Source organism: Centropristis striata, chromosome 18 (genome assembly GCF_030273125.1).
Source record: "Centropristis striata isolate RG_2023a ecotype Rhode Island chromosome 18, C.striata_1.0, whole genome shotgun sequence".
Lineage (NCBI taxonomy): Eukaryota > Metazoa > Chordata > Actinopteri > Perciformes > Serranidae > Centropristis > Centropristis striata.
The window spans coordinates 2,237,925-2,310,013 of record NC_081534.1 but is presented as its reverse complement, the minus strand read 5'-3'; the positions used below and the strand labels follow the sequence as shown (position 1 = coordinate 2,310,013).

Here is a 72,089-nt window from a genome sequence, read left to right as displayed (position 1 = left end):
GAAATTGAGCATGTTTAGCAGGCAAAAAAGGATCCCCCCCAAAAGAGATAAACTCCACAAAGCTACAAATCTCTCTGTAAAAGTCAGATTTTTTTTAGACTAAATCAGAAGACAGTCTTGTTTTTATACATTCCTTTAATGACAGATGTTAGATTTTTCTGCATTTACTGCAGTCAGAGGCTAGCCTGGCTAACGTCAGACTATATCACAAATGAGATATAGTCTGGATGCCAGCAATTCATTTCTCCGTAGAGGAGGTGTGGTTTACGATCCTCCAGAGCCGTTTATTGGCCGCTAAGAATGTCTGTCAAAAGCGTCTGTAGGTAGCTCTTAGCTAATCGTATCAGTTATAACAGATGATGTATGTAGAGCGACAGAAATTGATGTTTACATAGCCAGACTAGCCCATCTCTACTTTGAGACTAAAATGCTCAATTCTGCTTCTGCAACGTTTTTCTGCAGTATGTTCTGACTCTGGCTGCTCTGTAGTTTCAGCTCTGGCTGCTCTGTAGTTTCAGCTCACAGTCTACCGGCAGTGTTGATTATTATCTATTATTATAGATTAGGCTTTTGCCAAATCCTGTCGGAAGCAAGGCTAAAACATCCTTTTTGGTGGTGAAACAGGAGTGTAAAGTCAAACGTTGTTCTTCTTTTAAAATAAACTTTGGCTCTAAACTATCTAGAACACTGTCTACAGCTAGATCAAAAGAGAGTTTCGCGTCTGCTGCAGCCATGTTGGATCCGTAAGAAAACTACAAAACTACAAGCTTCCATCTGTCGAGTAGTACGCGTCATCGTTTTGCCGTCCCTCCCCGTTCTGTGATTGGATCCCTAAAACAGGGCTAAGAAACGGCCATTTGAAAAGCTGACTCTTCAGAATGAAACCGAAAAAAAATAAAAGAGGATAATAAAAATGATATTTATAAATGATGAAAAATTCTAATACCTTTAAACAGTAAAGCTACTGTGAACTGTTACTTTGATTATCTTCTAAACTAAACCAGGACTTTGCCCTTCCTTACCCTTTTTAATATAAATATATGTTACTATTTAAAAAAAAAAAAAAAAAAAAAAAGAATGAAACAGATTCCCTCCCCTTTATCTGTCGTCTTTTCTTGTCTCCCCTGCAGTGTTTGCCACCTGCACGTACTCCAGCTACCTGTTTGTGTGTTTCCTCCACGACGTGAAGAATGTGTTGAAAATGTACCGTCTGAGCTCGGGGGAGGAGCTGAGGACCTTCCCTCTGGATGTGGGCTCCGTGGTGGGTTTCACAGGACGGAAGAGGGACTCTGAGATCTTCTACTATTTCACCTCCTTCCTGTCCCCAGGTACTACCGACTATGAGTTATAGAACTGCTGGGTTTGTGATGTAGTTGTAAATGCTATGGCACTTAATGAGATTCATTACTGTGGAAAATAATTTACGTTTAAAAAGATGTGACTTTATTTATCCCGCAGTGGGGAAATTTAGTTGTCGCAGCAGCTCAAGATACAGACACGCATATAGAAATATATAGGAAACAGAATTAGGGCTGGGCATGGATCAAAAGTCATATCCCGATATATTTAGGCTGAATATCGATATTCGATATATATCCAGATATTTTAATCCCCAAAGTAAGAGCAAATGTTGAGTCAAAGTCAAATATGACATGTCACAAGTAGTTTTATTGAAACAGTTTAAGTGAACATAAATACTGTATAACAACAGGAGTACCTTTTTTTAAAGAATCAAAGCTCCATAATGTGCACATTTAAATAAAAAAATATCTCAAATAAAAATAGCCTATGAAATGAAATAGGCCAATCTTTTTCTGAAAAAAAAATGTAACTATATCGATATATGTGATATGGTCTAATTCCATATCACATTAAAAAAATATATATATATATCGCCCAGCCCTCGACAGAATAAGAATATAAAAAAATAAGACATATACATACATTCTATACATACATTTCTGCTATTTGGCATTTATTATTAATATATATTTTCGTGTCAAAGTTAAAAAGCCAGGGAATAAAAATGGGTCTTACACCACTGGTGTTTAGTTTTGTAGAACAAATGAAATGACTGTTTTTCTTCTCCTGCGTGCAGCCATCATCTACCACTGCGACCTGACGAAGGAGCCTCTGCAGCCGCACATCTTCAGAGAGGTCACGGTCAAAGGCTTCAGCCCTTCAGACTACCAGACCACCCAGGTCTCTAGAACATCTCCTTTTCTTTCTCTACACCCATTCTATTGTTTCTAGCATGAAAGATTACTTCTTTTCTTGTCTGATAACCGAGCAGCTCTGTGTAGCTGTGTGAAGGTCTTCTTCTAGATGTGTTTTGGTACCATTGTTTACATCCATTTGTGCCTGAATGTGTCTACCAGCTATTAATCAGGCTGTCAGGAGAAAAGCGAGCTGTACGTTGTGTGCTGGACCAGAAACAAATCTTCAGTCTGAAGAGAAGCTGAATGTTGGAGCAGATTTTTCAATATGACTATTTTATTACTGTATTTTTTAAGGACAGTTGAGCTGCCGAAGGCGCTGCATGGCACAGTCAGATTTATTGTTATCCTCCTACTGAGGACACTGACCCCAGAAATAACATTCTAAAAAAGAAAATAAGCGAGGCGCCAAGGACAGACTTTTATATGAAAATCTCTTTGTCCTCTCCATTCATCTGACTCAGACCCAAGGACAGACGAAGATTCAGCATGAGCTTTGTTACGAAACCCTCATTAGCACCAGGACGAACACTGACAAAGGCTTAATGCTGCATTCAGAGTGTCTAAGAAACCCATTGCCTGTTACTTCCTGGCTCTGCTTCAAGTCCTATTTGTGTCCCTGACGGTGTGTCTGTCTCTGTGTCTCTGCCAGATCTTCTATCCCTCCAAGGATGGCACTCAAATCCCCATGTTTATCGTTCACAAGAAGGGCATCAAATTGGATGGCTCCCATCCAGGTTTTCTATACGGCTACGGCGGTTTCAACATCTCCATCACGCCGAGCTACAGCGTCTCCAGACTCATCTTCGTCAGACACCTGGGGGGCGTGCTCGCTGTCGCCAACATCCGAGGAGGAGGAGAGTACGGGGAGACCTGGCACAAAGGTGAGGGGACACGCTTCTTGTTTGTTGTTTAAAATAATACCGGCACTATTTACACACCTTGTTGTTCTTCTCTTCAGCTGGCATGCTGGCCAACAAGCAGAACTGCTTCACAGACTTCCAGTGTGCAGCTGAATATCTCATCAAAGAGGGATACACTTCTCCTTCCAAGCTGACTATAAACGGAGGCTCCAACGGAGGCCTTCTCGTAGGTATGTATGCTGCTGGCTGACGTACAAAGCAGACCTTAACCCATTTAGGACTAAAACGACTGGAGGAAATGACTGTAAAACCTCTGGGTGATTTTAAATTAATAAATCAGTTGGCAGAGCACCTGCCCCATGTGTTGAGGTGTTCTCACTGCCATTTCCTGTCTCTTTCAACTCTCCTGTTCAATAAAAGGCAAAACGGAGTTTGTTGATTTTTTTAAAAACTTAATTGAAGGTTTGGACAAATAAACTCGACTTCTCATGAAAGGTATAAGCTCTCAGATACTTTTGAATTTCACTTCTACCTGCTACAGAGGCTGAAAAATCTATTATTTAGTAGAAGCGTTGACACTTCTGTTGAATTTCCAGAAAAACTTCAGGTTTTAGGGGGTTATTTTAAAATCGAGGTTAAAAGGTGGTAAAAAGAGGTTTTACAGTCATTTTTGTCCAGGCGTTTTAGGCCTAAATGGGTAAAGATAGTAGAGGTGGGGGAAAAAAATCAATAAAGCATAGTATTCTCGTTATTTTGCGTGGCGATATTATATTGATTCATGAACGTTCTTTCAAAATCGCCTAGAGGTTTTCCAGGCATGTTTTCAAGGCATTTTAGGCCTTAATGGGTTAAAGAAGAAGAATCAGCTCATCAGTGTGTCTGTTTGTGTGATTCCTCTCTCAGCCGCCTGCGTCAACCAGCGGCCCGAGCTGTTCGGCTGCGCTGTGGCTCAGGTCGGCGTCATGGACATGCTGAAGTTCCACAAGTTCACCATCGGACACGCCTGGACCACCGACTTCGGCTGCTGCGAAGACAAAGACCAGTTTGAGTGGCTCATCAAGTAAGTGCTCAGTAACCAGATTATACATCGAGATGATGTGTAGTAAAATATAAAGTGATACTGAAGCAAGCATTTCCTGTTGTCTGCAGCTGTGGTGATTGGAGATTATTTTGCTTTCCCATTTTTCTCATCTCTGCATTGACACCAATTTTGGTTATATTTAGAATTAGTGTTATAGGTGGTGCCCCGGCAGCTCATAAAAGCCCCACACTAGGATATTATCACAATACTTAAGTCATGATAAGATATTATTGCAGTTCTAAACATTTTTAATTATTGTTGTGAGTATTGAGGCAACAAAATACAGCGATATATTGTGATTTATTACCTTTTTTCCTTTCAACTCTATCTGTTTTAATCAGTTTTAAATTTTCAGTCTAATCATCTCGCTTCTGTCACGTTTATTGCAGCAAAATGGGTTTTTCAAGCAGACAGACTGACCAACACTATTTTAAAAACGTGTTTCATAGCCCTGACAAGACTGTGGTGATTGCAGATAATTCGGGTTTTTTCATTTTTCTCAACTCTGGATTGACACCAATTGTGGTTATATTTAAAATAAGTGTTACAGGTGGTGCCCCGGCAGCTCATAAAAGCCCCACACTAGGATATTATCACAATACTTAAGTCATGATAAGATATTATTGCAGTTCTAAACATTTTTAATTATTGTTGTGAGTATTGAGGCAACAAAATACAGCGATATATTGTGATTTATTACCTTTTTTCCTTTCAACTCTATCTGTTTTAATCAGTTTTAAATTTTCAGTCTAATCATCTCGCTTCTGTCACGTTTATTGCAGCAAAATGGGTTTTTCAAGCAGACAGACTGTTTTAAAAACCTGTCCTAAGTGTTTCATACCCCTGACAAAACTGCAGTGATTTGAGATAATTTGTTTTTTTTCATTTTTCTCAACTCTGGATTGACACCAATTTTGGTTATATTTAAAATAAGTGTTACAGGTGGTGCCCCGGCAGCTCATAAAAGCCCCACACTAGGATATTATCACAATACTTAAGTCATGATAAGATATTATTGCAGTTCTAAACATTTTTAATTATTGTAGTGAGTGTTTAGGCAACAAAATAAAGCGATATATTGTGATTTATTACCTTTTTTCCTTTCAGCTGCATCTGTTTTAATCCGTTTTAAATTTTCAGTCTAATTATCTAACTTCAGTAATGTTTATTGCAGCAAAATGGGTTTTTCAAGCAGACAGACTGTTTTAAAAACCTGTCCTAAGTGTTTCATAGCCCTGACAAAACTGTGGTAATTGCAGATAATTTGGGTTTTGTCATTTTTCTCAACTCTGGATTGACACCAATTGTCTTCATATTTAAAATTTAGTTTTATAGGTGGTGCCCCGGGAGCTCATAAAAGCCCCACACTAGGATATTATCAATAATACTTAAGCCACAATATGATGTGGTTGCAATTTTAAACATTTTTTTATTATTGTAGTGAGGCAACATATGCAGCGATTTAGTTTTACGTTTGGAAAATTGCTGGCCATTGTCTTCAGAATGTGAATATGCGATGGCCCAATATCCAGTCTTTTTCCAAATATATTAAGCTATATATGTACCAAATTTGGAGCTTTTATCACTAAATGAACAATAGGTTAGATATGCCGCCCCACTATAATAAAATGTCAATATTTGGGGTATCGAAAAAATATTGCAGTACTATGCTGTATTTCACTCTCCCCACACATAGTAGCTCACTTTATAAGTCTGGACGACATGCACACAAGCTTAATTGAATACTGATTGCAAATATTCTCAAGATCCATATTTATGCTGTGCTAAAGTCACAACACTCTCCGCACAAAACAATATTAATGAAAAGGTTTCCTCCGCTGCATTGTTTACCAGCAGTGATAAACCTCTCTTATGATCAATATGTTTGTTAGATGATGGTCTAAACACTGATTAAATATATATATGTATATAGTATTTGCTATTTGAAATTGCACCGCTGCTTTTTCCCTCTGAAGGTTAATGTTTCATTTCATAAAAGTGTATTGATTTTCTTTATGATGTGAGTGGAGTTGGTCTTTGCTCCACCTCTGCTATAAAACAGTGACTTACATCTCTAATGGCAACAGGCGTGATTTAATGAGCTCATTAAGAGCAATGACTGAGACACACACACACACACACACACACACACACACACACACGGACAGAAGTTACTTTCTTCAAAATGCACTACTTTTTTTCAGGTTTATAATACTGTCGTGTAGGGCTGGGTATCATCAATAAATGTAGAAATAAGTGTCATATCACTAACCTACATGTAACCAATTTGGCTGGCCAGTTCAAAAACATAAAAAAAACTTTTAAAGCAGTTTTTCTCAGTTTGACCCTTTGTGTAGTTACTGCAGTTAGTAGTCTAGATGGAATTGTCCAAAAAGTAGGGATATAGTGGAGGCTCAGTGTCTTTTTTTATGTATATTTATATATACAAAATACCAACTTTTAAGGTGAAATTAAGCATTATTTGTGTGGGTTTTTTTAAGGCCGACATAAATATTTAATCAATATCACTTTTAAATGTTCCAGTTGGTATTTTGCATGCATACATATATATATATATATATATATATATATATATATATATACATATATATATATATATATATATATATATATATATACATAAAAAAGACACTGAGCCTCCACTATATCCTTGCTCTGACCCTAGACTATAGATCCAGAAACTTAATTTCCTCATCTTGATTGCCTACTTACAAAAAAACTAAGGGGAAATGGTCCAATGACTGAGCAAGATGGGCACTTTGGTGGCCATTTGATATACAAATTAGAAGGTCAAAAACTCAAAATTTCACTTGGGAACCATTTTTTTGGACTCGGCACCCTTGAGATATGTAAGGTAGGCCGGTTCCTGACTTGTACCCATAAATGCTCCTATTTATTACAGTAACATACAGAGGCAATCTCCCCATTTTGTTGCATTTTCTTCCATTTGTTAGTGTTTTACATTGTCAAAAGACATATTTTCACTTCAACTTTTATGTAATTAATATTTGTGGTGTTGTAAACATGTCAACAGCAGCTTGGAGGCCCAGGTTCTATCTACTTGTAACTGCTGGCCACCATTTTGGAAAATTGCTGGCCATTGTCTTCAGAATGTGAATATGCGATGGCCCAATATCCAGTCTTTTTCCAAATATATTAAGCTACATATGTACCAAATTTGGAGCTTTTATCACTAAATGAACAATAGGTTAGATATGCCGCCCCACTATAATCAGTGGGGGCCAGTGTTTAATCAGAGGGGCACATTAGCACATTAACAAATGGCAAAGATGATATTTAAGAATGCAAAATCTTTATTTTATCTTATTTAAACATCTCATTTAAGTAAATTTTTGGAAAATAGAAATACATTGATCTAAATGTCCAAATCAAAATGACCAAAAAAAAGACACAAAATGACCAAAAAAAAAGACACAAAATGACCAAAAAAGACACAAAATGACCAAAAAAAAGACACAAAATGACCAAAAAAGACACAAAATGACCAAAAAAAAGGACAGTACCTCACTTCTTATAGGAGGCCTTTATTCTGAAATCCATCTAGACTATAGACTTTGTAGAGCAGAATATTCCCTCCACTCGTCCTGATATCTGACCTCTGACCTCTGCTCCTCCCCTTCCCCAGATACTCCCCGCTCCACAACATCCGCATCCCAGAAGGCAACGGGGTCCAGTACCCGGCGGTGCTCCTCCTGACCGGTGACCATGACGACCGGGTGGTGCCGCTCCACTCGCTCAAATACATCGCCACGCTGCAGCACATCGTGGGCCGCAGCCCCAAGCAGACAAACCCTCTGTTCATCCTCGTGGACACAAAGTCGGGCCACGGCGCCGGAAAGCCCACCAGCAAGGTCATCCAGGAGGTGGCCGACACCTACGCCTTCATCGCTCGCTGTCTCAACATCTCCTGGGTCAAATAACCTGCGCCTCCTTCCCTCCCTCCCTCCCTCCCGTTAGAGTGCGTTTTGTTTTCTTCCTTTACTCACCTTTGGGATACGGTTCCAACCAGCTGCTCACTCTTTCTTTAGGACTTTGCACCGACACAGACCGGGATCATCTGACTCATGTTCACCCAAATCACTACATCTTTTATTTGATCCTTTCTTTACCTCTTTTTTTTTTTTATTTCTATCCCTCCTTCTCTGTGTGAGCCGCTCCATCAGGATCAGCTCCAGCTGCACCTGCACACAACTTTAAGCCAACAAGCAGCACTCACACAACTAACGTACCCTCTCCTGTCGGCCATGTTTGTAGTCCCAGCGACTGCATTATCAGTGGAAAGGAAGAGGGTGCCTTCACGGTTACAGTTAATCAGCCAATCAGCCAACCCGGTCTCACAGAAATCTGTGAAATAGCCACGGATTTCACTTAACTCAAAATCCGTGGAATAGTCACGGAATCGCTCAAATTTCCGTGAAACTGACACGGATTTCGCTACAATGCAAGTTAATGACAGTCATATCCTGTGGCTATTCCATGGATATTTGTTCCTATTGGTTTGTTCCAAGTCACGTGACTTTCAAGGTCCAAGCGGTCAGAACAAAAATCACAAACAAAATCTCATTTTTAGTGAAAAATCTATATTTTGACTTAGGTTCTGCATAAAAATGGATTTTGATCACATTTCTAGCGAGAAATATATGTTTTATTTTCTAAATATCCACTCAGTGAATGTTCATAATCACTTTGTATGTTGGAATAGCCACGGGATATGACTGTCATTATAGCGAAATCCGTGTCAGTTTCACGGAAATTTGAGCGATTCCGTGGCTATTCCACGGATTTTGAGTTAAGTGAAATCTGTGGCTATTTCACGGATTTCTGTGAGACCAGGTTGCAATCAGCAGTTAGTCATGAGGTCAAAGTGGCAAAACGTTTATTTGATGCTTTGTTTCCTGCATCTGGGTGCTCCAACATGATGCATTGTTGTTATTTATTTTACGTTTGTGCGCAGAACGGAGGCTCTGGGACGTCGAGGGGCTCCAGCACGTGCAGGTATAGAGCAAACAAACGGTGGCGCCGCAGGTCAACAGTATTGCAGTGTGTGGATGTGAGTGTGTGAAATTTGCAAAAAAAAATAAAAGAAAAAAACTGCTTTGTGTGTGCATGTGGAAGAGTGTGTGTGTGTTTAAATGTCAGTCCCCACATTTCTTTCAGACTGATGATGATTTCTACCTCTTGACATGTGCTGATTGTTTGCCTTTTAAAGGGAACAAAACACAATGCCACAACTACAATAAACAACTTTTTAAACAGTGATTTATCATGCCCCTTCATTCTGTCATAAAATTAACATTTAACAAGAATTTAACCCTTTTGTGCCTCACTTTAAAATAATAATAATAATACCTTTATTGATATAGCACCCTTTAAAAACGGTGTTCACAAAGTGCTAAAACTCCTGCAAAAATAAGAAACCAATAATGAAGAAATAAAAAATAAAATAATATATATATATATATATATATATATATATATATATATATATATATATACACATACACACACATATACACTACTGGTCAAAAGTTTTAGAACACACCAACTTTTCCAGAGTTTAATTGAAAATGATGCAGTTTAATGTCTCAGTGTACTCTGAAATTAATGCACATTTGCAACATTTATAATTCTTTATTGAGCATGATAGTGTTCACATTTTATGTTGGACTAAAGGACTAAAAAAATGACACAAAATAACTAAAAAAAAGACGAAAAGACACAAAATTACCAAAAAAAGACACAAAATGACAAAAAAAGACACAAAATGACTAAAAAAAAGACACAAAATGACCAAAAAAAGACACAAAATGACTTCAAAAATGGACAAAATAGCCCAAGACTCCATAGAGTTAAGTTGTTAACCCATTTCTTGTTCCCTGAAAAAGGCCTACTTGTATAATTCTGAAATGTACATTATTTTCCAGTTTTGGTTAAGCTTACCTTTTTTTATTTACCTCTGGCAGTTCACCACTTACCTTTGTACCCTTTCAAGCTGTTCATTTGACTTGAACTGCTTGAATTTCAATAAAAAACTGGAAAATTGGGGTGTTCTAAAACTTTTGACCGGTAGTGTATATATACACATACACACACACACATATATATTTATACATATTTATACATATACATATACACACATACCACACAAGTTAGAAGGACCAACATCACATGAATGCAAGTCTGTAAAAATGTGTTTTGAGAAGTGACTTAAAAGAATATAAAAGCGCTCCAATGATGTCTTTGAGGGTAAAAATGTCTAAAAAAAACAAAATGAATTGTATATTATAATAATATCCACTTAATGCCATCAGTCCTGATCATAATTAATAAATATTCACATTCATAATTTTAACCATTTAAACACACTGTTTACATAATTCCACCATTGTCACTATCCGAAGATAAACACAGCGTGATTATTATTTTCTGTTCACCAACTGCCAGGGGGATTTTTCTCTTACTCTGGAACATTTCAATAAAGTTAATTATTTTAACCAACATCAGTCTTAGTCTTATCCACCAATATTAATTTGATTTTCAGTATTTTAGCCCTTTAAATGCTGATGGTTTGTTTACATTGTGCTGTTGTTTTCTATGATTGGTGACTGTTTTTTGGAATTAAATCAACTTGAAATACGTCAGACTAAGAAATAAATCCGGTTTGTTTTGATAATATGAAACAGGCCCCTCATGGAAAACAGTAAAAACTACAATTTTTAAAGCCAGGGCTCTAGATTGAAAGCCTGATATAATGAACTTATTGATTTATGCTGTAATGGCCATGGGATTAAAAAAAAATCTGGTTTTAATGGGTTTCAGTAGGGGATTTTGTCCTTAAAAAGTCTGAGTCTCTGTATTTTAGCTACATGAGTTATTATAGACTGATTAAAGGAGCTTTAATGGTCTAAAATGTGAGAAAACAAACTGACACCTTTGCCAAAATGTATGATATATGCATTAACAGCCAAAATTATCCAAAAAGTTTCAAATTAAAAAGCCAAAACGTGGCTAATGACACTATTAATTAATTACAAAATGAGAGATAACTGGAGAAAAAAACGCTGATAATAGAGAAGAAAGCTGGCCATATTTTTTTAACTGTTACATATACAGTTGACGGATAAAGGTAGCAGGTTATTATGGCAAAAGGAGGTTCGACCAGTTATTAAATCAAGGGTTCACTTAATTTTTCTACCAACATTAGGAATGTTTAATGTATATACACTACTGGTCAAAAGTTTTAGAACACACCAACTTTTCCAGAATTTAATTGAAAATTATGCAGTTTAATGTCTCAGTGTACTCTGAAATGAATGCACATTTGCAACATTTAAAATTCTTTATTGAGCATGATAGTGTTTTGAAAGTAAAAAAAAGATGTTGTTGATGACGTATGTTGGACTAAAGGACTAAAAAAAAGACACAAAATGACTAAAAAAAAGACACAAAATGACTAAAAAAGACACCAAAAGACACAAAATGACCAAAAAAGACACAAAATGACCAAAAAAGACACAAAATGACTAAAAAAAGAAACAAAATGACAAAAAAAGACACCAAAAGACACAAAATGACCAAAAAAAGACACAAAATGACAAAAAAAAGAAACAAAATGACAAAAAAAAGACACCAAAAGACACAAAATGACCAAAAAAAGACACAAAATGACCAAAAAAAGACACCAAAAGACACAAAATGACCAAAAAAAGACACCAAAAGACACAAAATGACTTACAAAGACATGAAAAGAATTCAAAAATGGACAAAATAGCCCAAGACTCCATAGAGTTAAGTTGTTAACCCATTTCTTGTTCCCTGAAAAAGGCCTACTTGTATAATTCTGAAATGTACATTATTTTCCAGTTTTGGTTAAGCTTACCTTTTTTTATTTACCTCTGGCAGTTCACCACTTACCTTTGGACCCTTTCAAGCTGTTCATTTGACTTGAACTGCTTGAATTTCAATAATAATAAAAAACTGGAAGAATTGGGGTGTTCTAAAACTTTTGACCAGTAGTGTATATTTAATAAAGACATGAAATATTATAATTGTTTGCATGGTATTAGATTAAGCATTTCATTTCATTTTTTATTTATTGGATCTCCATTAGCACCAGTACATTAGCATAGCTATTCTTCCTGGAGTCCAAACATTAAGGCAAATTGTCCAACAAGATCAATAACAAAACAAAAACAACAACAACAGTCAATACAGTCACAACACATACAATCATAGACGCTGACAAACGTGTATAATAAGACATGATGCAACACTTGTACAGTACAATTAAGAGTCTTTACACAACAAACACCACAGCATAACATACAAGCAGATACCAAAAAAATAAATAAAAGATAGATAAAGGAAAATAAAAAGCGGTCTCACAGGATAGGAAGATTGTTTATATGAAAACCCTTGTGCACCGGTACAGTTAAGCTACTGCAGCTGCAAAATGACAAAAGAAAGGAAACAAAATGACCAAAAAAGACACAAAATCACACAAAAAAGACACAAAATGACAAAAAAGACACAAAATGACAAAAGAAAGGAAACAAAATGACCAAAAAAGACACAAATTGACCACAAAATGATAATTAAAAAAAACACACACAAATGACCAAAAAAGACACAAATTGACCACAAAATTATAAAAAAAACACACACACGCACAAAAAGACACAAATTACCAAAAAACACACAAAAAGGCCAAAAAACACACAAAATGACAAAAAACACACAAAATTACCAAAAAAAGAAACAAAATGACTAAAAAAAGACACAAAATTACCAAAAAAAAAGGAAACAAAATTACCCAAAAAGACACAAATTGACCACAAAATGATTTAAAAAAACATACAAAAAAGACACAAATGACCAAAAAACACACAAAATGACCAAAAAAAGACACAAAATGATAAAAAACACACAAAATGACCCAAAAAGAAACAAAATTACCAAAAAAAGAAACAAAATGACTAAAAAAAGACACAAAATGACCAAAAAAAGGAAACAAAATGACCCAAAAAGACACAAATTGACCACAAAATGATCAAAAAAAGACACAAAATTACCAAAAAACACACAAAATGACCAAAAAAAGACATTAAAAGACAAAAAAAAGACACAAATTACCAAAAAAGAAACAAAATGACAAAAAAAAGACATTAAATGACCAAAAAGACTAAAACACATGAACTCTTTAACACAGTGGAGACAGAGCTGACTTCCAAAATGATTTGGTGACCCCCAGAAATCATCTCAAGACCCCAATTGGGGTCCCGACCCCAAGGTTGAGAATAGCTGGCTTAATTGACGCATCAATCTGAAGCATTTAAATGTGAGAGTGGTCCCTGTCTGCAGCAGCAGCTGGAGCTGTGAGGTCCTGGTCCTCCACCAGGGGGCGCCTCTCTGGAAAGGACCACCACGTGCAGCAGCAGCAGCAGAACATGAGGGTGGTCTGACAGACTGAGGGCCCCATGTGGATTACTCAACATACATGTTTCATGTTCAAGAACTTCTCTGATGTCCCACTTTCTTTTTTGAGGAGGAAATTATAACGTACGGTTTCTTTACAAAAAACTTTACAAATGACTCATCCTCAGCCTGACTTTTCCTCCTTCATCTCACTGCAGAATGGAAATTAAATTCACCAAAAGCAAAAAGACTTTGCACAAACTCTTTTATAATTGTTATGTATATGTTTATTTCTCATATTTAAAAAATGCATAACTTCCTATTGGATTTAAAGTACACGTTGAGTATTAAAAATGAAGTTTAAGGCTGAAGCTATATTCTTGGTTTACAAAACAAAAGTTAATTAAAAAAACATAGTTTTGGCTTAACATTTTTAATGTACTCAATGGTTATTCTTATTGTTTTGTTTTTTATTAATACATGTTATCAAAACACAACATCTCAATCACATCAGAGTGAGAAAAGGCTGTTTGGCCTTCACAGATACAACATGAAGCTTGAAAAGAAAATTTAGAAGGACAAAACTGTCCGAGAAAAAGATCCTTAGATTCTTAATATGAACACATTAATACTGAATCTTTGTCATTTGAATATATACATTACATTAAATAAATGCACATTTTCACACACATGTTCAAGTTAAGTTTTTTTTAATTAATTAAGACATTGTTAGTCTAGTTATAAAAGTTAAATGCATGCTAATCTTTTTTTCCCCTTTGGTATTTTTAGGGAACTGGAAAATTAGGGGTTGAAATGTTTATTTTTTTTTTCTCAAACATCTGATAAAAGTGGAAAAATCCAAACTGAAATGTTCATTTTAATGAAAGTTTTGATGCTCGGATTTTTAAGACCTCAGATTCTTCAATTACACATAATTAATATTTGTTAAATGTTTCAGTAAAACAAACTTTGTAACTAAATGCAATGCAAAGGTTGAAGCTGTTTTAAGTGCAGATAAATCTAAATGTTTCCTCAGCTTCTGTATAAGAAACTTTAAAAACTAAAGCAGAAAATCCTACAAACTGAAGCATGAGACATTTCTAACAGTTGTTGTTTTTTTGTGTTGCTTTCTTTAATACTTTAATTATTTTCTTTAACTTTTCAGCTCTACATGGATTAACTCTTTGGGATTCACTCAACAACTTTCACAGTAAATGAATGGATTAAAAGGTAAGTGGAATATATATTTTTTACAGTCAAAATGTACAAATGAAATAAAGAAAAAATAATAGATCAAATTTATTTTCACGTAAATGGGAGAAAACAAAGTATTTGTAGGTTTTGGAAATATCAAAGCATGCCAATAGATTTGACTTTTACTATTACCATTTAAAAAAATATATTTTTTTGTCATAAAGACTCGAAATTGAACAATGCAATGTTTACATGATTTGATAATAAGTAACTAAGTACATTTACTCAAGTACTTTACTTAAGTACAATTGTGAGGTACTTGTACTTCACTTGAGTATTTCCATTTTATGTAACTTTATACTTCTACTTCACTACATTTAGAGGCAAATATTGTACTTTTTACTCCACTACATTTATCTGACAGCTTTAGTTACTTTTCAGGTCGAGATTTAACATAAAAATCATGAAACAAACTAATTTATATGTATTTTAAATTAAATAACAGACAGTTAAAATGACCTTGACAACATTAATTAAAATGCTGCTTATATAAATGAATCAATACAAATCATCTAATAATACATTTAGAATATATAAAACAAATGTAAGATTTAACATGAACATTCAATTTAAAGTGACATTTGCTGAAGTTAAACCTGTTAAAAATGTAGTAGTCTTTCTTTCTTTTCTTTCTTTCTTTCTTTCTTTCTTTCTTTCTTTCTTTCTTTCTTTTTTCTATCTATCTATCTATCTATCTATCTATCTATCTAGGCTTTCTTTCTTTCTTTCTTCTTAAGAAGATAAAAATGTATCCTATCTAAATTACTACTCAAATATATGCATCAATAATAATAATAATAATAATCCAATAATATATAATTATAATATATAAAACAATCTGAGTTGGTCCATTCTGCATAAAGAGTACTTTTGATACTTTAAGTACATTTTGATGCTGATACTTTTGTACTTTTACTTCAGTAAGTTTTGAATGCAGCACTTTTACTGTAGTGGAGTCATTTCACAGTGTGGTATTAGTACTTTTACTGAAGTAAAGGATCTGAATACTTCTACCACCTCTGGTGTGGAGCTAATATACGTATATATGTATGCGCGTGCACGAGAGTCATGAACCAGCAGGGGGCGCGCAGCAGAGCCTGTGCAGCAGGCCTGAATCGTGCCCCACACACACTTTATTTAATCCTTTATGAAGCAAAGCTGCTGCTGTAATAATGAACCAACACGCTGATCTGACTCCGTTTGTTACGTACTTTCTATTTTATATCGTATTATAGTTTCAAAAGTACACGTTTTAGGGCATTTAATACAAATTTAACGTCATTTTATGTCATAGAAAGACTTGCGGAAACTTCTGGAACGGCTCCTAAATTCTGATTGGCTGAAAACATTTGAAGAAGTTCTGAAATATCCAATGAGCACACACATGTGACCACACTGACGTATTAATGCGCCCACCGGAAACCGCCGCTCAACCGTCAACCGCCGCTGAGGAACTATATTACTTCGCGGAAGGGCAACGATTAGATGACTTTTCTACCAAATATTATTATTAGTTGATGAAGAAGTAGTACTCAGATCTTTTTTACTTCAATTAAAGTATTAATACGAATGTTTACAAGTAAAACTGCTGCATTTTTACTCAAGTAAAGCTACAAAAGTATTATAAAATAAACCTAAAGTGACAAAAGTCAAAGTAGTCATTATACAGAATGATCCATTTCAAAACCACATCACAGCATTATAATCAAAAATATTAAAAATCAGTGTTTCAATAATATGACAGCTGCTAAAGGTGGATAAGATCTGGAGAATTACTTGATAATTTAATCTCTAAATTCATAATACTTTATCAGTTTATTTTAAGTTTTATATTAATAGTTTAAATCTGCAAAGTCTTTCTATCTTTCTTTCTTTTTCTTTTAAATATTTAACAGCACAAAACTTTTTCTTTCTTTCTTTCTTTCTTTCTTTCTTTCTTTCTTTCTATCTTTCTTTCTTTCTTTCTTTCTTTCTTTTATTTTAAATGTTTAAGTAGCAAGATCCAGATATATTTAATCTCACAATTGATGGAGAAAGATTAGTAAAGTGTATTATCTGGCCTGAATTGTATAAAAGTTATTAAATCCATCTGCTCTCCTCCTCAAAGTTTACTGTCTTGCTTATTTGTTTGAGTCTGTGATTTCTACCACATCTGTTTTTTTTAATACTTTGTATAATAAATAAAGGAAATTAAGCCAATGGACTATGACAAATGATATAATAGTGATCTATCTATCTATCTATCTATCTATCTATCTATCTATCTATCTATCTATCTATCTATCTATCTATCTATCTATCTCTCAGGGTGCAGATGTCAGATCAGTGGGGGAAGGAAATATATAATATTAAATATTAAGATATGAGAGCATGTGTGGCTGTTATATTTAATCAGATAAAGTCACTTTTTGGCCTGCTTTTGATGGGATCGTATCTTTCTTCTATTCTTTTGACATAGCTCAATGCTTGTAAACAAGCCGGGTGGGGGATGTGAAGTATGGATCTTTATCAACAAGAGAGAAAGAAGAGGTGGGGGAGGAGGCCAGGAATGCCACATGGTTTGAAGAGGCATGATAAAGACAAGCTCGGATTTAAATTCTTGGGAAAAACTTGAGAAAAATCGACTTTTTGAGGCTAAAATGTCCCTCTGATTCATCTCCAGGAAGTCTTTCTGATCAGTCCAAAATGTTGACATGGACCTCTGAGCTCATAAAGCAACATTTAGTGAAGAATTCTGCATCTGACAGTAAGAAATGCTCCTCATCTTTGGATCATTTTGGAGCTGATTCTCCAGATGTGTGTCACACACACACACACACACACACTCCCTCTGCAGCAGAGATGGGCAACTTAAATGCTGGAGGGGGCCATAATTTTTATCATATAGGACCGTGCACTTAACCAGATATGATGAAATTGCAATTTTAAATTTGTTTATAGTGCAGTAACTTAACATATTTCATGCTCAAATGCATGTTTAACAGTATAAATAAGGATGCAAAAAGTTTGAAGCAAATCAAAAATAACCACTTACTGTGATTTCTTTTTTTCTGTGCAAGAACAACAGACCAACATTAACCCTATAAAGCCTGAACCATGAAAAAGTGTTTAATGAACCTGCTGACAAATAAATAAAAATCCAATATGAATAGGCATATATGAAGTCTAATTTGTATCATATTTGATACACCAGGTCTTTTTTGTTGCTCACAGTTTGTTTTTCTTGAACTAACAAAAACATATAAAATCAAACATTTTCCACCTATTAAGACTTTGACTTCCTTTTATCATTTTCCTCAAACATGCAAAATAACAACACCATACATCTGCTGATATGAAGTTTTCTCGCAGCAATGACTGATCCACCAGTGGAACATGCATGTCTTTTTTGCTACATCTGGTATTTTTGTGCAATTTGTTGCTCTTTTTCTTCTTCAACACATGAAGAAACGAAGGTTTTTCAGGAAAAAAAGGATCACACTGATGATGTAGAGTTCTCAAAAACGTGTGTATCAAATATGATACACTTGGCTTTATCGGGTTAATGCAAGAAGTAATTTTGTGCATTTTTACACATTGCACTTTTAACCCTATAAAGCCTGAACCACTAAATAATTGCCAGAAAATTCTCCTTTTTTTTTAAACTGGAGTGTTTATTCAACCTGCTGACAGGTAATTAACAAAAAAATCTAAAAACAATAGGCATATATGATTTTAATTTGTATCATATTTGATACATCAGTTCTTTTTGTGCAATTTGTTGCTCACCGTTTGTTCTTGAACTAACAAAAACATATAAAACCCAACATTTTTTACCTTTTAAGACTTTACTTCCTTTTAACATTTTCCTCAAACATGCAAAATATTTTTTTCCATATAACACAACATCATACATCTGCTGATATGAAGTTTTCACGCAGCAATGACTGATCCACCAGTGGAACCTGCATATACATTTTGCTATATCTTGTATTTTTGTGCAATTTGTTGCTCAGTTTTTTTTTCTTCAACACATGTATACATCAGGTTTTTCAGGAAAAAAATATCACACTTATGATGTATAGGTCTCAAAAACTTGTGTATCAAATATGATACAATTGGCTTTATAGGGTTAATGCAAGAAGTAATTTTGTGCATTTTTACACATTGCACTTTTAAGATTTCATGCTAAAATGCATGTAGTTGTACTGAGGGCCACTTCAAGTGAATGTGCGGGCCGTATGCGGCCCCCGGGCCTCCAGTTGCCCAACCTTAGCAATCAGTTGGTGACACATTTAAGAAAAATCTGCCTCTCCCCTCTCCGTCTCTGTCTTTCTTTCTTTCTCTCTTTCTCTCACGCAGACTGCTGCTGCAGCTTCTGTTACAGTGTCACTATAAAATATTCATCCATGGAAAATCTCTTTGATTCCAGCAGCCACTGAGTCACTGGGCTGCAGGTTCAAGTCAGACTAAACATGTAACTCGGAGCAGAGCGTCGGGAGGCTGAACCTGGAGCTGCTGACTGTGTGAGAGGGAGACAGTGAGCTCTCATTCATTCATTCATTCATTCATTCAGGAGGACACACGGGAGGATGTCCGCTCCTTCTCCTACAGGTGAGTCTCTTTTGGCAAAAACTTTCTCGAAAAACTCTTATTTTGAAGCCTGTTTTGTTCAATGTAAAGAAAAAAGGAGTGGCTGTGGTGTTTGGTTGCAGCTGTGGAGGCTTTCCTGCTTCCCTCTGACCTGAAATGACCGGACTGTGAGCATGAGAAAGTGATGGATCGGCTCTTTTATCAAACTAACTTATCGAGTAAAAGATGCGCGCACATGCGCATAATGAAGCTCATGATTTAGGAGAAAAACAAACAAAAAGCCATAGAAATAAAATTCAAAAGTTCTTACCCCTTTGATACACAACATGAGTCAAAAATGACCCACATTCATTTTCCCCATGTTGTTTCATGCTGCTGTGTGTTTCTTCTATCTTTTGAAACCAATTTAGCTCATGATTGAATATTCAAAGTATCCATTGAATATCTTGTTTTAATTTCAACATATCAACATATATATTTCCATCTTCCCTTCCTACTTTATAAAGAAAAACGTTTTTACTCAAGTTAATTGAGGAAAACCTGGAATACCCAATAATGAAATTAATTTATTGCAAAAAATATAGAACATAAAAACTCAGTAGGGTCACTTTAGACCCATGTTGTGCATCAAAGGGTTAAAAAGGACGTAATAACAACTGAAAGACTGACAACAAACAGTTAAACAAACCGCATTAATCACTGCCACCATCAAGTTATTCTAAGAATATTATAAGGTTATTATAAGCACGGTTTTAAATCAAGAAATGGATGGATTATTATGTTATTCACGTGTTTGTGATCAGCTAATGCAGAACTTTAAATCAACACAAAAAATAGGCAATTAAAGTGATACTGACCCGCCGGATCCGGATCCGAGCAGAAAAATAAAAAAACAAAGAATAAAATATTCATTCGGAGAAGTTTAAGCGGATATTTTTGTCCCATTGTGCGCAGTTTTTGGCGCACCGGCTGCACAGGCGCTTCTTCTCCAAAACCTCCCCCCTTTCTCTCCCACTCTCTCTCTCTCTTTCTGTGCGTGACGTCACCGATATTTCATTCACATATTTTCAGCCTGTTTACTCCTGTTGGAGGAGACTTTTATCCGGGTTGAAAAACACTTAGAATCACGTGATTTACGCCCCCAAAAAAGTGTTTTTGTTTCCAAAATGTTCTCGCTTTTGCCGACCTAAAATCTGAATGTAAAACCATCCTGGGGAGGTAAAACATACTCTGCAGGCTCTTGAAACTATGTCGGATAAAAACTCTCTCATAAAAACGTTTTAATTCTCCAACCCAAATATTAAATCCGATTTAAAACTAACGATTTAATGCTCCTTTTTTGTTATATGAAGCGAGAAAATGAAGACAAAGCCCTGCAAGTTTTTGGTTTCCTCTTGTGGTGAAGTATGGAGCATATGGCCCACGTGCACTTTTGTGAGGCATGTGTAATTTTTTTCGTTGATTGAAAATACTCTTTAACGAAATCTATAGATATGATAAAAAAAAATGTTTATTTAGTGTAAAAACTATATATTTTAATTATTTTGGAGAAAAAGAGGCAGAAATCTGCCAGAATGTGATTTCAGGCAGAATAAAGTCAAATTAGTCTCGAGTTATGGTTCAAAATGAATAAAATAATTAAGAGAATAATCACTTTTTGCATGTAAAAGCTTCCACTTGTTCAGAAATGTGCAGTTGTAGGAGAATAACAGTGAGAGGAGGGGAGCTGCTGTTTACACTCCTGCAAAAGGATATAAAAAGTGAAGGATTGGTGGCTGGAATGCATGAAGTAAACGACAAAAAAATAACCCCCTTGACTAAAAAAGAAAAAGGAGAAAAGGGGAGAGACGAACTCAATGAACCCCTTTGAACTGCATTGACAGCATGCAGGGTAAAAGGCAAATTTCCTCTGGGAGCCTTCAGGGTGAGGAGTGGGGGTTGGGTGGGGTTAGCTGGGGTGATGGAGTCCAAAGTCTGCTCGGAGAAGCTGCTCTTCAAACAGCTCAGGAATCTGCTCGTGCTCACCGGGTTAAATGCTCATAATTATCTGTTTTGGTCAAAATAACTAAGTGCTTAAATCTCAGTTTTCAAGTCATTTTTCTCCCTGATCCTGAGAATCAGCTCTCAGTAAAACCAAAGAATCCATAAGTTTTTCTTTTTGCAAAAGTTGTTTTTAGTCTATGTGCTCTTTTCTACAATAAAAAAGAGGACAAAACAATCTCTCCAAGCAGCATAAGGCCCAATAAAAAGAGAGCTGAACTAGTGTTGACTTGCAGACTTTAATTGTAAGAGAAAAAGTTGATCTCAAATGTTTTTTTGCAGAACTTCATGAGAAAAGTTGCTGTTTTAAGTCTATGCATTCTTCTGTGGCTAAACTTTTACTGAGTGTTCATCATTATAAGAAAAACAACAATGTAAAACCAAATAAGTTGATTCTTCATAATTCTCAAATCATTTTTTCTCCCTGATCCTGAGAATCAGCTCTCTGAAGAATTTGTGGTGGCTAAAGTTTGAATAGTTGGTTTAAAACTCAATCTTATGTCGACAAAAGTTTAAGAAAAAAAGCTGATAAATATGTAAAATGTACGATTTTCAGTTTGTGTTCACTAAAAAACATCACTTTCATTATTAAAAAGAGGAAACATGATATTTTTTCTTTCTTTTTTAAGTGCTTTAAGCCAAAAGACCACAAACTCTCACCTCTCTCACCTCTTATGTCGACAAAAGTTGAAGAGAAACAGCTGATGAATATGTAAAATGTATGACTTTCACTTTGTTTTTTATTTTTATTTAACCTTTATTTAACCAGGAAGTCCCATTGAGATTCAGAATCTCTTTTTCAACAGAGACCTTTTGCCAAAATAGCAGCCAAAACTCAACACAAGTTTAAAAAAAACAACATTTACAATAAAACAAATGCAATACAACACAATATTAAAACATAATGAGCCTCATTAAGAAAAACAAACACACGTCTCTATCACCACAGTCTTGATGGTGGCTTTAAATTCATTGATTGATATCAGACTTTCTAATTTAAGCTTTTAAGATTAAAAAAAGTTGAACAAAAGAAGCAATCTTTTCCTGCAGCATGAAGCAAATAAAATATAAATATGTCTAATGTAAGACATTTATTTTGTGTTCATCATAAGAAAAACAACAATGTAAACGTGATCCATAAGTTTTTCTGTTTGCAAAAGTTGTTTTTAGTCTATTTGCTCTTTTCTACAATAAAAAAGAGGAACAGATGTGAAGTTATAACATGAAAACAATCTCTCCACGCAGCATAAGGCCCAATAAAAAGAGCTGAACTAGTGTTGACTTGCAGACTTTAAATGTAAGAGAAAAAGTTGATCCCAAAGGTTTTTTTGATGAGAAAAGTTGCTGTTTTAAGTCTATGCATTCTTCTGTGGCTAAACTTTTACTGAGTGTTCATCATTATAAGAAAAACAACAATGTAAAACCAAATAAGTTGATTCTTCATATTCTTCATTTTTTTCTCCCTGATCCTGAGAATCAGCTCTCTGAAGAATTTGTGGTGGCTAAAGTTTGAATAGTTGGTTTAAAACTCAATCTTATGTCGACAAAAGTTTAAGAAAAAAGGTGATAAATATGTAAAATGTACCATTTTCAGTTTGTGTTCACTAAAAAACATCACTTTCATTATTAAAAAGAGGAAACATGATCTTTTTTCTTTCTTTTTAAAGTGCTTTAAGCCAAAAGACCACAAACCTGCACCTGGCAAACACACTTCTTATATGTTTTATTTTATCAAAAAAATATTCAGACCGTCATAACTGTTACATATATGAATTATCTAACTTTCTTCAATCTGAGAGGTTCTCATTTTATCCAACATATTCTTTCACACAGCCACAAGAAACAGAGGAAAAAAGTTGAATGTAAAGTTAAAATAAAAGGAAAACAATCTTCTCCTGTAGAATAAGAGCCAATAAAAAGTGGATAAAGTAATTTATTTAGTGCTCATTATGAAGAAAAACAATAAAAAGTTGGTCCGAAACAACTGCAAAATGACATTAGACAAGTCCCTGTTTTAATGTTCTCTTCTCCATAGATAAAAAAAAGTAATAAAAAAAAAAGATTGATGTTGAGTTAAAACAAACAATCTTTTCTTGCAGCATGAAGGCAAATAAATATGTCTAATGTAGGACATTTGTTTCGTGTTCATCATAAGAAAAACAACAATGTAAACCAAAGAATCCATAGGTTTTTCTTTTTGCAAAAGTTGTTTTTAGTCTATTTGCTCTTTTCTACAATAAAAAAGAGGACAAAACAATCTCTCCACGCAGCTTAAGGCCCAATAAAAAGAGAGCTGAACTAAGTTGACTTGCAGACTTTAATTGTAAGAGAAAAAGTTGATCTCAAACGTTTTCTTGCAAAACTTCATGAGAAAAGTTGCTGTTTTAAGTCTATGCATTCTTCTGAGTGTTCATCATTATAAGAAAAACAAAAATGTAAAACCAAATAAGTTGATTCTTCATAACTCCAGAAGAAAAGGTGATGTTTTTGTACACTTCTCTACAACAGATCAGTGAGAAAAAAGACTGATGAGAAGTTAAAACTAATGAATACAGCAATCAAAAAGGTGGTTAAAGTAAAACTTAAAAGTTGCTGTTTTTAGTCTTTGTGCTCTTCTCTACAATAAAAAAGTGAGGAAAAAAAGACTAAAACAAATTAATAACGAAAAAGAGGTTCCTAAAAGAGGAAGTCAGACTTTTATTTAGTGTTCATCATGTACAAGAAGTTGATCCTAAAGTTTATTGTGCAAAACTCCTTTAGAAAAGTTGCAGTTTTAGTCTTTATGCTCTTCTCTTCAAATATTAACTATGGGACAAAAATATTGATCTGGAGTGAAATCCAGATCGAAAACAACCTTTAAAGCTTAATAAAAAGATGGCTAAGTTCAGACATTTGATTCATGTACATTATTAGAAAAACAACAAAGTGAACCAAAGAAGTTGAGCACAAACTTCACTTGCAAAACTCCCTTAGAAAAGTTGCTGTTTTTAGTCTTTGTGCTCTTCTCTACAATAAAAATGACTAAAACTAATGAATAAAGCAAATTAAAAAGTGGCTAAAGTAAAACTTTAGTGTACATTTTTATTAGAAAAACAACAATGCAAGCCGAAGAAGTTGATCACAAACTTATTCTGCAAAACTCCTTTAGAAAAGTTGCTGTTTTTAGTCTTTGTGCTCTTCTCTACAATAAAAAAGTGAGAGAAAAAGAGACTAAAAAAGTGAATAAAGCAAATGAAAAAGAGGTTAAAATAGACTTTTATTTAGTGTTCATCATGTACAAGAAGTTGATCTTTAAGTTTGTTGTGCAGAACTTCATAAGGGAAGTTGCTGTTTTTAGTCTATATGCTCTACATATAAAACAGTGGAACAAATATTGATCTAGAGTGAAATCCAGTTCGAAAACAACCTTTAGAGCTTAAATAAAAAGGTGGCTAAGTTAAGACATTTAATTAATGTACACTATAGGAAAAACAACAATGTAAACCAGAAAGGTTGATCACAAACTTCTTTTGCAAAACTCCATTAGAAAAGTTACTGTTTTAGTCTTTGTGCTCTTCTCTACAATAAAAAAGTGAGAAAAAAGACTAAAACAAATGAATAAAGCAAATGAAAAAGAGGTTAAAATATACTTTTATTTAGTGTTCATCATGTACAAGAAATTGATCTTTAAGTTTATTGTGCAGAACTCCATAAGGAAAGTTGCTGTTTTTAGTCTATATGCTCTACATAATAAAACTGCAGAACAAAATATTGATCTGGAGTGAAATCCAGTTTGAAAACAATCTTCAGAGCTAAATAGAAGGAAGCTAAGGTGAGACATTTAATTAACGTACATTATTAGAAAAACAACAATGTAAACCATAGAAGTTGAGCACAAACTTCAGTTGCAAAACTTACGAAGAAAAAGTCTTTGTACTCTTCTCTACAATAAAAAAAGACTAAAACTAATGATTAAAACAAATGAAAAGGTGGCTAAATTAGGACTTTAGTGTACATTTTTATAAGAAAAACAACAATGTAAACCACAGAAGTTGATCAAAAACTTCTGTTGCAAAACTTCATTACAAAAGTTGCTGTTTTAGTCTTTGTGCTCTTCTCTCCAAATGTAAACTATGGGACAAAAAAATTGATCTAGAGTGAAATCCAGATCGAAAACAACCTTTAAAGCTTAATAAAAAGATGGCTAAGTTCAGACATTTGATTAATGTACATTATTAGAAAAACAACAATGTAAACCAAAGAAGTTGATCACAAACTTCTGTTGCAAAACTCCTTTAGAAAAGTTGCTGTTTTTAGTCTTTGTGCTCTTCTCTGCAATAAAAAAGTGAGAGAAAAAGACTAAAACTAACGAATAAAGCAAATTAAAATGTGGCTAAAGTAAAACTTTAGTGTACATTTTTACAAGAAAACATCAATGTAAACCACAGAAGTCGATCACAAACTTCTGTTGCAAAACTTCATTACAAAAGTTGCTGTTTTTAGTCTATGTGCTCTACAAGTTAAAACTGCAGAACAAAATATTGTTCTGGAGTGAAATCCAGTTTGAAAACAATCCTTAAAGCTTAATAAAAAGGTGGCTAAGTTAAGACATTTAATTAACGTACATGATTAGAAAAACAACAAAGTAAACCAACGAAGTTGATTACAAACTTCTGTTGAAGTACTTCGTAAGAAAAAATAGCTGTTTTTAGTCTTTGTGCTCTAATCTACAATAAAAAAGTGAGAGAAAAAGTCTAAAACTAACGAATAAAGCAAATGAAAATGAGGCTAAATTAAGACTTTAGTGTACATTTTTATAAGAAAAACAACAATGTAAAACAAAGAGGTTGATCACAAACTTATTCTGCAAAACTCCTTTAGAAAAGTTGCTGTTTTTAGTCTTTGTGCTCTTCTTCACAAAAAAGTGTGGGAAAAGATCTGAAGTTAAAAACAAGTACAATCATATCCTGCAGCATTAAGATGACTTGAAGGTTATAGTTTTATTTTTATAAAACAACTATTGTAAAGCATGTTATGTTTTGCTAATACTTTAATGATGGAAGTCGTCCTCAGACATCTAACGTGAGTTTGGGATGTTTAAAAAGATTTCTCCCAGCCACATGAAGGTGTTCACACTGAGTCAAGGTGTTGCTTAAATCTCCACTAATCTCATCTCATTTATTTAATGTACATTGTTAAAAAAACAACAAAGTAAACCAAGAAGTTGAGCACAAACTTCACGTGCAAAACTCCTTTAGAAAAGTTGCTGTTTTTAGTCTTTGCGCTCTTCTCTACAATAAAAAAGTGATTAAAACTAATGATTAAAACAAATGAAAATGTGGCTAAATTAAGACTTTAGTGTACATTTTTATAAGAAAAACAACAATGTAAACCAAAGAAGTTGAGCACAAACATCTGTTGCAAAACTCCTTTAAAAAAGTTGCTGTTTTTAGTCTTTGTGCTCTTCTCTACAATAAATCAGTGAGAAAAAAGTCTAAAACTAACGAATAAAGCAAATGAAAATGAGGCTAAATTAAGACTTTAGTGTACATTTTATAAGAAAAACAACAAAGTAAACCAAAGAGGTTGATCACAAACTTATTCTGCAAAACTCCTTTAGAAAAGTTGCTGTTTTTAGTCTTTGTGCTCTTAAAAAAGTGAGGAAAAAAAGACAAAATGAAAAAGAGATTAAATTAAGACTTTTAATAAGTGTTCATCATGTACAAGAAGTTGATCTTTAAGTTTATTGTGCAGAACTCCATAAGGAAAGTTGCTGTTTTTAGTCTATGTGCTCTACAAATTAAAACTGCAGAACAAAATATTGTTCTGGAGTCAAATCCAGTTTGAAAACAATCCCCAAACTTAATAAAAAAGGTGGCTAAGTTAAGACATTTAATTAATGTACATTAAGAAGCTGATGCTGTTGCAGAACTTCACAAGAAAAATAGCTGTTTTTAGTCTTTGTGCTCTTCTCTACAACAAACAAGTGAGAAAAAAGTCTAAAACTAACGAATAAAGCAAATGAAAATGTGGCTAAATTAAGACTTTAGTGTATATTTTTATAAGAAAAACAACAAAGTAAACCAAAGAGGTTGATCACAAACTTATTCTGCAAAACTCCTTTAGAAAAGTTGCTGTTTTTAGTCTTTGTGCTCTTCTTTACAATAAAAAAGTGTGGAAAAATATCTGAACTTAAAAACAAGTATGAAAACAAGACTTTATTCAGTGTTCATCATGTACAAGAAGTTGATCTTTAAGTTTATTGTGCAGAACTTCATAAAGAAAGTTGCTGTTTTTAGTCTTTGTGCTCTTCTCTACAATAAAAAAGTGAGGAAAAAAAGACTAAAACAAATTAATAATGAAAAAGAGGTTCCTAAAAGAGGAAGTAAGACTTTTATTTAGTGTTCATCATGTACAAGAAGTTGATCTTTAAGTTTATTGTGCAGAACTCCATAAGGAAAGTTGCTGTTTTTAGTCTATGTGCTCTACAAATTAAGAAGAACTTCATAAGGAAAGTTTCTGTTCTTGCTGCTAATACTTTAATGATGGAAGTCGTCCTCAGACATCTAACGTGAGTTTGGGATGTTTCTGCTTCCGCTCACATTAAAAAGATTTCTCCCAGCCACATGAAGGTGTTCACACTGAGTCAAGGTGTTGCTTAAATCTCCACTAATCTCTGTTTTTGGTATTCCAGTTGCTTCCTTTGACTAACAGGCACACCCAAAGCCACCCATATCTAAATTATTCCTTGTCATTAGCTTGCACGCATGTCTGCGAGCTGCACTGCGGGGATTTCCACTGACTTGTCCTAATCAGAAAGGTCCTGTCAGGATATGAGTGAGTGGATAACATCTGACACTGGGATCCAACCCTGTGACCCAAACAGTAATTCTATGGCCATGCGGAGGCCTCCTCTACAAGCATCTTCAAAAACAGGCCTGAGCGCGGGGGCTGGGTGGATGGATGGTTGGGGGTAGGGGTAAAGCTGGTGAATTCCGGAGGGTGGGCTCTTTCAGCCCCGGTGGGTGGAGATGGGGCTTGTTGTTGTTTCATTCCTCCAACGTGTTTTTCCTCTTGCTCATACCCGGGAATAACCCCCGCAGGAGGAACGTCCCACCAGGCTAGATGTGAGATAAGGAGGGAAGTTTCTCAATGGACGTAGTATTTTTTTTTTACAGCCGTGTTGTTATCGACCTGCTGCGTGGCCTTCACTGGCCACGCTCTCTCTGCTCTAGTGTTGGTGGACACAAAGTGCAACTTCAGGGTCCCTACGGGTGCTGGGAATCCTTGAAAACACTTGAATTTTAATGTGGTTTGCAAAGTGCTTGGATCAGTGAATAAAGTGCTTGAAACTTCTTGAAATTCAGGTCATATAAGAAGTCTACTTCTGAACAGGTAACAGATTTTTAAACTAGAAAGTTGTTGTAAAAACATCGTTTTGGTTATTTGTAGCAGAAATAATAATTAATTTAAGGTGAAATAATCAGTTTATTGTATATATTGGATACTGTGCAGTAAAGTGCTGGAAAAGCTTCAAAACACAACTTGAAATGCTTGAAAAGTGCTTGAATTTGGCTTTAGAAACTAAACTATCACATCACTTTGCAGTTTAAAAACTTTATTACTTTATTATACAAGTTATTATACACTTTTGCTGAGTATACTATACATTTCATTTTGTTTGAAAAAGCTTGAAAATACACCTTGAAATGCTTGAAAACACTTGAATTTTAATGTGGTTTGCAAAGTGCTTGGATCAGTGAATAAAGTGCTTGAAACTTCTTGAAATTCAGGTCATATAAGAAGTCTACTTCTGAACAGGTAACAGATTTTTAAACTAGAAAGCTTTTGGTCATTTGTAGCAGAAATAATAATTAATTTAAGGTGAAATAATCAGTTTATTGTATATATTGTATATACTGGATATAAATGTGTGATTTACCAAAGCAGTAAAGTGCTGGAAAAGCTTGAAAATACAACTTGAAATGCTTGAAAAGTGCTTGAATTTGGCTTTAGAAACTAAACTATCACATCACTTTGCAGTTTAAAAACATTATTACTTCATTGGAAAAAGCTTGGAAATACACCTTGAAATGCTTGAAAACACTTGAATTTTAATGTGGTTTGCAAAGTGCTTGGATCAGTGACTTTACATTTCATTTTGTTGGAAAAACACACAAATTTCAAATGTATATTCGTTGATTTACCAAAGCAGTAAAGTGCTGGAAAAGCTTGAAAACATACCTTGAAATGCTTGAAAAGTGCTTGAATTTGGCTTTAGAAACTAAACTATCACATCACTTTGCAGTTTAAAAACTTTATTACTTCATTTTACACAAGTTTGTCTTTTGCTGAGTACACTATACATTTCATTTTGTTGGAAAAAGCTTGAAAATACACCTTGAAATGCTTGAAAACACTTGAATTTTAATGTGGTTTGCAAAGTGCTTGGATCAGTGAATAAAGTGCTTGAAACTTCTTGAAATTCAGGTCATATAAGAAGTCTACTTCTGAACAGGTAACAGATTTTTAAACTAGAAAGCTGTTTTGGTTATTTGTAGCAGAAATAATAATTAATTTAAGGTGAAATAATCAGTTTATTGTATATATTGGATACTGGATATATATGTGTGATTTACCAAAGCAGTAAAGTGCTGGAAAAGCTTGAAAATACAACTTGAAATGCTTGAAAAGTGCTTGAATTTGGCTTTAGAAACTAAACTATCACATCACTTTGCAGTTTAAGAACTTTATTATTTATTATACACAAGTTTGTCTTTTGCTAAGTAGTCTTTACATTTTATTTTGTTGGAAAAAGCTTGAAAATACACCTTGAAATGCTTGAAAACACTTGAATTTTAATGTGGTTTGCAAAGTGCTTGGATCAGTGAATAAAGTGCTTGAAACTTCTTGAAATTCAGGTCATATAAGAAGTCTACTTCTGAACAGGTAACAGATTTTTAAACTAGAAAGCTGTTGTAAAAACATCGTTTTGGTTATTTGTAGCAGAAATTATAATTAATTTAAGGTGAAATAATCAGTTTATTGTATATATTGTATATACTGGATATATATGTGTGATTTACCAAAGCAGTAAAGTGCTGGAAAAGCTTGAAAACACATCTTGAAATGCTTGAAAAGTGCTTGAATTTGGCTTTAGAAACTAAACTATCACATCACTTTGCAGTTTAAAAACTTAATTACTTTATTATACACAAATTTGTCTTTTGCTGAGTACACTTTACATTTCATTTTGTTGGAAAAACACACACATTTCAAATGTATATTCATTGATTTACCAAAGCAGTAAAGTGCTGGAAAAGCTTGAAAATACACCTTGAAATGCTTGAAAAGTGCTTGAATTTGGCTTTAGAAACTAAACTATCACATCACTTTGCAGTTTAAAAACTTTATTACTTCATTTTACACAAGTTTGTCTTTTGCTGAGTACACTATACATTTCATTTTGTTGGAAAAAGCTTGAAAATACACCTTGAAATGCTTGAAAACACTTGAATTTTAATGTGGTTTGCAAAGTGCTTGGATCAGTGAATAAAGTGCTTGAAACCTTTAGAAATTCAGGTCATATAAGAAGTCTACTTCTAGTAGTTTTGGTTATCATTATTTTTTAAGCAAAAAAACATTTTATTTAAAGTGATAAAGAAGTGAAATAATCAGTTTATTGTATATATTGTGATTTACCAACGCAGTAAACTTTGAAAATGCTCCTTGAAATGCCTGAAAAGTGCTTGAGTTTGACTTTAGAATTGAAAGTTTTGGTTATTTAAAGCAAAATAATAATTAATTTAAAGTGATAGAGAAGTGAAATAATCAGTTTATTGTATAAATTGGATATACTTCATATATATGTGTGATTTACTAAAGCAGTAAACTGCTGGAAAAGCTTGAAAAACACCTTGAAATGCTTGAAAAGTGCTTGAATTTGGCTTCAGAAACTAAACTATCACATCACTTTGCAGTTTAAAAACTGTATTACTTTATTATACAGAAGTTTGTCTTTTGCTGAGTATACTTTACATTTCATTTTGTTGGAAAAACACACAAATTTCAAATGTATATTCATAGCATGTATTAAATAAATAATCAGTGAATAAAGAAACTTCTTGAAATTCAGGTCATATAAGAAGTCTACTTCTAAACAGGTTACAGATTTTGAAACTAGGAGGCTGTCATGAAATATAAAATGATAAAGAAGTGAAATAATCAGGATATTGTATATATTGTGATTTACCAAAGCAGTAAAGTTTGAAAATGCACCTTGAAATGCCTGGAAAGTGCTTGAATTTGACTTTAGAAAAGTTTTTTTTTACTTTTTCTGAGAAGTTTTTCATTTTCATTTCATTTTTTTGGTTTGAATGACACAATTTCCTCATGTAAATGTATATAATGACTTAAATAAATAACCATTAAACTAATGTGTATCAAACAGACACAAGTAGTCTACACAAAGAGAAAAAGTCTCTTTATAAACTCGACTATTGGCAGTTTTCTGAGCTTAAATCAAACTTTAACTGAAAGTAAACTTGTTCCCACTCCAAAAAACTTCCTTTCCAACTTGTCCACCATTTATTCGTCACTGGAAAAAGTTCCTCCAAACTGTCTGCTGGCCCTGAGGATTGATTCTCTACTGACAAGTGAACACATCACTTTTCAGGTTTGTTTTTCTGGGTTTTCCAGTCACATTCCAAAGCTGTGAGTTCAGCTCTCCTCTGGTGCCCACTATGATGCTGGGAGGTAACTGGTCGTATGTTAGGAACACGAGCTCAAAAACAACATGTCCATGCATGGAAAGCAAGAGAAAATGAGCATTACAGTTATTATTCTAAGTTATTCTGGCCTCAGGTAAAGTGGATGTGGCTCTCTCGGCTGTTATTTCTGTAACAAAGACAGATTATTTCATTAAAATGTAAATCAGACTTGAAATAAAGCAGGATTCTTAACAGGTTAAGAGTCTTGGTGGTAGTTTGGGGGTAAAATAAGACATTTGTCTCCATGTTAGTCTTTTATTTTGGCGTATAACACGTCCGGAGTAGATGTTTAGACACATTATAAACACCCGTCTTCTGTCCCAGACTCAATATTTCAAATGTGCCACAAAGTAGCACAACTTTCAAGATAGATGACTTAAACTCTGAGCTGTGTTTTAGAACGAACACCTTTATTGTGGCAGGTTTTATTAAATAATAATAAATGTGAAGATATATGTAAAAGTGATGTTGATTTCTGACAAATGTGACACCGCTACAATCAGTATATTACGTGTTTTATAAAGCTATGTGGGCTAACTGCAAGTTAATATGCATATTTTAATAAATAAAAAGATTATTTACATGTTAATTCCACTTTTATGGAACACAAATTCCGCATGTAAAGTTCCCAGGTGCTTAAAATGAATATATTAATTCAATACATCATTGTGCAACTGCCTTCTAAGTATTTCTTTTTAATATTTAATATTATTTTTTTCTTTAAACCCTGCAAATGACAACAAACAAGACATATCGCTGCATGCTCGTGCATTATAATAGTTTTTTCTTTAGGCTCACGAACTTGTTGTTGCTGTTGCTATTTTTCCCATATTTTTAAAAATATTTTTTTCTCATGTTTCTTTTGCCCTGCTGCTATCAGCACCCAATTACCCCCAAAGGAATAATTCAAATTTAATTGAATCCCATCTAATCTAATCAGAGTGCTATGTAGCCTTCTGATACAGCTCTATCACCAACAACACAGTGTAAACAAGCTGTGTGTATGTCGAGGCTATTATCAACACATGGCTTATCTCTGCTATAACGACGCTACCGGGGGGAGTCATTCCGCTCTCGGTTGCGAGTTCGATCCCCCTTCTCCCCATGTCTTCCCCTCGAATCGCAAAGGTTTCGAAATTAGCAGCAAGAAAAGCATGTAATTGACAAAGTCACGTGTTCTCACTACGGGAACGGGCACAGCCAGCTAGCGAGCGAATGAGAGCGAAGGAAGAGAGAGAGAGAGAAAGAGAGAGAGAGAGAGAGAGGCAGGCAGGGAGAGAGAGAGAAAGAGGGAGAGCAGCGCAGAGGTGGTGAGAGTGAGGAAGAGGATTGAAGGGAAGAAAGAGAGACATGACAAAAATATCAAAAGGCAGAAAGCACGCCGTACCATGCGAGCGAAATTGGTGACCGATGTGATCGAGGATGTCGGATTAATGGTGACTACCGCAGCCCGTTTTCGCAGAGGAAGCTTCTCTATTGCAACTTGGGCGCAGAGGGTCCGCGGGGAAACATGGCCGAAGGTTATTCTGCAATTATTTTCTATTTCTTAGTTTTTCCTCCGCTGGCGCGAGGAGGGAGGTGGTGGTGCTGGGTGGAGGGCGGTGTTGGAGGGGAGGTGGTGAGGTGGGGGGGCAAGGTGCAACGTGATTGTTGTTCCAAACCTTTTTTTTTTTTTGCTTCTTTAAATAAACGATCCGAGCCTCCCCCTGCCGAGCACCGCGTCTCACCGCTGCCTCCACATATATGCATTGTTGTGTGTGAGTAAAGCTGGAGGAAACCATGTGTACACCTGCCCTCTTTTTCTCTCTGTGTGTGTGTGTGTGTGTGTGTGTGTGTGGATCGTATCGCATGCAACTATACGAGCGTGCTGGACGAGATGCACGAGACAAAATCCTCCACAAGTTCTCCACGGACTGAGCATGCCTGTGCAGAGTCCGGGCCGATCATCTGTCAGGAGAGTCGCAAACAACTTTTTTTGAGGGAATGTTTGCACCACGCGACACCCCCCCACCCCCTCCTTTTTTTTTTTTTACTCGAAAATAACTAGTATAGGAAATTTCTACTGGCCCTGAACTTCACATAGCCCCCAGTTGAAAGGGGGAATCCCCCCTTCCTCCGCGCTTCTTGAAGTTTTTTTTGTGTTTTTACGCAACCATTAAACTTATATAAACCTTTAAGCGCGCAGGAAGTAGTTCCAAGTGCCGTGCGTAAAATGTTTTGTGTGTTTCAGGAGGGCCGGGTAAAGGTGGCGGAGAAGACCCCGCCAAGTCCACCGAGCAGGAGGACCGGACTCGACCTCAGATCCTGTCGGGATCGGGCTACTGCAAATGGTTCAACGTCCGGATGGGCTTTGGATTTACCTCAATGACCAGCAGCGAAGGGAGCCCCGTCGACCCCCCTCAGGATGTTTTCGTCCACCAAGTAAGTGAAATAAACCCCCAGGAATAAACATGTGCAGTGATGTGCAGCTCATGTGGATTTTTCTACGTTTTATGCAACAATTTCAGTGTCACTGTAAAATCTTCCGATCCCCACTGGCCCCCTTTTATTCCTCCTCAGCCACTTACATTGTATCATCCGGATGTTTTGCATTGCCCAACACGTTACTGTGTAATCACACGTTGTCCACGGGCTTGAAGAGGGAAAAAAATGAAGTTTCCTCTTTAAGCCACATGTGTCCAGCTCTCCCCTCCCTCGCTTCCCTCTGCACTGTAAAGGGAAAAGGGAAGAAATGTCGTGTGGCTATGACACGGTTAGTTTCACACTTGGCTCTAATAATGGACAGCAGCTTCACATGCAGCACGGCTAACATGTCGGGAAAAAAGCATGTTTTTTAAAGAAAGTCACACTGTGCACCAACATGCTGCTCCCTGCTCTTGTTTTTGAAACTTCACATACATTTGGCCTGTTTTCCACCGCATGCACAGGCCGACACACTGTTGATTTATTGTGCATGGAGTTCATTTCTGAGGCTTTTGTTTTCTGCAGCACAAAGAGCCTCCCCTTCTTCTCTCCACCACCTCCTTTTTTACGGTCCTGTAAAGTGGCTTTAAAATAGTCGGCTGTAGGAACGACAGAGGATGAGGAGAAGGCTTTTTTTTTTTTTTTTTTACCATTTCGTGTGACACCCTCCTCCCCTTGAGGTGTTTTTATTGTGGACTCATGGGATGTTGTGCTGGACTGGTGGGAAGAGGGGAGGGGGCATATCAGGGGTCAGATGTCAGCAGTGATGTAGTGGTGAATAAAGAAGCTGCACTGATTATTATCAGGCTGGAAAATTAAATTATGGTGTCACAGAGGCATTATTTTATTCCCCTATCAGCTCATTCTCGTGGAACTTTAATAACTTTTAATGGTATGGTGTTTTTTTTTAAAGTTGTACGTGACATAACTGCTGGGGATAAAATATAACTAGAGCTGCAATGATTAGTCATCATCAGAAAATAACCATTTTGCTTAAGTAATTTTTCATGCAAAAATGGCACAAAATGCCGTTTTCAGCCTCTGAAATATGGAAATGTCCTGCTTTTTCTGTGTTCTATCATATTTAACTGAATATCTGTGTGTTTTGGACTGACGAATCAAAACATTTAAACACTTTTGGGAGCTGGAATGGACATTTTTCACAATTTTCTGACATTTTTTTTTAAAGCAAATGATAATGAAAATAACAGTTAGTAGCCTTATTTGTAACCTGTTTGTTGTGCCTTTGCTGCACACTATGCACTGAGGAAATTATGTGTTTCTTACTGCTTTATATAACATTTCTCTGTTATTTCTGCTGCATTTATTTAGTCATTTTTATATACTTTAGGTCAAGGACGTACTATTGTCCTTGACCTGTGATTTGCATCTTCTGTTCATTATGAACTAACTCTATGAAGTTAGTTATTTTTCATAATTTATTCTGACAATTAAAATCAGTTTAGATTGAGGTGTCTGATATAGAGGGCTGCAGGAACTAATTATTATTCCTATTATCAGTTCATCTGTTGATCATTTTTTCAATTAATCGCTAATTGTTTAGCCTGTGAAATGTCAAAAAATTATTAAAAAATGGCCATCACAACTTCACAGAGTAACATAATGCTTTTACTGTACATGCATTCTTTTGATTGACTTAGAGTCTAAATGCCCCCAAAATATGACACATATAATAAAAAAAAGGCAGGATATTCTCTATTTTGAGAGGCTGGGATCATAGAATATTGGAACTGTTTTGCCATTTCTGCTTGAAAAATGACTGAAACAATTAAATCAGTTATCAAAATAGTTGCCAATTATATTTCTGTGCAGCACTAATTATATAATGAACTTAATGTTTCAGCTCTACTGCTGAAAAATAATTATAATTCTCCAGTGAGGGACTAATGTTTGAGCAATATGTTGACCCCTGCTCTGTGGCATGGATTATCATGTTTCTTTACATCAGATAATGCACGTTTAATATTTTTTATCAGCTCCTGTTTGTGTGTGGATGCAGTTTTTTGATATGCGAGCGCTGCTGTGGATATTTGAAAAGAAGAAGAGGAGGCTCAGGGAAGAAACTGCATATTGCAGCGTTGCACTATCAGTGTTTCTGATTGATACTTTCATATTGTGGCTCCCATCTACTGACTGACTGAATGCATCTCTCTACATACTCCAGGCTCCTAATTTCCCTGCTGGCACGAGATGTTTTAGAGGTGGATCAGGGAAGATGTAGTCTGGAAAAACAGGCTTGATCAGAAGTGAAATAATCACTGTGTGTCAGCAGTTTGTAACCTATAGAACAGGACAGGGCTGCCTGCTGTCTTATAGCTGTCTATTTTACAAATGCATGCAGTCTGTAGTGAAGTAGTTGGTGTAGAGATGAAAATGGTTGCAATTAATAACTGTCACTTGCTGCTTTACATAATGGCTTCCTTAAATTGCGTGCAGCTATCTGCATTTTTTACATGTTCAAAAATGCAAATGCTTCCACTAAAAACCCCTTTTTATGGAATAATTATGTCGCATACAATGAATCATATGTTTACACGAGTGCATTTCCTTGCAGTGTTCCCAGCTACGCGTTTACAATAATACAGCTGTCATTTAGCACAAAGAGCGGACAAACATGCATTCAGAAGCACATTGTCATATCGGATGCAAAACACCCGAGTATTTGCATATAGACTCTCATTTAGTCAGTCAGTCATTTTCTCCTGATTGTTCCTCCCTCTCTGTGTCTCTCTGCTGGGAGATGTATTGATGCTGTTTTCAGGTGTGCTTGCATGTCATCCTGCAGCAGCTGTAGTATATCTCCAGGTCTTGAAAGGCTTTGTTTTAACCGTTACATTTCCAAGGTTAGGAATGAGCTTGATTTTGAATATACTCTTTGAGAGACGCTTGATCTTTCAGCATGATCTGGCGTTTCATCGACACACTCGCTCATGTGAACGAGACGTCTTTTATTATTTCTAATCAAGTCGCGTTATTTGTTAGTTCTCTCTTTATAATCAGCAGCTGGTAAAATAAACAAAATCAGTTTCAGCCACTATACATTGATTGCTGTAGGCGTAAAATAATTCTGTATTTCCCAGTTGCATTTATAGATGTGATGATAAATGCTTTAAGAGTGTGGAAATCTTTGATTTAGGTGCCTTTTTAAAAGTGAATTTTATTTGTAAAATAAACCCTGAATGTATAGGGAATAGGGTGGCAATGCTATTAGATATTAAGCAAATGTTAAAAGTCTCAGAAAACACCAATATATTATATAACACGGTTAAATAGTCTTTTATTATTTCTAATCAAGTCGCGTTATTTGTTAGTTCTCTCTTTATAATCAGCAGCTGGTAATATAAACAAAATGCCACTATGCATTGATTTCTGTGGGCATAAAAGAATTCTGTATTTCCCGGTTGCATTTATAGATGTGATGATAAATGCTTTAAGAGTGTGGAAATCTTTGATTTAGTTACCTTTTTAAAAGTGAATTTTATTTGTAAAAACCCTGAAAGTATAGGGAATAGGATGGCAATGCTATTAGATATTAAGCAAATGTTAAAAGTCTCAGAAAACACCAATAAATTATATAACACGGTTAAATAATCAGCAGCAATGACTCTTATATGAATGAACACAGAAGTGTTATTTCATCGAACAAGCGCTAAATGACAATTTTTATCTGTAAGAAAATCATGTTTGACAATAAATACTAATAAAATATTTATCTAATAACGTAGATAAGAAAATGCCAATGTCATACCACGGTATGCAGTGGAAGCTGCAACCCTGATGGGGAATATTGCTGTTAGGATACAAATATGTGAAATATGTGACGCGCTTAAAGAGCAGACTTTTATTCTTCAAGCTGTTGAATGAGAAAGTTTATCTCGACTCCTGGCAGTGAATGCATCAAAGATACAAGGTTAGTTGTCAGTTATTGTATAGAAAAAGTGGAAAGATTCCAGTTTCATTTCTGCACAACACTTCCCCTATATGCACGAAAAAAAAGAGAGAGAGAGAGAGAGAGAGAGAGAGAGAGAGAGAGAGAGAGAGAGAGAGAGAGGGGGTATGAGAGCGGTGGGGAGGGGAAGAGGGAGCATGAGGACAGGAGAAAGAGGAGGAGTTTTCCTAGGAGAGGGAAAGAGGAGGGATGTGGGAAAAATAAGTGTTGGTGGTGGGGAGGGGGAGGGGGAGGCGGGTGGGTGGTAGTCGAGGAGGAAAACATGAGCGAGAGGTTGGAAAAAGACGAGTGAGTGAAAGAGCAGGAGGTAAAAGAGAGGGAGGGCGTGCGTGTGTGTGTGTGTGTGTGTGTGTGTGTGTGAGAGTCAGAGAGAGAGGGTCCTCGCCCGACCACGAGTTCTCTTCCTGGGAGGCCTCTTCATCAGGGCTCCTATCTGATCACTTCCTTTCTGGAAGGTGTGTGTGTGTGTGTGTGTGTGTGTGTGTGTGTGTGTGTGTGTGTGTGTGTGTGTGTGTGTGTCGGAGAGCGTAATTAAGCTTCTTCAGCCGCTCTGCTTCCACGCAAACACACACACACACGCAGCCGTTTCATTATCTCCTGTTTGTCAACCTTCTCTACCTGGATGCTTTTTTTTCTGTGTGTAAATGTGTGTAAATGTGTGTGTGTGTGTGTGTGTGTGAGTTCCTGCTGGGACACGGGGGGTGCTCTCTCCTCGGGCATTCTTTTAAAAAGAGGAATTTCTTTAAAGACAAAAAGGCAGGAGGGTTGGGTGGGGTGAGGGGGTGTGTGGCGGTGAGGTGGGGGGCTGCTTGCCCTTTGTCGGTAATCAGTTTGAAATGTTGAACAGTTTGCTGCTGCTGCTGTTCTCCTGAAGCCTCCAGAGTGTGTGTTCAATTTATTGGAGCCCCCGTGAGTGAGTGAGTGTGTTCCTGTGTGTGTGTGTGTGTGTGTGTGTTCTTTACTTTCTGCTCTCAGCAGCCACCAGGTTGTTGATGTCTACATGTGAAACCGTTGTAAGATGTTTGAGGTTTGGAGTGTGTGCGTCCGTGCGCGCGCGAGAGAGTGTGTGTGTTTTGTGTAGCGAGGTTAAAGTGGGCCCCTAGTGAGATTAACCTCTGGTCCGTGTCACCGTTTGGCATGCAGGCCCCACCCATCTCTGCCTCCAGATAGCCAGTATCAGGCTTTGTCTCTCCTGCAGCCACACTATCCCCCCCCCCCCCACGCGCAACGCCCCCCCCCCCACACACCGCCCTCCTCCTCCTCCACCTCCTCCAACCAACCAACCAACCCTTCTCTCTCTCTTCTGCACATCAAAAACGCAAAAGAAGAAGAAAGACTAGTCATGTGACTTCCTTTTGAGGAGCTGGCCACATACAGCGGAGATGATTGGTAATTGGAAAGGTGGCGGAGTAGAAAGCGGAGCGGGGCCAAAAACAAGTCGCAGTTCACCTGGAACACAAAGGGAGCGCCTGCAGAGAGCTCGCCGTGTTTGCACCTCGCACCCGTTTATTTATTTCATTCGATTAATAAAATCTAAACAGGCTGACAGTAAAAGTTTGATGCAAACATTCAGGAAATGTGTCGGTGAAAAAGGCAATTTTTTGTTTAATTTATAAGCAGAATTGTAGGATTCATCCAGTTCCTTTCACACACGTGTCCTAACAAAATAAGAGCGCTTCAATCATTGATTAATCAGTGGATTAATTTCATGATTATTCTTTTTTTCTTTTAAATTACCTACTCCAGTTAATGGCTTTTTCAAATCTGACCAGAAGCCAAAGATAATAACTTTAATACTTATATGATATGAAAAAGAAAAGCTGTCACATTAAAAAAGAAGGGAATCAAGAACATTTGCATTCATATTTTAGCTAAAAAACGATTCTAAAAATAGTTCCGAATTAGTTTTCTGTGCATCAACTAACTGATTAACAGACTCATCATTTCATCTCTAAATGATAAAGGAATAAACCTTTTTTAAAAGAGAATCTATAGTTTTTCAATAGATCCTTTCACACACATGTGTCCTAACAAAATAAGAGCGCTTCAATCATTGATTAATCAGTAGATTAATTTCATGATTATTCTTTTTTTTCTTTTAAATTACCTACTCCAGTTAATGGCTTTTTCAAATCTGACCAGAAGCCAAAGATATAACTTTAATACTTATATGATATGAAAAAGAAAAGCTGTCACATTAAAAAAGAAGGGATTCAAGAATATTTGCATTCATATTTTAGCTAAAAAAGATTCTAAAAATAGTTCCAGATTAGTTTTCTGTGCATCAACTAACTGATTAACAGACTCATCATTTCATCTCTAAATGATAAAGGAATAAACCTTTTTTAAAGAGAATCTATAGTTGACTTTCATTAGATGTTCTGGGTCTTAAACAGTGTTTGAAATTGAGCTAATCCAAAATCTCTTTAAAAAGATGAAGAAATAGATAAAATAACTTTCAACTCAAATGAAACACACGGCTGCCACAAAGCATAATACTCCGATAATAAGAAGATAATATGTAAAATATGAGCTCTGCCACAGATGTGCCACTTTTTAGATAGTTAGATAGAATCACTTTGATCATATTAATCTCCTAATATCAACATCAAAAGCAAGCAAGTCAACTAATAAGCATAACCCGACCATATCCTACTGTTTGATGCATGGAAGTAGAATTCAGCCAAAATATAGAGGAGAAAAAGCCTCATGTCTTTAGTTGTGATTTTAATTTGGAACATGTGCAACAATAATATTGCTCATACAACCTTCAGAATACAAAAATCACTTAATATTTGAGAAATGAATGTATTATATATGTTTATTTGTATTTGTATTTATTTATTTGCACCATAGGAAAAGACAATTACAAAAAACAGAAATGAAATAAGAATAGTCCCCCCCCCCAAGAAATATACAAAATTCAAAAATAAATCAACAAGAACGAGATAAAGCAACAACAATAACAACAAAAAAGAAAGCAATACAAGTGCCATTTTATAGCACACACACACAAAAAAGTCAGAAATAGAAAAACATGGGTGTGTATAAAGGTAAAATAATTGTATTTGAGTGTATGAGCATACAAGATAATGAGCCAATGACAATTATAATGGAAAATAAACTATTAGGAGTCTTGATTTAACATGTTTCAGTCTTAACTTACAATTATTGAGGGATGAAGATAGTTTAACTACATGAATATGAGAATTCCTGCTGTATGGAGCTTCTGTAAGCAAAATAAATAATTTATTATATTATTATGTGTCTGGTGTTGTAAGAATGGAGCTGAGAGTTAACTGTAAAGAATTCATGAAAAGATTTGGGCAGCAAGTGGGAAAGATGAATATATTTATAGATAAATGATTTATGCAGTCTTTATATATGTGTATAAATAAGGAATTCCCGATATATGTCTGCAGATTTAATGGAGATGTATTTTCTATTATTCCCATAAAGAAATCATAACTAATAAATAGATATAATAGAGTCTTTCACTGACTGAGCACCCAACCCTTTATATTCAATATTTATTTATTTATTTATATTTATAGTCTGTGCATCTTGTGTTTTATCTGCAGACTCAGCAGCTATTCTGCACACCCTCAGTTCAATAAAAACATATTTTCTATTTAATACAGCCCCTATTCCATAAAAGCTGAATGTAAAATGCAAATAAAAGCAAAACGCATCAAATTCATAATTCAGTGTGTATATTTACAATAAAAACAATCATATTTGAACCTAAAATGTATTTCCTTTGTGCAGTTTTCAATTGAATAAATAGAAAGAAATACTGAGAAATGTTTAAATTCTGTTTTATGTACAGCATCCCCAACTTTTTGTGCATTGACTTATCTGATTTAACAGATTATGTCAAACTGTTTAATTTAAATTCTTGGTCAAATGTTCTATAAGAGCCAAAGATGATGAACATGTGAAGAGTCAGGGCTGTTTTTGTTGTGTTAAGAACAGTCTGATGAGATTTTATGCTTTCAGAACTATAAATATAAAATCTTCCATCTTGACCTTTCTCTACCTCAGCTTTGCATAAACGACAGGTTATGAACTCCTTTTTAAATTACAAAAATGTGTAATTATATGTTATTTATAGGTATCTGCCACAAAAAGCAAAAAAATCCATATTGTGCATCCCTAAAACTATATCTATATTTCTATCTATCTATCTATCTATCTATCTATCTATCTATCTATCTATCTATCTATCTATCTATCTATCTATCTATCTATATATATATATAATTTTTTTAAATTATAATTATTTGCCATTATGAAATTCCTACAAATGGTTCATATTAGGGCTGGGCGATATATGTATATAAAACATATATCGATATATTTTTAAATGTGATACGGAATTAGACCATATCACATATATCGATACCATTATTTCTTTTCTTTCTTCGTAAATGCTGCCCTTACTAGGGTTTGTTATATTTAGTTCTTTTGTAATGCCCGTTATTCTTTTCTCATATAAATATATTTATTTCAGTAAAAGATGGACCTATTTTATTTCATAGGCTATTTTTATGTAAGATATTTTTTATTTAAATGTTCAAGTTATGGAGCTTCGATTTAAAAAAAAAAAAAAAAAGTACTCCTGTTGTACAGTATTAAGATGTTTGGAAGAACTTTAATTGATGTTTTGAAGGTTGGGAATAGGCTTGAATTTAATATATATATATATATATATATATATATATATATATATACTCCTTGAAAAATGCAGATTTTTCAACATAATCTGGTGTTTCAGTTTAGGGCTGGGCGATATATCGATATATAAAATATATCCATATATTGTCATGTTTAGTTCTTTTGTAATGTTCTTTATTCTGTTCTCATATATATTTATTTCAGAAAAAGATGGACCTATTTTATTCCATAGGCTATTTCTATTTAAGATATTTTTTTATTTAAATCTGCACTTTATGGAGCTTTGATTTAAAAAAGGTACTCCTGTTATACAGTATTTATGTTCACTTAAATAAACGGTTGCAATAAAACTACTTGTGACATGCCATATTTGGCTTTGACTGAACATTTGCTCTCACTTTGGGATAAAAATATCAGGATATATATCGTATATCGGGATATGACTCTTGGTCTATATCACCCAGCCATAGTCCATATATATATATATTGAAACTGCATAACCATGTGTGTAAAGCAGGTTAGTGAGGGTCTTGTGTTATTATCCGGCTGTGTGTTTTATCAGCAGTCACCCCAGCGAGGTTCATTTCCCCTCTCGTGCTGATAAACGTAGCAAGATGATCTAGTGCTTCCTCCCTCAGATCAAATATTTGCCCCAGTCATAATCGGGGGGTGTTGGATGTTGTTAATTTGAGGCAGGGGGAAACATGAAGGCTTTTAAGTGTTTGATGGGGGTTGGGCAGGGTTCAAGGGTCAGGGCCGCTAATGACAACGTGTTGAGGAGGGCCGGGGTGTCAGCGTCACCGCCGCGGCTCTGTTGGTGGTTTTCATCGGCATATTTGTGTGCTTTTTTTTTCTCCTCTTCTCCTCCTTTTCTCTCTCTCCTCTTTCTTCTTTTTTGGTTTATATGCATCCTGTTAGGTTGTGTCCATCCGAGCTGATTCGGCCCAGCTTTGTCCACTTAGCATTTCCTGTGTGTAAAAAGCTACTTAATGGCACCACGCCACATGGTGACCGCCATCTCCCTCACACACACACACACACACACACACACACACACACACACACACACATACACAATACGAGCATGATTCCAGCGTGCGGCTCTGCGTGGGCCACCTCTGATTTAAAGCATCCCATAATTAGCCCCTCCATAGCCGGTGGTCGCCACGGAGAGAGGCTGCTGGTGGTGGTGGTGGTGGAGGAGGAGGAGGAGGTGCTGCTGGTGGAGGATGGTGGTGGTGGTTGTGGTGGAGGAGGTGGATGGTGGGTCTCCTCCTGCTCTCTCCTGCGCCTCCTCCCCATCCCCTCACGTTCCAGCTTCCTGTATTGATTGCTGGGCCTGGTGATGACGAGGGCCTGGCTGATGAAAAGGAGGGCTATTTCTATCCAGGATGTTGGAGTCGCTATCGATCGCTGGCTCCTTCCTACACACACACACACACACACACACACACACACACACATGTAGAGCCATAGGAAGATATTTATTACATATAAGGAAGCTCGTAAGCATAATCAAGCCATTTCGGAGCCTGTTGGGATCCATTTTGTTGGCTCAGTTTCTCCACTTTTTCTTTTTTTTTTTTGCGTTAAAGAGCCGGTGTGGTCCGGGGGGGGGGCGTGGGGGGGGGGGTTGGTGGGACGGTTCCACCACTGACCCCTGGATCTCTGCTGCTGACCTGTGGGGCTCCTGATCAAATGGGGGTTTTGTTCCTGGGCTCCCCCCAGGTCCAGCCACTGATCAGGAGTTGCTCCTCCATTGGAGCTGAACAGAATGCGCTGGAGGCATTTCCATGAAACCCCCTCCCCTCCCCTCCCCACCCTCCTCCTCCTCCTCCTCCTCCTCCAAACTCCCCTCCCTCATCCACCACCCACCACCCCCCTGCTCCAGGCCACTCCTCCATTTTGTGTTCTCTCTCTCTCTCTCTCTCTCTCTGACGTTCTCTCGTTCCCTCTCCCCCGGCCGTGCCCTTTCCTGACCTCTGTGCGTAAACTGAAACGGGTCAGGACACCCGCCAGGTCACTCGAGAGGAGGAGACTCGGGTTACAGGTTCTGATTTGTGAAGTTTTTTTTTCTTCTTTTTTCTCACACACGTTGACACACGCACACACACACACACACACACACACACACACACACATGTAAATCCACATGCTGCGTTTTATTACGTAATTGTGGGGCGAGTGAGCTGTTGCAAGCCCCCATGCTTCAGAAAGGAGACATGAAGGAGTGTGATACCACGTCTTACATGGAGGACGTGTGTGTGTGTGTGTGTGTGTGTGTGTGTGTGTTTTCCTGCATTTCTGCAGAACAAAAGGGGTTGTGTGGTTTCCTCACTGGTGCATTGTGGGCATTGACGGGGTTGAAGAGGGGGTAGGGTGCTGAGACAAACCACTCAACTTTGACCTGGAGAGAGTAGAGACAGGAGAGGAACAGGAAGGACTCATGCGCCACACGGTTCTAGAGACGAGTCCATGATTATTCATCATTATTCAGAATCCGTGGAGTTTTGCGGGGGATGGGCGCAATTTTTCTTTCTTTTTTTTATTCGCTTTCCACTGATTTCTGCTGCAGGAGTGCCTTTCAGTCATGTGGATGGTCTAATGATGGTAATCATAAAATCAATTGGGGTTTTAATTTGAAAGAGCAGGCTTCTGCTGCTGATTTTCTGCTGTATATATATATATATATATATATATATATATATATATATATATATAAAAAGCAATCTTTTACTGAAATAAATATATTTATATGAGAAAAGAATAACAAACATTACAAAAGAACTAAATATGAATCATATATATATATATATATATATATATATATATATATATATATATATATATATATATATATATATACATGTGTGTGTGTATATATATATATGTATACATGTGTTTATATATATATATATATAAATATATATATATATGTATACATGTGTTTATATATATATATATATATATATATATACAATCTTTTTCTGAGATAAATATATTTATATGAGAAAAGAATAACAAACATTACAAAAGAACTAAATATGACGAACCCTAGTAAGGGCAGCATTTATATATAAAGAAAGAAAAAAATGAACGATATATATATATATATATAAATAGGTTTGCTGTGTGCATTGTTGCATTTTTTGTTGATTTATTAATAAATGATTGATTGGAGTTCCTTGTTTTTGCAGCACAGCAACTTAACATTGATCTTTATTGGCTGCGTAAAGCCACAAGCTCAGTTTGTGACTCCCCTCGTCCCTTCTGTTTTATCCCTCTTACATCTCTCGTGCAAAACCTCATTTCCATTCCCCCGATCCTCGTCTTTTCCTCAAAGCCAAATCCAATACCTGAATACCCAAAATGGACGAGCCCTCCATCAGCTATCGACTGGCGGCGTGGCGCGGCCCTCCCTCTAACCCTCGCTGGCTGCAGCCAGAGAATTAGAAAAGACGCCGCAGAGCCAGAGCAATGAATTCATTCTGGCAAATTATTTGTATTGAGCACCGGTGATTTTCTTTTCTTATGAATTGTGGAAATAAAAACTCAGGAGGAAGAATCACCTCAGAGAATAAATTATTTTTTATTGTTTTTTTTTTAAAATTAAAACAACATAACATCATATTTGTGAACAAAACCCAACATCAAATATTCAAGGAATAAAGGTTAAAAAAAAAGAATAAAAATGAATTTTTATAGGTGTTTGTTGTTTTATTAATCCATTTTTACTCAGGATCTCGCATAAAAGTGTCTTTGTATGTATTCTGTTTCACTCTGATCACACACACATTTTTTCAAAGCCAGGCAGAATGCTGTTTATACAACATAAGGTTTTAATAATTCTGTTTTCAGAAACAATCTTCGAAGAGGTTGATTAATTAAGTTTTGAGAAGATATTCACTTTATCTGTCAAGAAAAAATCCCATTGCCACAATCATTTCATGGAAAGAGGTAAAAAAAGTATTTTATTCCAATTTTATGCGACAAAAAAACGGTATTATTTATGATTTTTTGATTTGATTGATGCTGTGTGATACCTGTTTGAATCTCACATCATTTGTAGCTACTTTAATATACTCAAGATAAATGGTTTTGTAGTAAAATAAATAAAAGTATTAAAATAAAATAAACTTAAAAAATAACTATATAGCAAAATAGCAAATGTTTGTTCCCACAGAAGAAATGAGAAATGTTTTCATTCATCTATTTTGTTTTTAATCAAAAGTCTTTTTTATTCTCTCATGTGATAACTTTCATACAAAACGCCTGAAAAGTCTTATATAAAGCTAATTTAGAAAACTATCTTGAATGCTAAAGTTGTGTAAATCGTCGGAAATACATTTTTTTTAAATGGAATTGCATAAAAAATACCTTCAGCTATCTTATAACTGACATGTTTGATATAAAAACTCCATATTTTGAAAAGCTTTGAATGTGAAAGCCTTGACCTATTCCACATTATTACATTCTATAGCTGCGAGACGGCGTTCAGCAGTGTTGTGACATTTTAGAAATCAAGCCTTTTCAAAGTCTGCTGTGATAGTAATATATTATAATAATATTTCATTTATTCATTTTTAATAATTATATTTATATAATAAAGATAAAGTCTCTTAAAGAAATATACTTTTGTTCAGTTTTACTAGTCAAACCTGTTTTTAAAACCTTTTTTTCCACAAAAAAAGCCTTATAATGTACTTTCTCTGCTGTGATAGTAATATATTATAATAATATTTCATTTATTCATTTTTAATAATTATATGTATATAATAAAGATAAAGTCTCTTAAAAGAATATACTTTTGTTCAGTTTTACTGGTCAAACCTGTTTTTTAAACCTTTTTTTCCACAAAAAAAGCCTTATAATGTACTTTCTCTGCTGTGATAGTAATATATTATAATAATATTTCATTTATTCATTTTTAATAATTATATTTATATAATAAAGATAAAGTCTCTTAAAAGAATATACTTTTGTTCAGTTTTACTGGTCAAACCTGTTTTTAAAACCTTTTTTTCCACACAAAAAAGCCTTATAATGTACTTTCTCTGCTGTGATAGTAATATATTATAAAAATATTTCATTTATTCATTTTTAATAATTATATGTATATAATAAAGATAAAGTCTCTTAAAGAAATAGACTTTTGTTCAGTTTTACTAGTCAAACCTGTTTTTAAAACCTTTTTTCCCACAGAAAAAGCCTTATAATGTATTTTCCCTTTCTTATAAAACCCCGATATTACACTTTTACCTTTTTGTCTCAGTGTGATCTAATAGCTATCCATCAGAGAGCTCACACACTATCCTCAGTTTGGATATAATGCACACATCTTTTGTGTCATTCTCTCTCTCTCTCTCTCTCCGCTTCATACATTCCCACCTTTTCATTCTTTTACATATTCATTTATATCCACTAATAGACCTCCTATAGAGCACCTTCAGCTTCCTGTGGCTGCACTCGTCGAGAGACATAATAGGAAAAAAAAAAAGAAAAAGAAAATGCAGCCGAGCACATTTTCTCTCCTTCCTGTATAGTTTCACATCTGACTCCCTCTCTCTCATCATTTGTTCCTTTTTCTCCTACACATCCGTGATTCCTACAGACAGCCCCGTGTGTTATTTATAGGCCTTGGATGTATATAGTAGCTAGTAGGTCCTCTTTGCACACGGCGTTTCTGCTGTGGGTGTGTGTTTACCTACGCCGAGCTCTGCAGGGCTCGCTGCGATTCATGAAGGTCACGGATCCAGTGGCTATCGGCCGTCCGTTCTGTGCCATCAACAAGGCATAAATCATCGTCCGCTGGTTATGTAGTAACTAAATCAATAATGCCGATCATGTAGATAAGATGGATGGTGGATGTGCTGAGAGAAAATGATTGCATTGGGCGCGACGCCTTTTTTCTTTCCCTCTGCAGAAAGGAATAGGAAGTGGTGCCTCTGTGAAAAGTAGATAAAGGGAGTAAAGCAAGGACGCAGTGTGTGTGAGATAAGTCTCTGTGTGCACGCCGTCATGGCAGTTGGTGCAAACCACATACACTCACTCCTCCATGTTGGAATCGTGTCTGTGTGTACATTGTGTGCTGCTGCAATGCGTACAAGCCCCCACGGTAAACTTCCCCACTCTTAGTAAATGTCTTCTGCAACTAGGGCTGTCAAACGTATCTGTTAGTGTGGCTCCGTCTAGTTTAATAGTTTAATAGTTTAATAGTAAAGATGGATACTATGAATAAAAACATCTAAAAGTAGAAAAAATTAATGAATTTGACATATACAAAATCACATACTCATTTGTACTTTGCTTTGTTGTTTTATTGTAATTTTTTCTGTCTTCCACTGTTTTTTTATTATATATATTTAACCTTCTGTTCTGTTTATCTTTACATGTTGCATTTTTCTTGTTCATAAAAATATATTTTTATATTTTGGGGTCTTTGTTTTTATCCTTGTGGTATCAAAATGGTATCGAGTATCAAATATTTTCGGTATCGAGTTGAAAATTTCAGTATCGTGACAACCCTATCTGCAACAGTAATGTAGAGATGAAAACTGTTGACCTGATTATGCTCCATAAGAGAAGAGCTGCTCAATAAAATTGAGGCAACAGATTGTAATAGTAAAGATGGAAACTATGAATAAAAACATCTAAAAGTAGAAAAAATTACTTGAAACGCACACTTTAATTATGGAGCGTGAGGATCAGGGTTCTAAATTAACTTTTTCATCACCAGCCAATCGGAATTTCCACTAGCCAAAATGATTTTCTGGTGAAAATAACAGAGATTATGAGAAATTGTTCGTCACAGGTGGGATGCCAATCAGGTCTCTCTCCTGGCATTTAACCCTATAAAGCCTAAACCACTAAATAATTGCCAGAAAATTCTCCTTTTTTTTAAACTGGAGTGTTTATTGAACCTGCTGACAGGTAATTAACAAAAAAATCTAAAAACAATAGGCATATATGATTTTAATTTGTATCATATTTGATACATCAGTTCTTTTTGTGCAATTTGTTGCTCACCGTTTGTTCTTGAACTAACAAAAACATATAAAACCCAACATTTTTTACCTTTTAAGACTTTACTTCCTTTTAACATTTTCCTCAAACATGCAAAATATTTTTTTCCATATAACACAACATCATACATCTGCTGATATGAAGTTTTCACGCAGCAATGACTGATCCACCAGTGGAACCTGCATATAAATTTTGCTATATCTTGTATTTTTGTGCAATTTGTTGCTCAGTTTTTTTTTCTTCAACACATGTATACATCAGGTTTTTCAGGAAAAAATATCACACTTATGATGTATAGGTCTCAAAAACTTGTGTATCAAATATGATACAATTGGCTTTATAGGGTTAAGATTATTGGTCAGTCGGGTTTTATATTGTTCAGTTTTACCCTTCTCTTAGAAAAAATACAACCCCACACAATTTATACCCGCAACACTATAACCACACAAAGGTAATACCTCTCAGGGTATTCCTTTTATAATACCCAGAACCTCAACAAACAATAAAAGCACAAAAGCATCTTTGTTAAAGTAAAATGTATTCACACAACACAAAGTCACAAACCACATTATTCATTCACAGTTCATGTAATTGTTTTTTTTTCAGTTCATGTATACAATAATGGGAAAAAAAGAGAGGAAAAAACCCCTCTGTACCTTTAAATGAAAACATCCTCAAGAGAAAAAAAAAAAAAAACACAGAAGAAGTAAAAAACTCTGACTGACATGATTGCCTCATGCATCACCGGCCAAACTGGCTAGTAAGTTTTTATTAACACCCGCCAAAATGATTTTTAACCCGCATTTGGCAGGTTGGCGGGTGTTAATTTAGAACCCTGGTGAGGATGTAGTTGACGCGTGTCTTAAGCCGAAAAAAAAATCCCACAGTTTCTTTCTTATGGTTTATTGAAAACCCTTCGTTTGAGCATTACAAACAATAAACTGCAGCAATCCAAAAATAATAATAATTATGAGCACGGTCAAAAACTAGTGTGCTCTCCTCGTCTCCATAATCCTAATTAAAACAAAGTAAGCAATTATGACGTTACACACATCTCAGCCAATAAGAAGAGTGCAATTCCTACGAACCAATAGGCATTCCTACAACCTCAATAAAGAACTATAAACTTATGAAATACAAATCTGAATTATTTATCAGCTTCTCTACAATGTACAAAATGGCTCTAACATAACCTGCCCCTAATTGTTCGGTTAACAACATATCAATTACCAAACACAAACACATAGAGCCATAAAAATCTTTTCTTTTGGTTTACATTTGTATGATTCACAACAAATAAATGTCTTTATCTTATTCAGTCTCATTTAGTCCTTATGATGCCTCCTGCTCTAACAGTATCCATACTCAAAAAAGTATCGACACTAAAACGTTGTATCCAGATACAATACTCATTCTAAAAGTATCGAGTACACTGTAAAAAAAGATAAACAATAGCTGCTCAATAAAATTGAGGCAACAGATTGTAACAGTAAAGATGGATACTATGAATAAAAACATCTAAAAGTAGAAAAAATTAATGAATTTGACATATACAAAATCACATACTCATTTGTACTTTGCTTTGTTGTTTTATTGTAATTTTTTCTGTCTTCCACTATGTTTTTATTTCTTGCCTGTAAAGCACTTTGTAACTTTGTTAAGAAAAGTGCTATACAAATAAAGTTTATTATTATTATTATTATTATTATTATTACTGTATAGCCAGTCTATGAGCTCACATTTTTAAGATAATTCAATACTGGTTCCCATGCAGGAACGGTTCTCTGCAGCATATACACTGTAAAAAAAGATAAACAAAAGCTGCTCAATAAAATTGAGGCAACAGATTGCACGCAATATTATTAATTAAATCTAACTATGTCACAAGTTGAGTTAATAACAACTTAACAGGAAGTGCCTGTCGATTAAAAACGGACTAATTCTATTGTGTTGGATTCATTCAAAATTCTCTTGATTTAGAATTACATACACATAAAGATTATATTTAATATGGTCAAAATAAGTGGATTCTATCTCAGACATTTTTATATTAAAGTTACTTAAACAACTGCCTCAAAATCAAGGACGCATTTATATTTAATACATTTTATCAAATATATTCAGTAAAATTAAATGACTACAGAATAATTTATTACAGTGTATCTGAAGCTTGTTGTCATAGTTGCAGTTTCTTTTTGCACAACTGTTTTTTATTATAAATATTTAACTTTCTGTTCTGTTAATCTTTACATGTTGCATTTTTCTTGTTGTTAAATTTTGGGGTCTTTGTTTTTATCCTTGTGGTACCAAAATGGTATCGAGTATCAAATATTTTCGGTATCAAGTTGAAAATTTCAGTATCGTGACAACCCTTTCTGCAGCAGTTATGTAGAGATGAAAACTGTTGACCTGATTATGCTCCATAAGGGAAGAGAGTTGTTTTTTTATGTGTTAAATAAGCTCTGATTCTTGTGGATGATACTAATGCTGAGCTTTGTTCTGCCAAATTAAAAACTGAGGCATTTAAATGAGTCTTTTGTTCACATTTCTGCTCAGGTCAGAAGCTCTTTACCTCTCACCTGCTCACTAAAACTGCATTTTTATGTAAATCATGCAGTCTTTGTCAGGTTACTGTGTCATTTAGAGATTAAAAAAAATACCCAGTAGATCAGTCAAGGTAAAGCACATCTCAATATATGCTTTTGAAATGACATACTGGAGAGATTTGAATTGGCTTTTATTAAGCTCCTAAATGATTCAACATTATTCAAGGGCGTGTGGGCTTGAATGAGTCAGATATGCATTTTGTTGTCACATTGGGAATTGTGTGATTGCAAAAATCTGTTTATTAGGTATGATCATAAATCAGCCCCACAGACTGAAACAACTGAAACTTTATCACTTTAAATTGAAATTAGAGGAGTTTTGAAAAGCCTGAGCAGCACAGGTGCTCAACATCCTTAAACACTTGAATTCTAATGTGTTTTCAAGGTTTTAAAAGTGCTTGAATTTTGAATAAAGTGCTTGAAAGTATAGAGCCTGACATATATGGTATTTTTGCATCTAATAAGACATAACTTTGATGCACAACGTGGGTCGAAAATGACTCTCATTCATTTCCCATGTTATTTCATGCTGGCTGTGTGTTTGAATGCCTTTTTTTATTACAACATTATGTACATTTTTCCTTTCATACTTTATGAAGAAAAATATTTTTTGTATTATTACATCAAGTTTACAGACATGGGCCAAAAATGACCTTGTGCATTAGAAGCATAGTGATAAAAAAAAAAGGGTTTTTATTCAAAAAGTAAGAAATGAAAACAAAACGTGAATATTTTTTTTATTATTACAACAGATCATTATATCCATTTTTCCTTTAATACTTTATGAAGAAACAGTTTTTGTATTATTACATCAAGTTTACACACATGGGTCTAAAATGACCTTGTGCATTAGAAGCGTAGTGATACAAAAAGTGATTCACTAAATTAACAATGTGAGTATATGTGTAACTATGTTTGTCTTATTTTGAAGGTTTAACTTTAAAAGAGTTGTTAGAACCACCAGATTACATTTTTAAAAATCACATATTTTAACATTTGAGACTTATTAGAGCCACCAAATAATCATTTCCATTGGAAAAACACCAATTTAACAAAATAGGATAGTTAATATTTATGTCTTCTTCGTCAGGTTTTAAAGTGGTGACAACATATAAACACCAACATGGGTCAAAAATGACCTTGTGCATTAGAAGCGTAGTGATAAAAAAGGGTTTTTATTCAAAAAGTAAGAAATGAAAAGAAAAAATTAGGATGTATGATGATCAAAAACAAGTTATTTGAGGAAAACCTGCAATACTGAATGATGAAATTAATTTATTGCAAAGATATAGAAAATTAAAACTTAGTCGGGTCACTTTAGACCCACGTTTTGCATCAAAGGGTTAATATAGATATACCTAATATAGATAATATGGTCGACAGGTCTACTAGAAACTGCTTTAAGTTAAGGTTACAGAGGACACAAGTCTGCTGATAAACAGGTGTCACATTCTGAAACATGAAACCTTTAACACAATATCATCTAATTCATTGTGATGGAGTGAAACAATCAGTATACTGTATATGAATATGTAATTTACCACAGCTGAAAGGCTTAAAAATGAATTTGGAAAACATGTAGGAACCCTGGCAGTATCTCATTAGTCCCCAAAAAAGTCAGATTGGGTGTGTATATTTACAAAAGATAGATATAAAGAATATATTACACACAGATTTAAATGTAAGATGGGTGACTTTTTAAAGATCTGGGCATTCTTCTTTAAATACACTACTGGTCAAAAGTTTTAGAACACACCAACTTTTCCAGAATTGAATTGAAAATTATGCAGTTTAATGTCTCAGTGTACTCTGAAATGAATGCACATTTGCAACATTTAAAATTTGTTATTGAGCATGATAGTGTTTTGAAAGTAAAAAATTCAAAATCACATTTTATGTTGGACTAAAGGACTAAAAAAAGACACAAAATGACCAAAAAAAGAAACAAAATGACCAAAAAAGACACAAAATTACCAAAAAAGACACAAAATTACCAAAAAAAGACACAAAATGACCAAAAAAAGACACAAAATGACAAAAAAAGACACCAAAAGACACAAAATGACTAAAAAAAGACACAAAATGACCAAAAAAACCCACAAAATGACTTACAAAGACATGAAAAGAATTCACAAATGGACAAAATAGCCCAAGACTCCATAGAGTTAAGTTGTTAACCCATTTCTTGTTCCCTGAAAAAGGCCTACTTGTATAATTCTGAAATGTACATTATTTTCCACTTTTGGTTAAGCTTACCTTTTTTTATTTACCTCTGGCAGTTCACCACTTACCTTTGGACCCTTTCAAGCTGTTCATTTGACTTGAACTGCTTGAATTTCAATAAAAAACTGGAAAAATTGGGGTGTTCTAAAACTTTTGACCGGTAGTGTATGCTGGTAAAAGACTCTTTTGTATTAAAAGGGATGATGAGGGAAACTGGCTAACTGATGTTTTTGGGTTATAAGACAGGACATTAATTTACCTATAATTATTATTATTTTAAGTTTTCCTTTTTAAAAATAAGCATTTTCTCTCGAAATGGGAACTGAAAAAAATTTCTTTTTTTTGTTTGTTTCACTACTCTTCACTTCTTTCCAGATGTGTATTTGCTACATCATGTCAATTGTTATTGGACGAAGCATTTTTATTGTATTGTCTGAACTACATAATTAGTAGTCGGATATTAGTTTTTTTGTGGCCACAGTGTGTTGTTGTTTGTAGTTTTTGTCTATGTTGGAAAATACAATAAAATATTACAAAAAAAAAAAAGATGGATATAATATATATCTTGTCTTTTTACTGTATTTACTTGAATGTAATTGAAGGATTTAAAATCATTTCATTCTGTTTTAATCATTTGTTTCTTTGGAATCAGGGTTTATACAAAGTCTTGAAAGTTTGTAAGATGCTTTTAAGATGTTTGGAAGAACTTTAATTGATGTTTTGAAGGTTGGGAATAGGCTTGAATTTAATATATATATATATATATATATACTCCTTTCAACATAATCTGGTGTTTCAGTTTAGGGCTGGGCGATATATTGATATAAAAAATATATCCATATATTGTCATGTTTAGTTCTTTTGTAATGTTCTTTATTCTGTTCTCATATATATTTATTTCAGAAAAAGATTGACCTATTATATTCCATAGGCTATTTCTATTTAAGATATTTTTTTTATTTAAATGTGCACTTTATGGAGCTTTGATTTAAAAAAGGTTCTTCTGTTGTTATACAGTATTTATGTTCACTTAAATAAACAGTTTCAATAAAACTACTTGTGACATGTCATATTTGGCTTTGACTGAACATTTGCTCTCACTTTGCGATAAAAGTATCAGGATATATATCGTATATCGATATATTGAACCTAAATATATGGGGATATGACTTTTGGTCCATATCACCCAGCCCTATTTCAGCTACACACTCACTTGTGTAAACCACCAATCTTTATATATTAAAAAAGGAAACAATTCTGTTCTGTCACATTTGTTTGAACTTTCAGTTCTCTTTCATGGCATCAGAAAGGCAACAATTTGCTTTTTAAATGTTTTTCTTTTGCAATTGCATTCAAAGTGACAATTTAGATGTGATGATAAAGGCTTCTACACTGTAAAAAATGTTTTTGTTGTTGTTACGGTAAAAAACTGGCAGCTGTGGTTGCCAGAACTTACCGTAATAAATACGGTGCAACTTTTTGAAATATTACGGTAAAATTATATCAGCACTGTTGATTTCCTGTTTAAGTTTGCCATTTTATTCCATATTTTACCATATGAATAAAAAGTTTTGCCATCAAAAGAAACACTGTTCTGCCATATAATTGACATGAAAATACTTATAAATGCTGCATAAATTAAAGATTTCACCATTAAATATTACAGTATATTTTTGTTAGAGATATGTGTTTAGTACATTCAGTACAGTGAGAAAAAGTATTTTTAATTTTTTTTACAAAAGATAAATGCAGAAATGACAGTGATGGCTTGTATATATATATTATAGTATGTTTTTGTTAGAGATATGGTGTTTAGTACATTTAACAGAAAGAAAAAGTATTTTTTTTTACAAAATATAAATGCAGAAATGACATTGATGGCTTGTATATATATTATAATATATTTTTGTTAGAGATATGGTGTTTAGTACATTTAGTACAGTGAGAAAAAGTATTTTTTTTTTTTACAAAAGATAAATGCAGAAATGCCAGTGATGGCTTGTATATGTATTATAGTATATTTTTTACTACATAGACGGTGCCAGTGTATTTTATTATTTTATTTTTTCAGAGTAATGTATTCAAAAAATAAAAAAAAATCTGTAAAAAATAGTGTTTTGGCTGATATATACATCATGATATATGTGTTTTGTTGTTACTGAAACTGAATTAACTCATTTATCAATTTACGCTCTTTTACTGTCGTGGTTTAGCAGTTTTTCACCATAAAATCAAGTCATTTTTTACAGTGTAGAACACTTTTTGGTTTTTGAAAGTGCTTGAATATTACTCTTAAAACATGCATGAACCTTGTACTATACCTTAACCACTACTGTAAGTACACACCCTGGTGTATTGTCGGCTTTTTCCTTTTTTTTTCAGAGAACTCTTTGAGCTATTAGCACCTGCCACTTTTAACTGGTTAATTGCTTTTTTCTCCCAACAGAGCAAACTGGTGATGGAGGGCTTCCGCAGCTTAAAGGAGGGTGAGCAGGTGGAGTTCACCTATAAGAAGTCCTCCAAGGGCCTGGAGTCCCTGCGGGTGACCGGACCTGGTGGGGGACCCTGTGCAGGCAGCGAGAGGAGACCCAAAGGGAAGGTCCCACTCCAGAAACGCAAACCAAAGGGAGACCGGTGAGTAAATGACGATCAGAAACGTGGAAACAGAGATGCTGAACAGGGATATGTTTTAAATTAAATATTGATATCCAGGTCACAACACACATATGGTTATATCATGTAAATAATGCAGCATTTCTTAAATCTTTTCAATCATTTATCAGTTCATCTGGTTGCCATTGGATGCAATTGTTCTTTTTGGATAGAGTTTTTCAAGGGTTCGTGCAAAATTGTGCAAATTTCAAAATAAGAGCGTGCAGTCTTTCTCTGAGCTGTTTTTTTTTCTTTTTATATAACAAGCGATAAGTAACAGGCATCCGTTATTTTGTGATGTTAATGTTAACATGTTACAGTGAGCATTAGTGTGTTTTAAAGAACCTGGTCTCACAGAAATCCGTGAAATAGCCACGGATTTCGCTTAACTCAAAATCCGTGGAATAGCCACGGAATTGCTCAAATTTCCGTGAAACTGACACGGATTTCGCTACAATGCAAGTTAAAGATATGGATATTTGTTCCTATTGGTTTGTTCCAAGTCACGTGACTTTCAAGGTTCCGGCGGTCAGAACAAAAAACATGGCGGACAGTTCTCTCATTTTTAGTGAAAAAATTAATATTTTGACTTAGTTTCTGCATAAAAATGGATTTTGATCACATTTCTAGCGAGAAATATATGTTTTATTTTCTAAATATTCACTCAGTGAATGTACATAATCACTTTGTGGTGAAGATCTCGCCAGAAAAATATGACTGTCATTAACTTGCATTGTAGCGAAATCCGTGTCAGTTTCACGGAAATTTGAGCGATTCCGTGGCTATTCCACGGATTTTGAGTTAAGCGAAATCCGTGGCTATTTCACGGATTTCTGTGAGACCATGTTGGTTTTACACACACACTTTCATATATTTCACTATGGAAGGCACACGTACAGTTCCCTTAAAAAAGCAGAGGGCTTTATGCTGCTTGTTCAGTACACTATTTCAATTTTTTTCAAGGTTAGAAATATGCCTGACTTTTAATATAATGCTTGATTTTTAACATCATTTGGTGTTTTTTCTACACAATTTCGCATGAAATCCAAAAATCCTTGATGTTTCCTGGCGTTGAAAGAAATGGGCCTGGAAATATTTGGTTGCAGGACCTTGAAAGTGCTTGAAAACACTTGATTTTATCTTTTAAAAAGCCCTAAGTTATGGTTCCAGTCTCTCTCCACCTCCCTGTCCTCATATTTTGAGTGTAATTAATTTGCCAAAGACGAGACAAAAGGCACGTTTTTTAACTTTTTTTAAATGATACATTTCCCCTCTCTCCTCCAGTTTCCCCCTCTTTTTTATCTTGTTTTGCCACACAGTTCTTTGATATTGGAGATCTTTTGCAAGTTAAAGATTAATTTGACAAATCTATAGATATTGTGTAAATATCATAAGCTTGATTCGCCACGATAATTGCACAGAGAATGTCTGATGTGGTGACAGCCCTGCACGTAAATGAAAAAGGAATGATTTTTCTTCATGTTTTCACTGTCTGCAGGAATGTAATGATTCTCATGCACCATTCTGGGCTTTTTTCCGAACAAAAGCTGCGATGTGTGAGCATTGGTAGCTTGCTTTCAGACAGCAGGGCTGCCTATAGTAGACGGAGACATATGTTATATGTACGTCTTGCAGCAGCTATTTCTGAGTGGGCTGAGATTATAGATTAAATCTATTCAATATGCCCCAGTACATGCCTGTTGCTATGGTTATTGTGCACCATAATAAGGAACTGAATAGGGCACTTTGCTTGCCTTTGCCGCTATTTTAAATCAATTTGCCAGCTTTTACATTAGGGACGGCATTAGCACAGGGATGGATTGGGCTTATATGCATCTCAATGCGGCAGTAGCTCAATCAATTGTTTTGTCCTCAGTAAAATCCTGAAGGGTGCTTTGCTAAAATCTGTCAGAGGGAACCATATGGAGCTCCTTGAAAAACGCCCGCTGGTTTTAAGTGAGAAGCTGCTTTTTCTGTCGTCCTGTTGACACAGAACGACGTATAGCAGCCAGAGCCGGGCGTGTACTGTATGTGTTGAGGCGTCACATGACCACAAGGCTGCATTTACATCAGAAAGTGCCACTCTTTATGTTGCTGCATCACAGCTGCTTCAGTTTCAAACAACTGACCTGTTTTTTTTTTTACAAGGTGTGAAAAGAAAAGCAGGAGGGAAACCGTATCTGCCAGAGAAGCCTCCCTGATTGTTTTACACAGCTGAATAATTCAGTTTATTTGGGATAATTGATCCAGTGTTAGGTCAAGTGTCTGTACCTTCTGCTTAAGGCAGTGTTGGATTCAGAGACTCAGGCAGGTAGACGGGCTGTGATGTCATCGTGTCTTGGTTTGCTGTTACGCTGCTCTGACCCCTGCTGGTCACTCCGTTATGCAACCGACTATTGTGCAGTCCATTCTCTGCACTCGGAGGGTTTCAGCAATCTCAAGGTGTTCCACGTAAGAGCTGTGCTGTGGGAATAATAACCGAAAAGATATTCATTATGAAAGCAGTGCAAAAAAAATCATAAAAACGCTGCCTCCTGTAGAAAAAAAGTCTCAAGCTGTCTGAGTGCAGAGCTGTTCTCTGCTGCATTATTCTCCAAATGTTTTCAGACTTATTTGTCATTGTAACAGGTAAAACTAAAGTGCATTCATTGTTCAGTGTAAAAGTAGCAATAAATAAGTAAAAAGTCACATTGGACATAAGAAAGTGCATAATAACCTTTTGGAACCATGATTTGGAATCTAATTTTATGTTTTTTGGGGATGTTTATTGGGTTCAAAATGTCAATTTTAATTCCAAAACACAATCATGCTCAATCAAGAATTTGAAAAAAAAATGTTGGTCACAGTTTGACTCACTGGATTAACATTTTGAACCCAATAAACATCCCGAAAACACATAAAATTAGATTTCAAATCATGGTTCCAAATCTCAAAAAGTGAAAAAAATATTGATCAGATCATAAAAGAGAGATTGTGCTGATTTGTAACCAACATTTTTTTTTCAAATTCTTGATTGAGCATGATTGTGTTTTGAAATTAAAAGAAACATTATTTTCAAAATCCGATTTAAAAAACAAACGAACTATCAGCTGAGAGGAGATTCTGCTGAAACGGCATGGTAAATATTTTTGTTTTGTTGTTTATACAGTCAGAATTAAAAGTATACAAAAAGAGACCCCAAAGGGTTAAAACAATACAATCTACATTTATTATACATTCTACTGCATTACCAAATCTATGGAAAAAACAGATCTAAAATCTGATTTTTAACCCAAAGGCTGCACAGATAGTCTTTGACTTTTTCTTCTTTTTGCCGATTATTGTTGTTGTTTTTTAATACTGGTATTGTATCAAAGTTAAACTAATTCACATTGGACATAAAAAAGTGCATAAAAACCTCACACCCCACATCCACATCCACATTCATAACATGTAAAAGATAAAAGCTATGCTTTGGTAGCAGCGTTCAGTCAGATAATAGTTGGGTAGAAACTGTTTTTTCGTCTGTTTTTCCTGGTTTTTATGGATCTGTATCTCCTGTCTGATGGCAGCAGTTCAAACAGTTTGTGACTGGGCTGTGATGAGTCTTTCAGGATGGAATTGGCCTTTTTGAAGCATTATGAATGGTGCAGTTCATTTATTGTGCTATCAGAGGTGGCTTCCTGTTTCTATACAACACACAATATAGTTCATCAGGGTTCAAACATCGGCCTTGAAAGTTTGGAAAATGTTTAATTTGAACTGTTATGTTCTCAAGGTTAAGAACTTGAGAACATGAAAACTGTTTTTTCAAGTGATTTTAAAGGCTGTGTGTTCTTTACTCTAACTTTTAATAATCATGATCAAAACAATGAAAGCTAATATGAACAGCTGGTAAAATAAAAGGGGCAATAATATATGATATGATTGCTGTAAATGGTGTTTTTCAGAATAGCATATTTAGTTAAAATTTAGATTTGATGATAAAGGCTTTGAGAGTCTGGGGATATTTGGTTTAGCTACCTTTTTAAAATGCTTCATTTTAAAATGCTATTATTTGTGTGAACAGATCATAAAAAATATAAAATATAAGAGGATATAAGACATTGAGCAAATATAAAACAGCTCTCTGAATAAACACATTCCAGAAATAAAAATAAAAATATCTCTAAATACATTAAATTGAATCACTAATAGCTGTTTTTAATGAATATCTTCTTAACATTTACAACTTTCAAACAGGCATTTTGCAAAATCTATTTTTTTTTTTTTTTATTATGAATGGAAAAGATGTCTGTGGATTTCATTCTACACTTGTCGATTAGCGTTATTATACACACATGGTTTCATCCGCTCATTCTCTGATCTCCTGCTGGTGATGTCGCTTCAGAATTTCAAAATAAGAGCGTGCAGCCTTTTTCTGAGCTGTTTTTTTTTTCTTTTTATATAACAAGCGATAAGTAAACAGGCATCCATTATTTTGTCATGTTAATGTTAACATGTTACAGTGAGCATTAGTGTGTTTTAAACTATTTTATGAATATTATCTAGCACATACACTTATTATGGAAGGCACACATATATTTCCCTTTGTGCTGCTTGTTCAGTTGTCAGTGTTGTTGCCACTGAGGGCCAGCCAGCTCATCCTATTATTTCAGAATAAACATCTTCATGAAATATAAAATAAATGAGTTGGCTCGCCCTCAGTAGCTGCACATAATTACTGAAGGTTACTGCAAACTTATTATATCTACATATGGTTAGAAAAAAAAACAATTATGCAAAAAAAAAACAACAACCTCCGTACAGGTTGGATGTGTATCAGTTCTGCTCTATTAACAATGTCTCTTCATCATATTTAAAATGTATAAAATCGCCATGGCAACAGATGGCAGATTAGTAGCTTATCTTATCTACATACGAACAATTAAATTATGACATTTATATATATATATGCTTTATTTAACCAGGTAAAAGTCTCGTTGAGATAAAAAAAAATCTCTTTTCCAAGAGAGACCTGGCCAAGAAAGCAGCATGCTACAACATTTAAACACATAAACAATTAAATACAATTAAATACAAATACAGCCATCACAACAACACTGAAGGAGCCTCAGTAGAGACTAAAACTAAATCAACTAAATCAACTCAAACACTTAACTGCTGTCACTAGAAACAGTGTAACCTCACTAAACACGGTTCAGTTCCAGACGATCATTACGGCTACATTATTAAAGGTTCACTCTTATAAGATGTAAAGTGCTTTGTGACTTTTAACCACCTGAAGGAACAAATGAAATGTATAAAGAGGAGTCGGCCCTCAGGGGCGACATCACTGCCAGCTGTAGAAACACCCACAAGCATTTTCATGCTCCAACAGAAATGTATATGAAAGTGTAGGCTTGAGAACAACTTAACATGCAATAATCACGTAACATAATGAAAGAACGAATGAATGTTACTTATCGCTGATTATTTAAAAAAAAGAAAAACGGGTCATAGAAAGTGTGAGCGCTGATTTAACCCATAAGAACCTAGACAGAGTTAAAAATCCTTAAAGGAAAATTATATGGGATATACCAAATCAAATCAAATCAAATCAAATAGTCTTTATTGTCATTATATAGTTCACTATACAACGAAATTGAAAGTGCCACTGCATAAGGTGCATAGTTATGACAATCATAACACAAAACAACATGAGTAAAAACATTTAAAAATACCGAGCTAAACAAGGACAAAAACAAGAACAAAAACAAGAACAAGGACATGCGATGTAATAAATAAGTATAAAAATAAATAAATGGCTACTTAAAATGCTATAATTTATACATGAGGTAAATTGAGTGTTTTGCACATTTTTTTTTTTTTTTTTTTTTTCAAATCAAATACCACAGATAAGTGGGCCACATAGAACACATTTATGATGTTTTTTTTTAAAATACAACCCCTAAATGTCAAAGATCTGAGATGTGACATATGTGTCACATTGGGCCTTTATTGTATTTATGTTTATAATATCTCTTATTTTAAAATAAAAAACTAGACACATTTTCTGCTTACAGAAACACAAATTTGCCTTTTTCTTTGCAACTCCACATTTATCAAAATTGTGACATTAATAGTGCTTTTTAACAACAAATTATTTTTCAGATTTGTTTTTAAGTAACAAAATAATAATAAATTAATAATAAATAAAAACAAATTTGCTTTTTTGTGTGAATCTCCATAACATATATCAAAAATGTGACTTTAATTTGTTCAGGGAATATGGTTAGAACAAGTTAAATGCATTGCAAAACACCCTATTAACAGATTAGAATTGTTAAATGGGTAGTCTCGTAACAAAAAATAAGCTTTTTGAAATTAGCTACTTTTTCACATTTCTGTTTCCAGTCACAGCCAAATGAGTTGGCTCGCCCTCAGTAGCTGCACATAATTACTAAAGATAACTGCAAACGTATTATATCTACATATAGTTAGAAAAAAAACAATTATGCAAAAAAACAACAACCTCCGTACAGGTTGGATGTGTATCAATTCTGCTCTATTAACAATGCCTCTTCATCATATTTAAAATGTATAAAATCGCCATGGCAACAGATGGCAGATTAGTAGTTTATCTTAGTCTACATACGAACAATTAAATTGTTGAGTATACGTTGCTTCGGGGTTTAATGAGTTAATGTGAAGCTGAATATGGGAGATTATAGAAGATTTAAAGTGTTTGTTACACACGTGTCACCATTGGTTCTTATGGGTTAAATGCTTTTTTGATACCATGTGTTTAACCCTCTGGTGTCTGTGTGATCAAATCACATGACTTCTTCATGACGTCACAAATTCAAAACAAAGCAGCGTGTTTCCTGCCGTCTAAAGTAATATAAAGACTTTAAACTCAAGGCCAGTAAAACTGGAGATTAAGGTTAAATATATTTCCAAAAAAATAAAGAACAAGAGGTTTATCCTCATTTTACCTCTTATATGTTAGATTTGGAACCATGATTTGAAATCTAATTTTATGTGTTTTCTGGATGTTTATTGGGTTCAAAATGTTAATCCAGTGAGTCAAACTGTGACCAACTTTTTTTATTCAAATTCTTGATTGAGCATGATTGTGTTTTGGAATTAAAATTAACATTTTGAACCCAATAAACATCCCAAAAAAACATAAAATTAGATTCCAGATCATGGTTCCAAATCTAACATATAAGAGGTAAAATGAGGATAACCCTCTAGTAATAGTTTTCTATTTGAAAAAAAAATGTTGGTCACAATGGTTTGACTCACTGGATTAACATTTTGAACCCAATAAACATCCCGAAAAACACATAAAATTAGATTTCAAATCATGTTTCCAAATCTCAAAAAGTGAAAAAAATAATGATCAGATCATAAAAGTGAGATTGTGCTGATTTGTAACCAACATTTTTTTTTTTTTTAATTCTTGATTGAGCATGATTGTGTTTTGAAATTAAAAGAAACATTATTTTACAAAATCCGATTTAAAAAACAAACGAACTATCAGGTCATATAGAGGAGATTCTGCTGAAACGGCATGGTAAATATTTTAGTTTTGTCGTTTATACAGGCAGAATTAAAAGTATACAAAAAGAGACTCCAAAGGGTTAAAACAATACAATCTACATTTATTATATGTTCTAACGCATTATCAAATCTATGGAAAAAACAGATCTAAAATCAGATTTTCAACCTAAAGGCTGCACAGATAAAACAGCAGGTCCTCAAACAGCATATAAAGTGCATGTTGGTTATTTAAAAAAAAAAAAAAAAAAGATCATATCTCATTTGTCTTTGACTTTTTCTTCTTTTTGCCGTAGTATTGTTGTTGTTTTTTAATACTGGTATGCTATCAAAGTTAAACTAATATTGTGATAACTCTACTTTTACTTTGAAGTGTGGGAACGATTTTGTCAGCAAGCTATTCAAAAATGTCCAAATGATAAATGTGGATGTTTGTTCGTACTGGCAGGAAAGTTTTTCTAAAATCTTTGTGTGTAAATCCTCAAACTGAGATTTTTCAAATCACAAATAATAAATAAATAAACCAAAAAGGCCTTATCCAAAGTTGCAAATGTTAGGAAGATATTCACAGTTGCTTTTCATTGATTTGTAAATGAATTTAAATACATTTTCTTTTTTTGTGGAATTTGTTTGTGTTTTTAAGAGATTAATTATATATTTTATTTTACGCAGATCACAGTCAATCTGTTCACACAAATATTGAGACGAATAAATCTCTGGAGTTAATGTGATTTATATTTCCCAACAATTTCAAGTTGAAATAAATAACATTTACAAAATAGTTTTGACCAAATGTTATATTTAATATTATAATTAAAAATAGCTATAGGCGTGTAAACTTTTTTATTGTGCTAGAATTGAAACATGTAATTAAATTGCTGACATTGGTTTCTGTAAATGTTCAAATGTTTCTTTAAATCAATTTATCTGAGTTTGAATGTACTACATATTCATACATAATAGTTGATACAATTGGTTTGGACGTTTTATTGTTTTAAGGTTTATTTTAAGGCTGTTAAAGATGAGTTTTATAGCATCATTTGATTTATTTCATGAATCTAGTTGTAGTTTAATGAATCCAGGTTGTGATCATCTTAAAACTTTGCTTGTTTATGACATATTCCACAGATTTCTCCCTAATTAAGAGGCAAAAATGCATTAAAAAAACATGATTACGCCCTCTCTAGAAATAATTTATCCCCTGTTTAACCCTCTGGAGTCACCAAAAGCTCCAAATCATGACTTCTTGATGACATAAAGACTGTAAATTTACCTCTAAAGTTTCAGTTTGATGATGATATACCAAGTAAAACTGGAGACAAGCTCAAATATATTTAGTATCAAATGATAGAACTGGATGTAACCCTCTTATGTGTTATATTTGCAACCTTTGCAACATTTAAAATTCTTCATTGAGCATGATAGAGTTTTGAAAGTAAAAAAAAAACAAAAAAACTGACTCAAAATCACATTTTATGTTGTTTTTTCATTGTTTCTTTTTGGTTCAAAATGCTGATCCAGTAAGTCAGGATGAAAAAATAATTATCAGGTCATATAGGTGAGGTTGTGCTGAAAAAAAATATACCAACATGGCATTTAAAAATTTTTTAAGTGGTGTATACACACTGTAAAAAAAATCTGTTTAATTTATGGTAAAATACCGGCAGCTGTGGTTGCCAGAACTTCACCGTAAAAATTACAGTGAGTGGATTTTCTAAATTTAAATGTAAATATCAGCAAAAACTGTAATTTAGACTGAGTATTCCTGTTATTTTTAGGGTAATTGTGTCACTCATTCACACATCATGGTATTTCTCCATAAATTTTGCATGAAAATGTTATATTTTTACAGCAAAACTGTGTGTTTCTTCCACTTTATGGCAGAAAAAAGTAAAAGTTTTGTGCTATTCTTTGATTTGATTTTGATTAATTACAAGTGTCTAATATGGTGATATACAATTTTTTATTTTACGCCCTATTTCTGATGTATTTGACAGTGTTTTACTGTTATTTCTACAAAGATTTTTAACAGTGCAGGCAGCATGAAAAGGATTAAAAAAATGACAAAATAGCCAAAAAAGACTCCATCGAGTTAAAAGCAATGAAACTAAAATGAACTTTAATCTCTTAACAAAAACCTCTGATCTTTCTGATTTTTTTATGATGAAACGGCAGCATTTCGCTCACATGCTGGTTTTACTGTTTCCACGCTTGTTTTATTAATTAGCTGTCAAAGCGGCAGCATTTTAAAACCTCCATAGTGAACCATTGTTTCCTGATCATGAGCTCCAGCTGCTGTCAGCGTCTACGTAAAGACTTCATTTGGGCCATATCATTCAATTAAAATCCCCAGGAAACACGGTGATCTGTTACACTGCTATGAGAACAATCTCAAAACAAAGGAGGTGTCAGCTGTTCCACACTCGGTGTTGGCCAATTGCACGGCAGATTAGCAATAAAAAGGACAGTGAACCCTGAAAGCCTTAAATAAAAGCAACTAAAGAGCAAAAACTGTCCGTTTGATTTGACGTGGTGCCAAAACATTCAGTGGTGTCCTGATGGGATAAAATCTCGGCCACCGTCGCTTTCTCTTGTTTTTTTTTTCTTGCTCTTTCAGCACCCAATTGCTTCTTGTCAAATTTAATAACACAGTGTAGCTTGGCATGCCACAGAGTGCTCCTCTCAGTCGCTGCAGAGCTATAGCATGTGTCATACTGCCATCTAGTGGTGGGTTGGAGTTGGAGCAGGTATATTAAAGCCACAGTGCTGAGTCATGCTTTGATTTAGGTAAAACAATAAATCTATACATGGATCAGCTGCAAGCTGTCTTCTGTTTAACCCATTGACGCCTAAAACCTGTATTTTTTGACAATTTTTTCTCTCCCTCTACACTCTGGCGATGATGTCACACACTGTGACACGAACATTCCGTGCAATACACACCCATTATAATCTCAGAATTTCTCCAAAAATGATCATGGTCATTGAACAGGGATTGATAAAAAACTATATGACCTATCGAAACGTGGATTAATACACCGATACACAAGACTTGTGTCTACTGTTTAAAGTTTAAATGGAGTCTCTAGGTGAAATTATGCCGGAGAAGTAGACGTTTAAAAATCTCCAATTATTGTTCTTTTTCGCTCATTTTTTGTCGCCCATCCCATTCATTTCAATGCAAAATTTTGGGCTGTAAAACCTCTGGGCGATTTTAAAATCAGCCCCTAAAACCTGAAGTTTTTCTGGAAATTCAACAGAAGTGTCAACGCTTCTACTAAATAATAGATTTTTCAGCCTCTGTAGAAGGTAGAAATTAAATTCAAAAAGTATTTGAGAGCTTATACAAATACTACAAAACGACATATCCGCTTTCCAGGCTTCAGTGGGTTAAAGGAGACACATTATGCTGATTTTCAGGATCATACTTGTATTTTGGGTTTTTTAGAATATGTTTACATGCTTTAATGCTCCAAAAGAACACAGTTTTTCTCATACTGGCTGCTTCCTCTCGATTCACCTTCTGTCTGAGTCTTCTGCATCCATGTTTCTCTGTGCACTGCAAAAAAAAGGTGGGTCTAAAAACAAGATGAAAACACTAAACCTGAGGGAAATTACACAGCAAAATCTGTCGTGTTGTTTTTTCATTGATTCACTTCAGTTGGAGTTGATTTTCAGATTTTGTGACTTGTATGTTCGGCTAAAGACAGAATGCACTTTTAATGTATCGTAAAACAAAATAATGAATGTTAATTATCACATTAGTGAAAGGAAATAAGATGATTTTAGGGTTAAAAATACACTTGAATGTGTCAAAGTAACACAATGTATGTTAAGAATTAAAACTCACAGTGAAAGGGAATAACACGATTTTATTATTGAAAATACACTTTAATGTGTCATAAAATAACACGATGTATGTTAAAAATGAACACTCAAGAGAAAAGGAATAACACAATTTCGAGTTAAAAGTGCACTTATGTGGTGTAAAACATCATCAAGGGTGTCAAATATTCAACACTATTAAAGAGCTAAAATATTAACACTTTTCAAAACTCAGAAAAAGTGTTAAATTTAACACTCTCTGAGTTGAATTAACACTCCCGATTTTGCTATGTATCTTGTTGCATAGACAGATAATTTCACTGGACAAGATTTCTTAAATTAGGATTGTTAAATCTAGAAATAAGCATGTTGAACGCTTAAAATAAGAAATTAACTCTTAAAACAAGATACATTATCCAACATGTCTAAATCTAAAAAATGGTTTTATCTTGGTAAGAAACAAATAATTGTCAGGTCACTCCACTCTGCTGGCAGCTTTAATTTATCTTGTTTTAAGAGTTAATTTCTTATTTTAAGCATACAACATGCTTATTTCTAGATTTAATAAATCTGAATTTAAGAAATCTTGTCAAGTGAAATTATCTGTCCCTCAGATTTCGTTTTTATCTTGTTTTTAGACACACCTTTTTTGCTGTGTGTTTACTGCATGGACCTATCAAGAAGAGCATTGAAGGCAGGGCCATGTTCATTCCTATGAAAGTTTCTAAGTGTCACAAAAAGCTAACTTACATCTATGAAATTACCAAGATCTTTCGCATCTACGGACCCACAGAGCAAGCACACATCAGTTGTCCATGCAGGCGGCTATTTTAAGTTTAGCGCGCCGCTAACTTGAATATATGAATACAATGATTTTCAGTTGTGGTTCTTCTAGACTTTTCAAATGTTATCAGACCAAACTGATCAAAATCTGATAGGAAACACTTTTGGAAATGTTTGTCATTTGTTTCTGTGTCTCCTCCATCTCTGCAGCTGTTATAACTGTGGAGGTCTGGATCACCATGCCAAGGAGTGTGGCCTGCCCCCCCAGCCAAAGAAATGCCACTACTGCCAGAGCATCACGCACATGGTGGCTCAGTGTCCCCACAAGGCGCTGGCGCCCGCCACCGGCTCTCAGGACCAACATGCGTCTACCTCGGCCTTCAGCCCGGGGAGCGGGCCCTACCTCTGCCCCCCGGAGGAGGAGGAGCGCTCCGGCTCGTCTCCCCTAGAAGGCTCCTCCTCCTCCCCCGAGGAGCCCCACACACACCGCGGTCCCCGGACCCAGAGGTGGAGGAAATCCTGAAGACTGCCCCCTAGAGGTGAACCCCCTTGACCCTCATGTCTCCCCTCAATCAAGGATACCTGAAGCCCCCCCCCCCCTCATCTACCTCACACCTGTGAAAAAAAATGGGAGGTCTTGATTTCTTTACATTTATTTTATTTTTTCTAACCAGCGCAGCTATGGCAACGATCACCGGGGTACGGACGTGCGTGAATGTGTGTGACTTACTTGCAGTCTTCTGTACCACCGCTGGAATGGTGACTGCAGGGAATGACTGTTTCTTGTTTCAATCAGTGCAGCTCAAGAGTGAAACAACATGGTATGAATCTTGTTTTTTATTTTTATTTTCTTGTTTCCTCCTCGGACCTAAGTGTTGGGCCATTTCCCATGCTTTTTTTTTTCCTCCCACCCGACTTTAAAGCAACAAATTTATATCCTAATCATTCCGAAAATCACTGGGCACACACGGTAGCTCGTTTTAAGAAGGATTAGAAGACGACTTTTAAAAGCTTCAGACCCTCTAAGCGATAATCCAGACTCACAGGATTGTTAGCTTCGCTTATGAAGATCTTTAGGGAAACTTTACGGATTCCAGAGGGGATTTTTTTTTTAAAAGACAGCGAGCTGCTATACACATTCTCTCTAGCTAACCTCGCTACAAACCCTCCCTCGTTCATGAACTAGACTGGACCAACTGATTGTCACAGAGTGAGCATGTGTGTTTGTGCATGCAAGACTGAAAGAGAGAGGGAACGAAAAAAAAAAAGTGTGCCTGTACGCGTGTGTTGTGCATGCTCCAAAAGATAAGCATAACTGTCAGACTGCGAGTCAACACTATTAACAGTCTCCTATTATTAGAGATAGACCAGCGTATAGATAAGACCTCATATAATCCATAGTTTAGATCCAAGGTAATGAATCGATCATTAGACTTCCATTTTGGTTGTTGCATAATTAGTTGAAAATAACATTACAGTTTATAAATCATAGTATAAGTCATTAATATATGTAAAGCCACAAGATATAATTGAAATTCTATTAACTTTAAGTAATGCATATATAAGGATTAGCTCTGACATAGGTGAATAGCCCTGTATATTGCATGGGATATGTTGTGTGAAAACTTGTAGCTCGCTCTCTATTTAACCGTTGACAAATCAAACTGACTTTTTTTTTTTCATTTTTTTCAAAATATAATTTACTCCACGCCTTCTTCTTCATCAGTTCAAATAGTCAGCAATCACATCTGACCCAGCACAAAGACTCACCTTGTTTGATTAAAGGTGCAGACCATTACAGTGTCATCACAGCTGCTCTACTTACGTAATACCTCACCAATTCTTCCTCTTGGAAAAAGAAAAAACGAATGTCACAGAACGCCAAGCTGTTTGCTCTCCCAGCTGTGTTGCAGTACGATCGAACCACCTGTTCCTCTTCCATCTGTGCCTACCAGTTGTTAGCTAGCACCAGCCAGGTAATCCTCTTTATAGGACGAGAGGCCGTCACTGCTGCTGCTTCAGACTGACTGAAGAGAGAGAGAGAGAGAGAGATAAAGAGAGATAGAGGGAGAGAGATAGAAAGAGAGAGAACGAGTGCTGCTATTGGTATAAC

General features: G+C 34.9%; 2 protein-coding genes across 2 annotated transcripts in view; both read left to right on the top strand.

Annotated features, from left to right (window-relative positions):
* prep (prolyl endopeptidase) overlaps positions 1 to 9,461 on the top strand; it is a 22,238-nt gene extending 12,777 nt beyond the window's left edge. The window contains exons 9-14 of the mRNA XM_059357139.1: positions 1,131 to 1,328; positions 2,099 to 2,202; positions 2,869 to 3,100; positions 3,178 to 3,309; positions 3,983 to 4,139; positions 7,828 to 9,461. Of these exons, the coding sequence (XP_059213122.1) occupies positions 1,131 to 1,328; positions 2,099 to 2,202; positions 2,869 to 3,100; positions 3,178 to 3,309; positions 3,983 to 4,139; positions 7,828 to 8,122 (1,118 nt within the window). The 3' untranslated portion in view covers positions 8,123 to 9,461. The remainder of the gene's footprint in view (positions 1 to 1,130; positions 1,329 to 2,098; positions 2,203 to 2,868; positions 3,101 to 3,177; positions 3,310 to 3,982; positions 4,140 to 7,827) is intronic.
* Positions 9,462 to 33,618: 24,157 nt separating this feature from the next.
* Positions 33,619 to 70,563, top strand: lin28b (lin-28 homolog B (C. elegans)). The gene is made up of 4 exons (XM_059356905.1): positions 33,619 to 33,654; positions 34,457 to 34,651; positions 57,639 to 57,826; positions 70,187 to 70,563. The coding sequence occupies exons 1-4, from the start codon at positions 33,619 to 33,621 to the stop codon at positions 70,497 to 70,499; spliced, it is 732 nt and encodes a 243-aa protein (XP_059212888.1). The 3' UTR covers positions 70,500 to 70,563.
* The last annotated feature ends 1,526 nt before the right edge of the window (positions 70,564 to 72,089 follow it).

What these genes read in the sequence shown, in the direction of transcription:
- lin28b (XM_059356905.1), top strand. Translation starts at nt 33,619, where the DNA reads ATGCGAGCGAAATTGGTGACCGATGTGATCGAGGAT. An exon ending in TGACCGATGTGATCGAGGAT is followed by an intron (nt 33,655 to 34,456) that starts GTCGGATTAATG and finishes GTTTTGTGTGTT; the next exon opens with TCAGGAGGGCCGGGTAAAGG. An exon ending in CGCAAACCAAAGGGAGACCG is followed by an intron (nt 57,827 to 70,186) that starts GTGAGTAAATGA and finishes CCATCTCTGCAG; the next exon opens with CTGTTATAACTGTGGAGGTC.